This window comes from Betta splendens, chromosome 16, assembly GCF_900634795.4.
Source record: "Betta splendens chromosome 16, fBetSpl5.4, whole genome shotgun sequence".
Lineage (NCBI taxonomy): Eukaryota > Metazoa > Chordata > Actinopteri > Anabantiformes > Osphronemidae > Betta > Betta splendens.
In genome coordinates this window covers 19,060,227-19,130,454 of record NC_040896.2, presented here as the reverse complement: position 1 = coordinate 19,130,454, position 70,228 = coordinate 19,060,227, and the positions used below count along the sequence as shown (strand labels likewise).

The following is a 70,228-nucleotide window of genomic DNA, read 5'->3' as shown; positions in this document are numbered from 1 at the left end:
GTTATGTTCAATTGGACATCGTTGCAAGAAGAGAGTCAAAGAATGGACGGAGAGTGGTAAACAGCTCCTGGATCAGTCGATTTTTATTTTCAGCAATCGCGCAAAACAAGCTGTTTAACTGAGCAGATGCACCACAGGTCCCGAGAATGAGCGTCCGTTTGGGGGCCGACAACACAACGCAGGCAGTCAGCTAGCTGTTCCCAGATCAGTTCCTACTGTACAGCTCATCCAGGTGCTTGAAGACATGTGAGGGACTGTTTACGCTGCAAATGCTGGAGCGATGATTCGCACAAAAGCTCATCATTTTGGGTTCATTAGTTGCTGGTGACAATAAGTCACATTCACACTTCAATCTTCTTGTTCTGGTTCAGGACCCAAACACTCGGAACCTTTCACGCGTAGGGAAAGACTGGAAAAACTGGTGCTTATTTTATTAATTTAGCAATTCTGCACTGGTGTGCTTATTGTTATCACTGGGGTTAAAGATAAAAATAGCAGCTGGAGATAAAACAGTGAGTTGCTTCTATCTTTTGATACCATCACACGCATCAAGGTGAGCAGTCAAGGTGGCCATAGCTACGCCTTTTCAAAATAATGTGTAGGGAAATAACGTGGCCCTGACGTTCACATGGATGCAACATCTGCTCAAACAGTAGATTCAAGGTCACACAACATAAACTAAACACTATTAACGTCCACAGAATCATTTGTATTCATTTGTTTTTATTATTACAATTACAATTATTTTAAAGCAATTATAATTATACCAGCTGGTTATTTCATTTGATGGACTGACGTGTTCATTCTAACCGTTGGCCAGATGTAGATGTATGTGAGGAGCGGGATCCAAGGTGCTGTGAAGAATCAAAGGAACTCCAGAGCTGTGGACTCTTCACACTACGAGGCGCCACAGCCGTGAGTCTTCTCATTTTTCCTCCCCACCTCAGACACAGAGCTAAGTCTTGCTGCATACTGGGAACCTGGAGTGTTTTCCAGCTCTGTTCTCATTGGTCCAACAATCTGCGTTTGTGTGCACGTATGGGGACCATGCTGATGATAATGCTAATTATCTGGCCATCTATAATAAGGTGTGCGCGTGTAATAATATACTATATGTGCAGGACGTGAATAAATAACTGCTCTGAGGATTTATGTGATCTTAAGCAGTTGTGAAGCAGTGGCGATAAAATAAACTACAGGCCTCGGACTTCGGTGAATGTCATATAAAATCTGATACACTGTTTAACGGCTTCTCGAGACCTGAGTTCTTTCGGACAAAGGGCGCAATAAAAACTCCAGAACCTACCGTGAGCTTCGTCTCGGAGACGACGAGGCGCTGCTAGAGAAAAACAGATCAGAATCTTACACAGATGCCGGAAAGCCGAGGGAACGAGCTCCTGCTCGCGCAGAACGGCCGATTTTCCCAGTTACACAGTCGATGTTTAGTGTGTGAATCTGCTGATCTGCATCACTGACAGACGCAGAGGTGTAGCAACAGCAGCGTATGAGTTGCGTTATGCTTGTGATTATAATAAAGAACCTTCGTAAATGAGCTCACGTGTATTTTAAGCATGGCCAGACTATTTGGGCACCGGGATCAGACGTTTCTACACGCTGTGTCGATCAGAGCGATGGAAGGCAGGACAGCTTTACTTGTGCAAACCTGACATCTACTGGGCAGCTGCAGTACACATGCATTAACAGCCTGCAGCCCACAAGAATATTCCCCATGAACTGTACAGTCGAGGCAGCAAACACATGCAGTGGCCAGAACTGATAGTTTACGCTGGAAACCCGGTAAAATACATTGACCAGTGTCGGTCTGTATGAATTCATGCAGACCTCAAAATCAATATAAAATCAATTTCCTTCCCATTTCAGATTTGATTTTGCTGCATGGTCACAGCTGTCAGCCTGTAAACATCTTCCTTGCTCGCTGCAGCCCTTGAGAGGCCTCTGCTAAGTTATTCATAAAGCCCCATTACTCCTTATGCATTTTTAATTGCTCAGACATAGCCTTTATGTCATGATATGGAGGCTTGCGATGAATATTTATTATCCATTTATTAATGGCCTGCACAGACAGTTAATGATAAAGGTGATAATACAGAAGATTCCACCACAAATTGATGCATTGAATTCACCACAATATAAAACGGGAGCTTCATCTTTGAGCTTTTCGCACTTTGACCTTCGTCTAAGAAATCAAAGGTGAGTTATTGTTTGAAAGGCTGCGGAGCTGTGAGCGTGTCCACGTGCTCTAAACGACTCCGCATAAGGTCCCGCTCCATTTGTCTCTGGACGGTTGCTGAGTAGAATATCATTGATTTCTTTTTTTCCCCCAGTGAACATATGTCCTTACCTTGAATGTCAGAGATGTTCATCACCCTTTTCTCCAATATTTGCTCACCATGGCGCCGTCCCATCACTCACACAGACTTCCTGTGTGTGTGAAAATGCACCTTCAGCAGCTCGGGGACAGCTCCAGAGACTGTAAGAAAAAGGGGGAAAGGGATGCGAGGGGCGAGATAAGAAGAGTCGGGGGAGTGTCGTGCGTTTGCAAAAGTTCAAGCGGCGCCGGCCTGATGGACTCGTTCTCCTCCAACCCCGCTCTCCATTGCCAGGCACGACTCAGACACAGACACACAGCTTCAGTGGGAGCAGGAGCTCACCCCTCCGCTGCCTGCTAGCGTTTCTTTAATCACATATACGGCTGTAATACCTGACTGGACACGTGATACGACGGTGAGACTGGACACGGGTGGAAATGTCCAGTAACACACTCACTCACACACGTTGACTTCCAAAAACGAAAAAATGGAAAAAGGCGCCTCTGTGAAATATTTAGTGGATGTTTAGTTTCAAGGAGTAATTTTTCTTAAAGGTGCATCAGCACAGTATGACTGATATGACCTCTCCTTAATTGAAGGAAGGTATTGATATCATACGCCTTCATTTCATGGAAACCATTTTTTTTTTTTTTTTTTTTTTTTGTTCTGTCCAGCAGTTAAGCAAGCAGCATATATTACGCTGAATGCCATATTGTGATGGACAGCTTTGCTTTAACAAGAAGAGTATATATAGAATATATATACTCTTCCTGATTTATGGTTTATTTAATGGTTTATTTAGCTAATCCAAAATGTGTGTGATGTTGCTGTGTTGGTGGACAGGTTAGGTTTCTGCTTTAGGGTGTGTATGCGGGAGGGTGGGGGGGGAGGGGGGGTAAGGGGTGCAACCAGCTGCTGAAACCAAGCAAATCTGTTAAGTAAACAATCGGAGCAAAAAAAAAAAAAAATAAAATAAATAAAATAAATAAGAAGCATGGATGTACCTTAGGCTAACACATTCATAACTAAACAATTTTTGTGCTGTGGTTTACCTTGGAGATTAATACTAATACCAATAATAGTGCTAAGGTATGTGCACATACTAATACAAACGAATACATACAATATACATACATATGTGCATTATTATACATATCCCATACTACTTAATAAAAGTCATGACATACAACACCACAAATTCCATATTCACACATTATTCATGTTGGTAGTGATAAGTATCAATAATACTTACAGTTGGATTTGGAAAGTGTCCCACTACAAGGTTAGTAAGGCTGTAGCTTAACATTATTCACCCAAAGGGTGAGGCAGACGTTGGTGCATGAACAATGCCACTTGTGGAAGCCAGGGTGATGTGAGGGGCTCCGCCACTACGCCCATCCAGCAAGCAGAGGAAGGAATCCTAGCAGCCAGGGAGCACACACACCTTCAGTTCCAGGAGGGCAGGTGTTGCGACCCAAGCCGCCCACACAGAGCCCCCCAGGCAGAGCTGCAGCAGCCACAGAGACAGCACCCGAGGCCAGAGTGGGCCACCGGGGGTCAACGCTGTCCGCCCCATGAGAACCAGGGGCAAACACTCCCCCCGGCGGGAGGGTCGGCCTGAAAGAGTAGAGCCCGAGGACCCACGGTCCGTAGGGAGCCCGCCAGAAGATGCCCCCGCGCCCAGAGTGGGGCCCGCCCCCCAGTCCACCACCCCCACACGGGCGGAGCGGGGCCTACCCCATCGGCCCGACCTCATCCCCTGGCGCTACAGCGGCCTGCAGCACAAGGCCAGCAATTGGTGGGGTCAGCAGAAAAGAGACCACCCAGGCAGACGATCATCGTACCCCGGGCGAAAAACCGGACCCCCCACACTTCAACCGCACCACACGCATACCAACTCACACAAACACAGATGCATACACCCACCCACATGTGCAACACACATCATCACATCAACACACACACACACCATAGACTCTCTCATAACAAACTAGTCAATCATACGTGAACCAATGCACTCTCAGATACATTCTCCCACCCACACCATTCGCTTGATCACATTCGTGGGGAGGGTAGGTCTCCGGCCTGCCGTCCATGTGGCCCCAGGCAGGGACCGCAGCTCCTCCCGAGCCCCGACCAACCCCCCCAACCCGGAGGGGGCAGAGGGCAGCAGAAAAAGGCACCCCAGAACCCTGCAACCCAGCTTGGACGTGAGTGTGTGGAACTAAAGTGCACTGAAGGTGGGTGACACCTCCAGGAGCACAACCGCTGGCTGACGGTGTGTCCCCCGGACAGTGCCCCCCCGCGCCCTAAATGTCTTTTTGCAGTTAAAACTGGGTGGTGATCTCTCCATCAGGGCCAGTGGCCGAGGCCACAACTGGCCTCAGCCCCAGGCCCCAGTGAAAGAGCCCACCCCCGGCCCTAAATGTATGTGTATGTAGCTAAGTATGAGGAACTTTGGGAGATACCCAATTCTCCGGGGGGTCCAGCAGACAAAGCCATCAATGGGAAGTCTACTGGCCCCCCCGGAAGGAGCCCCCAGATTCCTGGACAAGTGTGTATGACTAATGCAATTAAAACTGCAGAGCATCCCACTTGGAAGGGACGGAACCACTTCCCAGTAGCCCTGGTCCCTCCATCAGCAGGACGCCCCTTGCAGACCTAAGTGGATGAATGCGGAGAAATGTAGTTGGGAAGCAGAGCTCCAGGGTCCGCAGAGCCAGGTTCCCGACTGGCTCTGCTACCTATCCCACCACCCCCCACAACCCCCAGCCACGAAGGGACAGCCGAGACCCAGGGACCGCAGTACTACTGCCCAGGCGCCACACGCAGCACAGCCAGAGCCATCCTCACCCTTCTTTCACACTTACCCATTCTCTCGCTCAAGTATGCCCATGCTCGCCCCGTGTAGTGTGACACTCAAACCCACACATATACTCTGCGGTTGTGCATTGAGGGCCAGCTTCCGCCCAGGGCCCAATGAAGGTTCTAGCCTGAGTAGTCCGCCAACCCCCCCTGCAACAGGCCCGAGCAGTTACCAGAGGGCGTCGGACCGCTAGGGCAGGCAGCGCCCCACCCGAGCAATGGAAACCATTTTTGACTGAGCGTTGGCGATTGAATGTCTAGATGGATGTCCTCTATTCTACAAGACACCTGTCTCTTATCTCCCTCTTATCTGTGAGGATCGAAGCATGCAGACTCTTGAATTACCTATCCATACAATGTCATCTGTTTGTCCCCCAAGTTGGTGTAACCCGACCTTGAAATCAGAGCCACCTAAAATGAATAAATGAAACCCTAATCAAAAATGCTACTCTCCTTTGGACGGGTGTCAAAGAGGAAGGATGATCCGTCCTGATTTGATTTTGTTTCCAAACCACATGATGCATTCGGACAATTAAAATTTCAGCAAGTCATTCGCTGATAGCCCTGTGAGTGAGTGCTGCTGGGCCGGGTCTTGGTGTTGGATTTCTTGCGGTTCTGCCGACACTCGGAGGGCAGGTTATTTATTTTGGCCCGCTGCCATGTCTGAGAAAACCATGTTTCTCTGAGTGTGTGTCTGGAGTCACACAGCAAGGTCAAAAGTGTTCACAGAGCAGAACCTATTTGAATGTGTTTGTCCTCTACTATACTAAAATGTCAGAATTACGCAAAAAACCAGACGAACCCCCTTTTGTGGGAATGTCTTAGTGGGAATGGAAACTTCCACAAAGACAACAAAAATAACAACTAGTCGGTGAGTGCACGGTAAAAATCACAGACCTCCCACAGAGGAAGGAGGTTAAAGACATGCAGTGGAAACGAGGGGGAGGTGCTCCAGCAGTGTGAGGCAGAGGAGCTGAGGAACGGCCCCAGACCCGGCTCTGCACTGGAAGGTGAGAGCTGAAGACTGCTCAGTGTTAACACGGATGGAGACACCTCACTGCTGAGTTCACTGCTACGCATAGCATCAATGCTACCTCATTAGCACAGTGCAGAGTAAACCTGGTTTCAGTGCAACCACGGTTATGTTTAGTGATGTAATGCATCACGTCATTCAACATTGTGTTTGTTTGCTGTGGGTTTAAACCGGATTAGAGCTCTTACCCGTTTGAAGGTAAGGCCCAGCTAAACAAAGGCAGATTGTGTTGACTTGTGTGTCCGTAGAGGCATATCCTCACAGAGCCTTGCGTGCGGCCACTTGTGGAGCGTTCGGCAGCCAGCGTGCCGTGACTCGGCGGTGATAAAAGAAAATGAAAGGCGACGTGATTAAGATGAAGCCATCACGTGTAAGCTGCACTGCAGGGACTCCTGATAGGGGACACGGCGGCGATTGGGCAGTGGACGAGCAGATATCGCAGTGCAGCAGCCCGTGACCCCCGCTTTAGCTGCAGGCCTGGCTCCACGACCTGAGTGACAGCGGTGATGATGTCATCGAAACGGGCCCCGGCGTGATGTGCGTCGCTTTAGCGAGCAGCCGAGCGTAGCAGCCGCACTACGGGCACTGTGTAATTCCCAGCAATGCGGAGGAAGGACGCGTCCCAGAAAGACAGAAAGCGCATGAATTGGCCGTAAATAATGAAACACAAATGTCTCTCTCTACCTTCTGGCTCCCTTCGCATCACTACTTTTTGTTTTTCCTATTTCACTCCATTGGGTTTTTTTTTTGTCCCTCATTGAATTTCAATCTTGGCGAAACAAACACCACTCTTCAAAACCAAGTCAACAGGAAATAACTAAGCGAGCGCTTCTAGAGGATTAAAAGCACCCTGGAAACTTTCTTCGTAGCTTTTGCACTTTCTGTCTAATTGTCTGAATAGGAGGTGTTTTTTTTTTTTTTTTGAGGCTTTGTGGACGTATTTCTCCTCTATGTCTTATTCCCCCCACTGTGTGTTGTTTGCTAAAGCTTAATTGTACAGTTCATCAAACGCTTGACTCATTAACTGGAGAAAAGTTGGCAGATTGAAAGGTTTGTGATTATTCACTAGGAAACAAAACAACATAGGACAAACCATAAGAGCTGAAATTATACACATTAATAAATTAATTAATACGAAAAAATATTTAAAACCTTAATCTATAATTAATCCACAGACAATATAAATCAGAATTTATATTGTCTGTGGTTTTAAGGTGTTGAGACATTAACTGTTTTTTTTTTTTAAATTACAATGCTGCCATCAAGTGGGAAGATCTAAACATTACAACCACCAATTTATTGGTGGTTGTAATGTTTTATTTATTTACAGGCAGATGATTTTGATGTACTTGTTGTATCTTGGATGTTTAGATGAATATGAATGTGAATATTTCCATTTGTCAGCTTGTTTGTTCAGAGGTTAATAATTAAACAGTCGACCAGCAACCTACTCTGAGTGTTCATAACAATAAATGCAATTTATTAGGGTTCAGCAAAATGATTTAATGGTTTTCTGATGATATAGAAAAGTTAAGGACTTCTAATTGCAAATTTTGGGGCATTAAACTCACAGATGCGCCACTCCGTCCTCTCCCTCCACCAAACCTCAATTCCATCACACCACATTTCCAGCTTTCTATTTCTTTCTTCCTTCTCAGGGCCAAGACTTTTTTGAAATGGAAACTTAAAAGTGTTGCCCCAGCCTTTCAACCAAACTGCTGTGTTTTATCATTCCTCTCACATCTCACAGAAAAAGGAGTTCAACCTGCAGAGGTCACCAAAACACTGTGTATGAAGCCACTAGAACATCATCGCTTCGGTTCCCACAGTATTCAGATCCCTCTGAATAGTCACTCACTAAAAGGACAAGAAGCAAACGTGAATTACGGGATTTAATGATTCACAATAAACAGATTTGATCTCAGATAAAAAAGGACAGAAGCTGTTTTAGGACCCGTCTCCACCGTGTCCATTAAGTCTATTTTGCGTCCAACTAAGCGTGACAAACAGAAGCTGCTGCTTTTATCATCAGAGTGACACACAAATGGACGGCAAACAGACAAAAAGACTCTCAACCCTATTAGAACTAATGTGACTCTGAACCAGATGTTAATCAGGCGAAGGTGCTCCGTCTCCATGACAACGAGCATCTAACTGACAGAGGACGGCAGTTCAATTATGACTGGCCTAATTCTGCTTAATAGTTTTAATGGAGCCGAACTGTGTGGGAGGACGACACATGGACACAGTGTCACAGAGGCTGTGTTGCGTTAAAGGTGCATTCAAGCGTTACTGGTAGATCACGTTGCCTCAACTCACAATTATTCCTCTAGAGTTTGATTTCTTTTTATGTAACAGGTCCAGGTCGGTGTCCACTGGGGGCGCTGTTGAGCCGGCGACCACTTTCAAAACAAATTACAAGTCCAAACACAAACACACACACACACACACACACACACATTGTACAAGGAGGAAGAAGTACATACTTCTAATTTGCACCTGAAAAGACAAAGAAGACAAAGACCTATTGATGTTCACCAACAGTCTTAGAAAACTGAATCAGCATTGCAAATGAGAAAAATATGGACCGTGTGCTGCTCTGAGGGTTCGGCTAAATGCTCTTCAGGGGGGTTCTTACTGTTTCTGTGACCTTCTCCACGGTTTGTTATTCTCAGCAGGTGCTGTCAGCGCGGAATCTTAAGGAAACCTAAGCAAGGTCAGATTTTCCTGCATTTTCTGTCTCACGTCACTAATCAAATCTCAACTACGCCTCGGAGGGCTTAAAGCATCACATTACTGGAACTGCCTCCAAAAGTCAGGACGTGAAGACGACGTTGAGCTGACGCGCTGGTGCATGCTGATTAGCCCGCGGTGCCGCCTATGGAGGTGCTGTACAGTATATAGAGTCCCTGACTCAAGTCACAAATGCAGCTGGGAGAGGGTGAAGCATGGACACACACATGACAGAACTCTGCTGTGAATCTCTTCAGTCCCAGATAATGCTGTCACCCAAAGGCAGGGTGACTCAGACCTCCACAAGTCAACAGGCCGAGCAACAAATCAGTGACTCAGTGATTTTAAATGGTGTCCTCGCAGGGAAGACATACAGTACTGAACGCCACCCTGAGGCCTGAAGAGCTGTGAGCAAATTGGATTTGGAGCGCCCGTAGAATCAGTGGCTTGCCGGACTCACAATCCCTCAGTAATTAGCTGAGATTCAGGTTTGATTCAACGCGGATCCCCGTCGTACGTCTCGGACAGACGCCGCAGCCTGTGACTCAGCCTTGGTCTAAACGCTCCTCTAATGAGCTGCTGATTGCAGCGTCACGTTCGGCGGCGATGTGCTGATAGGTGACAGAAAATAATTACCTCCGACGCCGTGGCTCCGCGGTGCATCGGCCGCATTCGTCTTGTCAGCCGTACTGAAACTGCCTGTACCGAGTCCCAGTCCACAGCCCATTCATTACCGTGTGCTCCTCAACAAGCTTTTTATGTTGGAGGACTTCCTCTTCGTTTGCATCACCTGTAAACTCAGAGGACGACTGGGTGAGGAAATCCCAGGAGATCAGCAGCATGTTTTTATTATAATACTTAGTTTTAGTATTAGTAGTTATAATATTCATATTCTTGTTACAAGTTGACTTTTAAAGTAATTTAAAATAATATCACTTGTCATGTTAGTTGGTGTTAGCTGGTGCAACAATTCCCTTCAGTGACTTTTAATAAATGTTAGGCAGAATAGTATATTGTGCATATTTCCATATATAATGTCATACTGTGAACACACACTGTCACTCTGACAACCTTGTGCAGCTCTGCAAATATTGTGGGAGCTTTAGCTTTTTACCTGCTGTCTTGTGGAACTCAGGTGCAGCATAACAATGACTAATCTGCTCTACAAGCCAAAATAGGATCACACACACACGCACGCACAAACACACACACACACACACACTTGTAATTAATTAATAGAGACAAATTTGTGCTTCACCAAACATTCAGCTTGGATCAGCACAGATGTTGTAATTACCTCTGTCTAGTTTAATGCCAGTTTAAGTGACGAGCAACGCTTCCTGTCTCAAGCTCCCATCGGCCTGAGCAATTCTGTGGCGAACAGCAGAACATCTGGAATCACCGCTAGACCTAAAAAAAACACATTTGGAATTCCATCAAGAAGCTGTCAGACGCCACGCGGCCGAAGAGGAGAGCCGGGTCAGAGGAGAGGTTACGTCCTCGACAGCACGCTGCCTGGAGGTTCACAGAATGAAATGTCACAGGAAACGGGTCGCAACATTACATTGCATACTGCAGCAACATGACACTTAAAATAACAACTAAATAACTAACATTAACTACAGATTTTTAATCATATAATACAACAGTGAATGCATTCAAGTCCATGTGAAGCATCTTGTGTATTTGTGTAAGGACTTAAAATTGATGAAGCATCTCTGCCTCTAAACTTATTGATTCTTTGACCTGTTTTTGTGCTTCACTTAACATTGTAATGATAATATGGCATTTTGTTGTTGCCAGTGTTGCCCTGCACTTTGTATAATTTCATAATGCTTCGCTTTAACTGATTTATAGGAAGATTAAAGAAAGTGTGCACTAGTTCTTCCTCTCATGCATCATATTCTCTTGGCAGAAGTGACCTGCAGAGGTTCCATCATTGTTTTAATCTTTTTAACTACTGTCCTGTTCATAATTACATGGAAAGCATTCACTTCGGCAGCATTTTCCTTCCATTTAAAGCGAAGTCTCCTGTTTCCGGTCCTAAAGTATTTCCAATTATAAAGTGTTGAGGTGGTGTAAATCTGTAGGCTATCACTTGAATAGGGAAAGCAGGAGGGAGGCTCAACACGTTTCCTCCACAAGTCCGTTTTGTGACATTTTTGAACTGGAGGTCTATGTCTGCAGGAAATGAACTGTGGACTTCCATGTCCTGAAACCTATTGGCATTTCCAAATTGCTGTGAAAATCACAGGCAATACACACCACATGTACAGTGAGTTCCTCTTTTTTTGGAAAGCTTTTCCAACTTCGCAAAAAGTTTGTGATCGTGGTTAATGTTACTGCTGATCAGTGTCTAAATCATAGTTCTAAGTACCATTTTGCCTGAAAACACACAGACGAGGCATTCAGGTCCCTGTATGGGGAAACATACTGCAAAGAAGAAGCTTCATTTAGGTGAGAACAGTGATACGATAACGTATATTTTATTGACATTTATAGTCATTAAAGAAGCAACAATATCTATATATGTCCAGAGAGCCTGAATGAGAGGTTTCAGTTAATGAGTTTTATGATTGAATTTTATGAGCTATTTAATTTCTGGGCCACTTTTTGCTGTGTTTTTAGTGATGCATCACAGCCTCTTCCTGCTTTTCTCCTAGTTTTTACACTGAAAAGTCACTTCGCAGCGTAAAGTCTAGGATTCACAAAGTGTGATTGTTTGTTTTGTTTTTCCAAAGAATGCTCCACTAAATATTAACATACAGATGAATCATCTGTACTTGGGTCGACCACTGTCTTGCATCGTGCACATGAGATTGGCCTGATTACACTCACCCACAGATGAATGACCTGTCGGCTGACACGCGGATGATTTGCGATGTTTTGCGTCCAGCGTGTGTGTTGTTTTTTGCAGTTTGTTATATGACGAGGTCACCAGTGCATCCGATATCCAACAGCTGCTCCCTGCGGTGTGGAGAATTACTTTCACAAGGGTTCTAAAAAATGATTATGTGGTAAGTGATATAATTTATTAGGCTCTAGACTGGCTGCTTAAAGATTTATGTATAAGGTTTAATTAAAATAGATTATATGTCCTCACACAGGGACCAACTCTGCTATGGTTGTTGTGATAGTCTCTCTTCTTTGGTAAACAAAACATCATGTTTTATTTTTATCTCCTCTAAATAATAAAATCAAAAGCGAATAACATATTGAACGTCACACCGACCATGCGACTCTTTATGCAGTATTAACTGCACTATTGAACTTAATCTATTTCCTTCCCTGTAATCACAGAGATGAAGGACGCTTGGGAACAAATGAACTGGAAGCACAGTGTGGTCACGTCCCACAGTGCAACACATGGTGCAAACCGTCAAATGACAAATGACCGGAGCCCTTGCATAGAAAACAAGGAGCGCACTCACAGACAGACACGATGATGCGCCCATAGAAAACCATATGCTTGGAACCAAAAGGAACCTCGCCAGTTACAAAGGTAAGAATTAGGACTCAGAAGCAGTTTTCATTGATCTGCCAGGTTCTGCCCCAGGGTTGTTTATAATCTCTCCACCAGCAGCACCTTCAGGTCCACTCAATAGGTCTCACAGGCTCTGCCAGCAAATTACACAGGGGCTGCCTCAGGGGGGGACACGCTGCAGATGTTGAGTGTGGAGCAGGTAAGAGGAAGAATCTCAACCTAATACAGCTGTCATCATAAGATGAGGATCGAAGATAACAAACGTGTAAGAGCTATTGCTCATCTACACACTAATTACTACCTGTGAAAATACATCATGTGGGTAACAGCTGCTGAATGAACACAGACATTTGGTGTTTGCAGATTTGGTTGCAGATTTTGTTTTTAATTTCAAAAAACATTGCAAGTGTCTCCTGCTCTTTTGCTGTGTTGGTCATTTCCGCTGGCATGGAAACCTCAAACCTGACGCTGTCTCCTGTGCACAGGCTGTTGCACTGGTGCACCCTGTCAGAAGCCACTTTGAGTAACATCTAAATGTCAGCCCACCTGAAGTTTCTCTAATGACATTTAAGGGCCTCTGAGAGCAGGACAAAAGGCACTTTGGTGAAGCATGGTGGTGGTCATAGCGATAGAGGCTGGCCCCAAAATCCAAGCTTTTAGATTCCATTACAGGATGCAGTTAAATTCTGCTTAATTATAGCATATTGTGGCAGCTCTTGATGTAGTTGTTGTTAGCAGTGTTAGCAGGCATGATTTATCATTCATGTCATAATTTGACCATGAGTTATTATGTAAAGTTATTAGAGAGTACTGTAGACATAGAGTTAGTCAGTTAGAGACAAAGATAGAGTTATTAATCCATTTTTCAGGTACAGTACGTCATTTCCAGTATGACATCAAGCCACACTGGTTTTAGTGGTTCTACTACTGTAACTGTCTCCTGGTTTCCTAACTGTTCAGTGGGGCTGTAGCGGGTTTGATCCTCTATTTGATACTTCTGTGACCTTGAAATGAGAAGTCAAGTGTCAGTCACACTGTAGGAATGAGAAGTGTGTTATGTGAGTGATAGAAGGCAATAAGGGTCTAAATGTGGCAAACTGAGAATACTATCTCTGCTCAGACAGATGAAGCGACTACACTACTGCAGTAACCGTGGTACTGATCTCAGAGCTGGTACATCTACTGTACCACTACCTCTAATATGCTTCTGTGTTTGTTTTACTGAAACAAAGACTTAATTGTCTGGCTTAATTTTTAGCTTTGGCTTGATCAAGGCTACCATTCAACATCAGCACTTGACTGTGACCATGTAAGAGGGGTAAACTGAATGGAGAATGAATTATAAATTGTATTATTTATTTTAATAATACAAGCTGAAATGTTATGGACTACATGTATCTGCAACGGCGTCAGCAAAGGAAGCAAATACATTACTAGACCACGAGGAGGCAGTAATGCTGGTTACTGACGCAAACCTACAGGATCTGTTAGCAAAATTCAACGTCATACAGATATACAGATTGTATATTGTCCGTTTAAAAAAATAACGTTAATTTCAAATTTAACGGATTGTTAAATTCTGCCCTTTACTATACTACTATATTATCACTTTAACTAGTGATAATAGTTAGCTGGATTACGGAGTTATTGTGTGTACCTTTCAACTTCTACACGCTGGACTCCGTGTGGTCACGTGACAAATCCATTGGCCAATCACGTAGGTCAGACGAGGTGACGAAGGAAATTCAAACTTGGCAGGGACGTTTGCATGTAGACACTTTTATATCTGCTGGTTCCATCCTTAGCCAATTATTTATTTGGCCATGATTACAGATGTGTGAATTTATTATCAGGATGGAAGGTAAAGTCATCGGTCCGGGTCCGTACAGGGCGACGAAGCTGGTGAGTCTCTGGGCTCTGGCAAACTGTTTATTAAACTTAAACTTTATCGTCCGTGCTGAGCAAAGACCTTTAATATCTAAACACAGTAATGTGGACGAAAACGTATTTCTGGAGTGATGTGTAGTGTAATTCGCGCTGTAAGTTTATTTAGTGTGATTAGTTTATTGTACAGGATCTTTAAAAATCTTTTCAAAAGATGGTCCTTGCGGTGTAGCTGCACTAGATGTTTGCTAGCCCTTTAGCGGTTGCTAATAAAAAAACAGCAATAACGCTTAGCTAACGTTATCCGATACAAAGTTACTGCATGACATATAAAAGCTCCTCTTTCATTTTCATGTGACAACCAATAGGTCATAACACGCTGTTGTGACCCATAGTCAGAGACCCAGAGCTGGAGGTGGCTGCTAAGTAAAATGGACAAAGTCTGCTTCATTCTCAAGAGCTTCTTTCTAAATGTTATTAAACCACCTGACGTCACATCAACAGTGGAAGTCTGTAATTGACCATCCGTTTTATCTGCACTAACAATAATACCATTAAGAGAGTTTCCATCATTTGTATCCACTTTCCACAGATCACACAAATACGAAATATGGAACCGATCTGTTATTCATATCTTCAGTGATATAAAAATAGTAATAGATGTTGGTAAGGTATCAAATGCAAAGCCATTACAAAACCCCTCTTCAGACAGAGTTCTATGTGCTGCCCAGTAAAACCTAGAAAAACACATTGTTCTACCACACACCCAAGACCATTTCTGTCCTGTGTCCCAAAAACACCCCTGGGTTGTAATGACCTTGTTAAGTGTAATTCTGTCTCTTGCTTACTCTCTCTGCTTTTACCTACTTTGTTCATTTTTCTCTTATCCATCTGGAACTTTGTGAGATTTCATAATCCATAACCTCTGGACCGTCCAAAACACTCTCAGGAGATAATGCTCCTTTTGTTGTTATACCTGCCTACTTTTGTACAACTACAGGATAATAGAGTAAATAGAAGGGTTGTTTCTATGTGTGCTGTGCGTAATGGTTTTTGTCTTGCATGTGAATACAGAATGAGTTTGGTGCCTATTCTGATCCATACATATATGGATCAGAATAGGCATCAACTGAATGTGGTGTGATATTAATGACTGTTAGAGACACCTTGGCCCCTCTAGGGTGTATTAATGTACAGTATGTGTTCCAGTGGGCTGTAGGTGATTGCTTGCGTCACATGTTGTGTGATGCATTCAGTGATGTTGTATGCGGTGACTGCATACAATGCTCCAACCTGTCACACTAATAGATTGAGTGAGTGAAGGGCTTGATCACAGCAGACTTTTAAACATGCCCTTAAATGTCTCCTTGTTACGCAGTGGAATGAAACCATCAAGCTCTTCCGTGGAGGCATGCCGCTGAGACGTCACTGGGCGCACTTCCGCTATTTTGATTACAGTTTCACAGGCTCTGAGGCTGTGGATTACCTGCATGAAATGCTGAGGTGCAACTACAACTTTGGGCCTGAGGTCACGCGCTACCAGACTCTGCAGCTGCTCAGGAAGTTTCTCAAGGCCCATGTCATTGAAGACATCAAAGGACGCCACGGCACGGAGGACTTTGAAGATAACAGTCACCTGTACAGGTACATTAAGGGCATAAGGTACTGAGGCTTTATCGCCTTGTCCCAATTAGCTGAGCCCAGTGTTATTGTTTGTGCTTACAGATTCCCCACACGGTCTCCCTTGAAGTCGTTTCCAACAAGACCTCTGTTGAGAGACAGCAGTGACCTGCCGAGACTCATCCGCTGGGACGACTATGAAGAGTTACCTCAGCAGGAAAACTCTGCACCCACGAAGCCTGCTATCCTGGTGAGAAAGAGACAAACATGTTTCAGTCTGTTCTGCCTTGCATTTTCCTCACAACATGGAAGAAAAAGACAAAATGGATTAATTTCATGTTTATCCATGAAGTGAGCTGTTATTTACAGAATTCTGCCTAAAAGCTTCTACTACAGTAATTTGTTGAATTCAGTTTTGGATTTCTTGCTCTGTTTTGTTTATTGAGGAGGCTTTGGAAGCTTACTTCTGTGAACTTGGGCTAGCCAAGTATCCCACAATGCATTGCATGTCATGTAGTAGCCATGGAGGATTTTTCATGTGTGCAGTAGATTTAAGACATGTATAAACTTTACAAAATGAAGACAGTTCTGCTGGACGTTTCTGTCATGTCTATTCCTGATCAGACTTCAGATCTGTGGAATAAAAGGCACAGTGTGGCTATCGGAGATGTGCATGAATGCAAGCTCATTCGCAGAAAGGAGATTACGCCAAAACAAGTGGAACACATCTGGAAATCGATGACAGTAGCACAGTATGTAAACCTTTACATTACTTATTAAGGATATCATCTTTATATTACTTGTAATTTTTCTCCAACTGTCTTTGCTGGTTCTTTGCTTCAGCGTACAACGAGTTCTGGGCCTGAAGTCACTGGATGGAGTTTTAAATCCAACACATGTGAGCGGGAGGCACATTGTTCACAATGTGTTCAGTGTTAATAAGACAGGCATCGTCATATTGGAGAACAAAGCTGGTATGTGGGATTAATTCAGAACAAGACAAACAATTGATTTGCTGTTAATTAGGAACATTAGGACTTAATGTGTTTTCTTTGCATCTTCAGAGGACATGCCCTACTGGGTTGTATCAGCAATGAAATGCCTTGCCAATTGTGAGTATGCATCTCTTTACTTTAAAGTGTGTGTGTGAATAATTACTAATGCATATGGTAATCTAAATATTAAATTACCATATGCATTAGTAATTGTTCAACATCTGCTTTGGGGACATGGATTGCAACAAATACAGAAAGAAAATCTATATATTTTTCTAATTAAGCATGAGAGCTGGAAAGCAGAAACGTAGCTGATTTGCAGATGGCTGATAGCTCACTCTGGAGTGTTTACCATCAGTGGTTAATATTCATACTTTGTCATCTTTGAGGAATTGTTACTTTCCCAGTCTGATGTCTTTGAGGACCACCAAACAACCAATGTTTCTTCTTTCTCAGGGCCTAATGGCAATGACACCAAGCAGCCAGTGTACCCGGGCTTCGAAAGGGATGTTCTAAGAACCGTAGCAGATTATTTCCAGAGATTAAAAGAGCCCCTGCTGACGTTCCATCTCTATGAGGTTTTTGTCAACATTCTCAGTGAGTGCCCGACAATGGGGATCTGCTGTGGCTGTACACAGCTGCACAAAGGCATTTGGCTGCGTTTGTCTGTTGTGTATTACTGTTATGAGCAGCCCTCTCCCCGGTTCTGTCTCTGCAGGTTTGCTGCAGGAGCAGGAGGTAGCAGCCGAGGCTCTTCAAGCCAGCTGTCTCTTACTGCCGCCGCCCAACAGAAGACGACTGCAGCTTCTGCTGCGTCTAATGGCCAGATCCAGCCAGAATCCCCACCTGCCTCCCCTCAATGATGCTATAAATACTCGTACCCTGGTACAAATCCTCTTCTGTTATTTATTACACGTGTGCGCTGTTTATTTACTCAAGGTTTTTTACTATTAATCTGAGTCATTTCGTGCTGTGCTTTCCAAACTATGTATTTTAGCAATACATATTAGTCAGTAAACCGAGCTGTATTAGCTGCACCATGGTTGATACTATATAATACCCAGAAAGAATGAATAAAGTAAATATTATTTATCGTCAGCTCCATCATCTCTGAAGTAATAAGGTAGTTCAGTAATGACCCTGATTCGGTGAAAGATAGATTTGGTTTTCTTGCTTTGCGTGTGCAACACATTAGAATAGATTTCATTTTATTTTTCTACAGATGATTATTTTGTCTTCAGTTATTTTTTATTTGTTTTCCGTCCTTCTCATCACATTCACAAACACCCAGTAAATTATAATTCAGGTATTTGGAAGGTGAATTTCACCTTTGAATTGGAGCTTACAGCCCTAATACTTTACCTGACTTGTAATGAAAGTTTTCTTTCAGATTCTCCAATAGATTAGTATGTTTGATATGTTTGACACACACCCTGGGAGCGTGTGTTTAATCCTGTGATCTGTCCAGATGGTACAGATGTTCTCCCACTGCGTTCTGGGCTCAGTAGATGAGATGGACCTGGATGAGCTGCTGGCCACCAAACTGGTGACCTTTATGATGGAGCGCCACAACACCATCTTCCAAGTGCCGTCCAAACTGCGAACCCAGGTTGAGGAGCACCTGTCGCACCTCAAACGAGTTCAGGTCACCACACTTTTAATACTCTTAACCACTTAAATAATCTCATGTGGCTCTTTCCCACAGCTCACAATCTGTGCTAGATTGGTTCAGTGGTGCAGCAGGTGCTGGCAATGATGAGGTTTCACTGGTATATTGGTATATGAAAATGCCATCCCATATTCATTTCTATGTAAATGACTTGTTGCAGTCGGCCAACAGAAATAATGTCCTGTCAGTGTTTAGCTGTGGGATCTTTGTCCTATATGGCAAAAATTTCTTTTGGCATATTCTTCAATTTACTGAGACAAAGACAGACAACTTCAACAAGTTTATAGAAACATTTCTATTTGCCTTTTTCTCATTTCTTTTGAATTGTAGCCTTATGCTCATCTTAACAGTGTTTTAGCGAGCAAACAGTAAAAATCCCCATCTCTTTCCCTTCAGTTGCTCATATCATATAAATCTTTCAGACATCTTTTGAAATTGCTGTCACTGAGATGTCTGGCAGTCTTAAAATCTATAATTCACATGTAAATGAATTTCGCTTGTCTTTCTTCAGATCAAATATGCCGGTTCAGACACTGACTTCAGTGCATCCCCGGCGTTCTGTAAACAGATCAGCAGGGTGGTGTCTGAAGAGCAGCAGGTGATAGGTACCCAGACTCCCCTGCAGGAACTACTGGAGGGCTTGATTGCAGACAAAGAGCTGCCTGCCAAGGACAAAAGAAAACGACTTAAGCAGGTATGACAGCACGATGTGGAGTGGATGTATGATCTCTGGAGCTGATAGGCTTTAAATCTGCATCCACCTTAGAATGAAAAACATTTCATAGTAAATGTACTTTTACAGTACAAGTGAAACCAAAATGCATAGACAGGAACATTGCCACTTTCTACAGCAGTAGAGGTTTAAATTGATTCAAAATCATCAAATTATTATGCAGTTAATTTTTTATTGTCTTCTTTTTCAGTTCCAAAAGTTGTACCCAGACGTCTACCGCAGTCGATTTCCCACTGAGGAAAGTAAATCCGCCGTCTTACCTGACAAACCCCCTCGAATCAAACCTCATTTCATGTTTAGCTTCAAGAAACCCTTTCAGCCCTTTCAGAGGAGCTGGAGCTTTAGGGCATGATGTGCCTCCACTGCACTTGGCTACATATCTCAACCTCGGTGTCATGGGACACAGAGTGACGTGCACTTGCTGCTGGGATGAATCACTACAATAACGGTTCAAGAAAAATGAAATTGGACTCAATTTAACATATTTTAATTTAAAAGGGTACTATACTCAAACCACACAGTCATAGGGAATTTTACTTGTTGCTAGGGGCGATGATGCTTTAGTTTTAGGGCTGCAACTACATTTAGTGTTAGAAATACATTTCTACATATTCCACATTGGAAAAATTTATTCACTAACAATAAGAACCACTGACTCTGGTAGTTCTGAAATTATCTATTGCTACATTTTTCCTTTTAAATACTTTATGATAATAATTGGAATTTTCCGACAAATGAATTAAATGCATTTCAAATCTATTAATGTCATTAGATGTTGGCATAGATTTTAAAAAACAAACGTATGCACCAGTTTGCTACACGCTCTTAAAACCTATTGGTTAAGTTTTATACTGAGACACTGAAAAGTGATGTGTGATTGATTTGTGTGATCACGTTTACATGTGGAATTGTCATTAGTGTCTCTTAGCTGCTTAAAGTCAGTAAACATATCAGAGTTTACCTCAAGTTAGTGTACGTGACTCGTTACATGACTGGTACTTTTGACTACAAACAAATCAGGACAAATGAGGGAACAGCTGGAAATGGCTGCATTCACTGTGGACATTTGTTTGATTGGATTCATAGAAACTGTTGCACCTCTGATTTGATGTTTTGTCTTGTTGTAGTGTGTATTGTCTCATCTGGTACTTATTTTAACGTGCTACCTGCTGTTCTGTCCTGTCATTCAGGTTGTTTTTCACGTAATTTCAGATTTAAAATTATTTTTCTACTGATCAATTTTGATGCGTCTGTGTGAAAATCTGTCATTGTCTTAAAAGAATGTCCCAATGCTGGAATAACTGTTACACTTGAATTGCTGCTCTATGCTGGATAAAACATAAAAAAGCATAAAAGTGAATTCATTTGGTGCTGTTCTTATTTTCTTATTAAATTAGTAATTAGCAATTAGACTGTCCCATTATGGTGAAATGATTTTTTTCTGACAAGTACAAAGTGAAACAGCTCAACTTCCTGCTTCTTCTTTCTGTACACACACAAGCTTTAACCTTGACACTCATTCTTCTTCAAACGGAATATGTGGACACGTGTTCATGTGATACAGCAACAGAGACGATAGTTGGCATTACATGCTGTGGCTCTTTCATGGGGGTGAATAGAGACGTCCTGTTTTATTATGAACTCAAGTCCTTAGTCATTAGTTTTGTGAAAAATAATTATAATAATTTATTTTCAGTTCTTCTTGTGGCACTGGTTCAAGTTTAAAGTGCCACTGACTTCATTCTACATTCACTGTATTCACCTTAATGGGTTCAGTGACATCTTCTATGCCACAGTGTCTTTTATAACACTTTTATTAAACATATTACCATTTAGATTATTTCAGGTAGATGAATAAAAAAATAAACCAGTGCATTAACAACATTTTTGCTTTATACATAAAGGTTAAACTAGTTTAATGTACTGAATGACAGTGTGTCAAAGGCATATTGGAGGCTTTTATTCTTTATTCCATTAGGGGCGTTCATCAGTTTGATGATGTCTCTGTGCATGTTCATCAGAAACAAGAAATCAACTCTGTTTGCATTACCAGAGTAGGTGAAGGTGCAGTGACAGTAGCTCAATGTTCCATCTAACTCTCTCTGAATAGTTTGCCTGCTCCTCCTTGTGTGCACGTTCCACTGTAAATTTTAGTTTCTGATCGAACCGATGAGAGATCCCTCACTTTGACACAGAGCCTTTCACACACGGTGCAGCAGAGTTAGAACCAGCAGCTGGTTCTGCTGCATACACGTTCAGTACCTTTCCTTTCAGACGCACAAAGAATGTGTTAGAAGGTATAAAAAGCATATTCATTTTTTTTTTTTGGTCCTGCTACCTACTGTATAACAGGAACCAGGGTTTGGACCACAGGTGCATTATTGTAAGGGAGCCACAAACAGGTGCAGTTTCTGCAGAAGGTCACAGACAGAACAACCTTCAAATGCAGTTTTATGAATCTGTCTTTGATCTAAACTTTGTTGTTCATGCTCTTATCTGATCTGAAGTCTCTTGATTTATTTTTGTGATTCATTACAACATATTTATGGTTGTTAGGGTGTGCAAACACTTCTCTCGCCCACCTGATTGCAGATCCCAGTTAAAGTGTCAGTGAGCAGCAGTCTAATAACCCTCTGCAATTCATCATCTGTTATTGATGATATGGGAATAAGAAAGACCAGTAAAATTATCAGGAAACTCAAATGAATGTCGGCGCGCAGAGGTCTGCGGTCATTATGCATCAGGTGCTATCCAGCCTGTGCGCTCGCAGATAGTACAGTAATCATTCCTTTCAGGGTAATTAGGAGGAGCTGACGTCTCAGCAGTGGAGTGATGGATGGGGAATTAACTCCTGCTCAGCTTTTGTAGCCAAGGGAGCAAAGCTTGACCTGAATATAAAACAGCCAATTTGCTATCGTATATCAGAGCCCGCCTCGAATTGTCTTCTCGGCCACTCGACACAATGGGTCGCTAAGCGTCGCTGAAGGGGCCTGTTTTGCAGAGTGAGTCCACGTAAAGGCTGTGGTTTCTAGGCGCTGGTCCAGGTTTCGAAGCCTAGCGGCAACTTCTCGCACGACGCTTCGTGGCATCGCGGGTCGAGGAGCCGGGTCGAGGCCCACGCTGCGGCGCTAATGTGTTCTCTGGGGACAGACACGCAGCTGTGTGCAACTGCTGGTTCCCACCGCACCGTCCCAGCGACCTCGAGGCAGCGCAACCCCCCCCCCCCGAGCGACTTTCCTGTTGTCGTGACAGAGCCCCTCAGATATTGATTGCCGGCTTCACTTTCTCTCCCGGCGCTAATTCGCTGCATCATCTTGACGCCTGTCTCCAGATTGCAGCTTGTTTTCTGCCCGGCGGCAAACATGACTTTTAAATGGTTGGAAATTGTTTTTTTTGTGTGTGTGTGTGTTTTGTGTTTCCTCTAAATTAAAGGCAGCCTCTCCATCTGATTGTGCCATTCTGCACGATGTGCACTTACCACGTCTCCATTAATCACGCATCACTCACAATTACCGGAGTGCAAACATCCACAGCATGACCTTAATCTGCCCTGCGGAGAGGGAGCAAAATTTGATTTCTGGGGCAACAAAATGTGCCAAATTGTTTGTGAGGCGCGGAGAATTAAACAAAAATACACCAACCAGAGCCTCCGATTCTAAACGTGGAAAATCAAAAACGAAAAATCAAAAATGAACGTGTGACAGAATTAAAGGTTAAATGTAGCAGTTCACACACTCCGTGACCTTTTCAGTGCCGCTCGCTAATTTGATACTGTGACTCCGCTCCACCGCTGCGCGGCGACGCCGGGCCTGAGCCCGTCCTCCATCGGTCGCCGTCAATTAGACGACGAGGGAACTAATGAGGCAGCGCGCCTGTGACGGGGGAGGGCGCGCGCTTGTTTAGGAGCGAGCGGGGACGAGTGTTTTTCTGCCGGCCCGAGTGCTTTCTCTCTCTGATCCTCTTGTTTTTTAACAAAAAAATCACAGCGCGAGCGCCGCTGAGCCTTTGTGCCGAACCCCGAGGCCTGATTTCAGATCAGGACTAAAATATCAGCTCCTCGTTATGAAAGAAATAAGAGGGTTTTGTGCAATAGGTGGTTGCAGAAGCATCAAGAGTGGATGTGTCGCTCCCTCTGAGTTTGTCCTGATTGTCTTTCTTTAATGGACGGCAGATGCAGAGAAAATCACTGGTACCGAGGCATCAATCACTGCAGATGCATTTGTAGTGAGGTCACTTCGGCGACAACTCAACGGCTCTGTTGCTGAATGTGGCACTGATGTTCTGCTCAGTAGGGGTTGTTAATGAACTGCCATGGAACAACTGATGACTGTCAGAGGGAGAGCATCTGTGGGAGAAATCCACTGTGACTCAGGTCAGTGGAGGTGAACTAGAATAAATTGGTCTAAGTAACGATTTCTCCTCACTTCTCCTCTCCTTATTTCCAACATCCATATAGTTTAAAAAACGGTTGTAAAGAATAAGTATCACAGAGAGCTTGGGGAAAGAGTGTTTCATTCATTGTTTACTGCTGGTATCACAGTGTTCACAGTGGATTTTCCTGCTGTGTGTTTGAGATGATTGAGCCACGATGATCAGAGCTGAGCTCCACATAATGGGATCTGCATTTATTATTTTTCCAACTGCCCCTGAAAACCAACGAATGAAAGAATGAAATCCCTCTGCCCGTGTGCGCGAATGTAACTTCAAATACATTCGACTGCAACCAGTGAAATTGTGTTTTCTTCGCAGCACAGCAATCAAAACACGCGAACCCGCTCCGGATATTTGTCCTCCTTGATCCGTAGCGCGCGGGCGCGCGCGCGCGGCTTCGGGTCACTTAGGAGTCACTGCTGAGAAGCGGAACGCGCGGCCCCGCGAGGCCCTTGCTGCCCATTGTGCGCGTGGGGATCAGAGCAGCACTGATTGGCTATTACAGCCACAGGTGCTCCGCTCTGCCCGCGCGCGCTGATTGAAGCCATGAATACGGCGTTAGCGTATCCACAGTCATACGCTGTGAGGATCATTACAGAGGAAGTAGATGCGCGGCTATTTCCCCAGCAACAGCTAGTTACAGCGCGAGTCCGCTGCATAGCAAACGCCGCGTTGTCACGCAGGGCAGCACTTCGTCTGCGGGTTCAGACGGAGTGGGGAATGAAATTGCGAAGGAACGTGAAACTCTTAACCTCCTGTGTGAAATCATTGGCTTTGGAGCCGCTTTTTGCGTTCAGGCGCCGCTTTCGACAGAGAAGCTCAACTCACGACGCTCGTGACTCTCGCGACGCATCCTTTGCAAAAGATTTTCACTCCTCGGGGCGTTTACATCTAGTCTTCTGTGCAAAATAACCCTATGGCGCGAAAGTGGCGATTGGGAAAACACCGACTGATCCTCATTACACGAGTAAACGCCGGCGCTGACGTGACCAGACGCCAGACCCGGCGAACAAACAGATGGCGGCCGCTGGCGCCAAAGCGCCGGTTCGCGACAGAAGGTTCATTTCCGCCATAGCTGTTGGAGAAGGTGCTTGACGAGCTTCCGCAGCCTGAACGGTAACGACGCAGTAATGTGCTGTACTGCATGTATTCATCTGTGTTCTGGCTGTCAGAGAAACTGTCTGTGTTTAATGATGCGGAAGATGCTGGCGTCTTTTATGCTCTATATACATACATATATTAGACACAACATTATACACAAGGACAAGAGTAATTATCCCTAAACTTGATTCAGTGTATGGGTTTATGAAGGTGACTGGCACTAAATGGGTGTGAGCGGAGCTTACTTAGATGGACAGACCCTATTAAAAATACTGCATTTACTGCCTTTATACATTGACGGCCTCTCTATAATTCAGACCTGAATTACCTCAGGCCAAGTCTTGCCCTCCATAACAGATGATAAGGAAATACTACTGATGCTACTGTGTAAGTGGAAGGTTTTCCTTCATTAAAATGCTAATTCAGGTGATGCACAGCAGCAGCAGATCCGCGCCGCACCATAAGAGCTGTCCTTGGCTGGAGGAGTAAGTTTGTGTTTTTGTATTCTTCTTGTATCCTAGACTTGACAACGGCGCGTTGACAAAGAGTAACACACGTCCTGCATGTCACGTAACATGGTGACAGAAAAGACAAAAGTGTGTATTATTTAAGAACGGCTTCTTCCTGCGAAAGAAACAACCAAAAAGGAAGCAACTACTGGTATTAAACCCAAAGTGTTGGCCAGCGGTGGTTCTGACTAGTACTAGTTCCCGTGGAACATTGGGTTGACTTGATGCCGGGAAATATACTCCACTCCGGTGTGTAATCACCAAAAGGCAAACTGTGAGGCGAAACCATCTGCCGGGAACTCACACAGCCCATTTTCTTGTCTTCCAGCAGCAACCCTTTGTAACAGTGAAGGAGTCCAGGGTCATCGCTTTGTCGCGCCCAAGAAAAAAGCATGACACCCTTCGTGTGACATGAGACAACCTTTTATTCTTTTATGTCTGAAAAGATTATTGTACTGACTGAAAAGGAAACAAAAAAATGCCACAGAGCTTCATCATACAGTGTAATTAGAGCTGCATAAAGACGCATTCAAAAGCGGGGACCTATTTACTTTATAATACTGGATCGTTCAAAAATGAACTATTACTACTACTACTACTACTACTACTGCAGTACAACGAGCCAGAATTGCTCCTCAAACGATGCAACAGAATAAAAATGATTTCTTTTATCAGTTACTTGAATCCACTGCTGAAGTAATACAGAACGTCAAACCAGGACGACCTCAGTGAACGTATGAACCACTGGAACCTGTACAAATGTGGATCCTTTGTAAATAATATACCAAAGGTCCTGTACTGTACCGCCTATGGCACTTTGTAATCCATTCTGGGCTACAGAGGTTCTGGAGCCATTCGCTACACCCTGGATGGGTCACCAGTCCATCACAGACATTTCCCATTAAACAGTGATGGGTTGCTATGGGTGACGACTGGGGAAAAGTTCTCCCATGTGCCCATGAGCTTTTTGTATCGGTGTTCCGACGTTAACAATGGAGCCGTGATGGTCCGCCGGTGCCACTCTGTCAGTCATTGTTCCACCATAACCTCACTGTGTCCTTTCCACTCCCCTGATTAGCGTTTTCTCAGGCCATTGCCACAGTGAGGCGCCTCCGTTGCATTCTGGGAACGATTCCTGACTCTTCACGGCGAGGCTGAGAGTCAGGTAATTGCAGCCATTAGATCCTCCTGTGGATGAAGTTGCTTCTAATCAGTCCGTAGTCTCCTTCACCGTCCCTGCCTCTGTAAGATTCACCTACACCGAGGAGAAAGCGTTGTGTGGAAACTTGGCAAGAGGCAAACAACAACCACGTTTATTTTATCTCATGTTGAAGCCCAGGTATAAATAACGTCCAACGTCCACATTATTTACAACCAAATTAGAATGAATGCCTCCGAGCGCGACGGCTGTACAGCAGCAGCTAATCACAGCTATTCAGACGTTGGGCAGTTCTAAAAAAAAAGGTAGTGATTTATTCAAACGGCCACTTTATCCTAAAAGGAAACACAGTCAAAGACAAGAAGAGTGAAATCACAGCCCCATTGGTTTTGAGCCTAGTTAAAATGTGGAACAAAACACTTTAAGCGAGCGCGATAATAGCTTGTGGAAAACAGATGGACGGCAGGCGACAGCGCAGCGCTCCAGCGGCGCGTCAGCTGTTAGATGGGATGTGTGTGTTTTGTCTGGATTCCTTCATTCCGCTGCCGAAGTCTGCGATTTTAAAGTGTCCCCGAACTTTTTGAAGGTGGAATCAGTCTTCTACTCGCCGTAGTTCCGCCCCATCATCACACGTTGGTGCAGTTCGTGGACGGCGGCGTGTCCACCTTGCTGCGGATCTCCTTGATGTCGTTGAGCGGGGAGTCGCTGGCGCCGATCTGGCACTTGAACACCTGCTTGTAGGCCTTCCTGAAGTTCTCGGACAGGAAGGCGTAGATGACCGGGTTGACGGAGGAGTTGCTGTAGGCCAGGCAGTGGGCGGCCACGCGCAGCACGAAGGAGGCCTGGTTCAGCGGGAAGGTCCCGAACTCCACCCAGAGGTGGACCACGTGGTGAGGGAGCCAGGAGAGGCAGAACACCACCACCACCACCAGAACCGTCTGGGCCGTCTGCGAGAGAGAGAGAGAGAGAGAGACGTTTAGAGCGAGGCTTCACATGCTGAGTTCAAGTCACGGTTTAGTCAGGAACAAAGAGACAAGTTTTTCACAGGGTAATGACTTGGAAAACCTTTGTTCCCGCCGCTATTCTGCTGTTGTTCTTTCATCCTTTGTGCTACGAATCACCAAACCCTTGTTCGCTGCTCTCCTTTTGTGTGCGCAGGCGATCGAGCAGTTATGTATAAAACTCAACGGCGACCTCGCGCAGAGATCTTTGTTGTGTTCGGCTGAACCGCCGCATCACAAACGAACCTGAGGTGATGACGGAGGGCGGGGGGAGAGGAGGAAATGAGCCGTGGATCCAGAACTTAGAAGACGCCAAGTCTCATTCGAGCTTCATTCGTTCATGGAAAACCAGCTGATCACCGTCCCAGGTTGCTCTAATATTCATAAAGTAATGTGGGAGATGGTTTAGACTTTCTGTTCTAACACTGGGACCTGATTACTTTTACTGTAAGCCTCATACGTCTCTGTTCACTTCGTGACTTAATGAGGAGCTACTGTATTAGCACAGAGTACAGTATGTGTTCATGTCCTCAGTTTGCTGATTTACACCCGCCAGTGCTGCGACAAAACCTCAGGCAAACTTTCTTTGTATGAAACTCTAAAACAAACTATAATGTGAAAGCCACGAGTCTGGGATTCATGAATTGTTTAAAGAGAAGTTGGTCGATGTTATTACCTGATGCCAGATTAGCCAAAGGCTGCAGCCGAGGAGTGTCGTCATAAAAAGGTAATTACACACTCTCTGATCAGCTCAACTCCTCCGCTGCGTTTCTGAATTGGATTTACACCAGAACTATTTCAAGGCCGTCGCTGAAAGTACAAGTCAATCTGTGTGGTGAGGAAACGCAGCATTTTGCTTGACGAAAATAAAACTTTTTTATAATAGTTTCAGATTCATTGTGTGTAATGTAAAGTACTTGGACCTTTCAAATTCAGAGCATGAACGTGGCTCTACTGAGATTTAACAGAATTCACATGGAACAGTCAAAAGCACTAATAACCAAAAAAGGGTAAACATGCAGCAGAGAAAAGGCTCGACCTTTGTCTGCACAGAGAAAAATAACGTGGCCAACGACGTGGTTCCGTGGATGAATGGAAAAACAGGACCATTGTGTCCACAAAGCTGGAGGACACCCTGACCTTCACTTTACAGAATTCACCATCATGTCCAGATTATTAGAGAAACAGAGAGGCCACACTGCACTCGGGCTTCTTTTATAAGGGTAGTTCTGGGGCCTGATGTAATGAAATGCAACATCCATCTAAATCATGGAGCGATGGGAAAAAAGCAACAGGTGAAGACGTGAAGCAATGCAGCTGATTTGACGACATGAAACAGGTTCATATTGTGTAAAATGCCACCAAATCAGTGTGTGTGTGTGTGTGTGTGTGCGTGCGTGTGTAAATACATGCTGAAAAGCTCATTATCTCCCACACACTCCCACAGCCTTTTCACTGAAACCCTTCTGTGCTTTTGAGCTTTCTCCTTTGACACAACGTTCTGTTTATGATGTATATCATCTGACCCAAAAGCAGCACTTAGCTCCAGTAGCTGGGCTGATGATTGCTGTGGAACCGGCCTTAACATACTCAACACCAGTCAAGTGGTTACTGTACCTTAACTGGGTTAATGCTGACTAACTGCCCTTCTGTTCATCTTCAGTATTTCAGCATTATCAGAGATAAAAGGCGCTGACTTGGCAAATGTAATTTGAAACAAAAACACGCGATTTACAGATGAGGAGGGTCTGAATGGTCTTCACACACGCTCACATCGTGACCTCAGCCCACCTGAGGCTCATCTGATAGGTTCACTCCACCAACGGCGTTGGCACAGGATAAACTGGGAAGTACTTTCCAGCCACATTATCTCCACTCATAACAGCTGTTTAGCAGCTCTATGCGCCCTAAAATGCCTGGATAATTAAAAGCTGTCGAGATTCATTTTGATGCAGAGACGCAGATGTTAAGCGTTTTACAGTACGAGAATGGGGTGTGAATTGATACTGTAGAAGTAACGGGGGGAATGAAAGCAGGAGGTGGATGTGAGGTCAGCCTGCTAATTGGCCGTAACGAAAGGCTGCAGTGTGTGGTGGAAACAGACAGAAAGACAAACAGACACACACACACAGACAGACACACACACACAGACACACACACAGACAGACACACACACACACACACACACACAGACAGACAGACAGACACACACACACACACACACACACACACACACACACACACACACACACACACACACACACACACAGACTCAGCTGCAAACTGGTCCAATTACATTTGGTGGAGCATCCTGCTCCTGATGCCCTGGGGTCTCAGAGTGTCACGTCTGTAGCTGCTTCAGCTCGCTGCTTTTCATCCATTCGGTTTTGTCCATTTAGGACAGAAAGGCTCAGCTCGCGGAGACGAGCCCTCTCCAGGCACTGGCCGTCCCGCGTCTCCACCTTTTTAAGACGACTTCATTTTCAAAACGCTCAGAACCATCTGCGCGCCATCTGGGTCAGCGTCAGACCGACAAACCGGGACCTGCTGAGCAGAACCCACACGTTGGGCCCACAGCGAGTCTGAACCCAACAAGCTCCATCGCATCAGCAGCACACGCGCAGGGACTCAGTGCCTTTTCACCGGCCGCCCTGCTGTGGGTGCGTCTGCGTCTCCCTGCTTGTTCTCTCAGCATCCTCCTCGCGGGCCTGGTGCTGAGCTGCACCAACGCGACGCTGCTGCACGACTCTGCAGCGTCTGCCTCATCGCTGTAGCTCCTCCACTGCTACGGATGCAGGTGCTGGATTGACTTATCATTTCTGTTAAATCCACCACCAGCTCCGACAGCTACCGCTTTTACCCACTTAGTGAGAGCAGCTGCCGACGTGTCAATCAAACCTGGGGCTCCACATCTGCACAGGCTCCACGTCGACATTTGATTCTCCGCTTGCTGCGACGCTGTCAAACACTTGGTTTTATGTCGCAGGCTTCAAAACTCAACTTCCCACTGAGAGGAAGTGAAAAAAAATCCCTTTTGCTGACTTTTCACACTGTGACTTTCGTTTTTAACAGCCCTCTGACCTTCTTGCTCGCCAATGAACACACATTTACTTAAGTGCAGAAGTTGCTTTACTGGGTGCAGTCCATTTATCTTCATATCAGTAAACGCCAGCAGCTTATTTATGGCGGAGCCAGTAGCTGAGAAGCCTTCATGTTTACGATGGGCCAGTTTGTCATTGTTGAATAACAGTTGTAACATAAGGTTAAACAGTAGTTGCTCAAGTGAAACTCCAGCTTCAACGGTTCAACCGTTCATCACTAAGCTGTCACTCTAATATTTCCTCTGCGCATGCTCCATCTCTGCCCCTGGACTGCGCTGGGCCACTAAATCATCGGAGATTCCGCCGAGCCTCACATTCACCGCCAACCGTTCCCGGTGTCACACAGCCATCGGTGGCTGCCGGTAACCTGGATAACGGCGGGGGCTGGAGCGCCTCCACCGAGCGCTAGACCGCACGCTGCTCGTGGGCTACGTCACCTTCAGCGTGACAATTAGCGGTAGCGTAAAGGAAAGTCATGGGAATTAATTTTTTATGGGAACGAGTGATCGATGGTCACGTGATGCTGAGACGTTAGACCCCGGTGTGGAGGAGTGCGGCTCTGCAGCTGCGCATCATTAGCGAAGGCCAGGACGCTGACCTCCGCTTTGACTGGAACCATATGAGAAAAGAAGCGCTGCAGCTGAATGGGCCATTAAATCCAACTCCTGCATGCATTATATATAAATCATGGCACCATCATATACATATATTAAAGCTCATTTAACGGTTTAATACATACCTTTTTCTTTGATGCCTCTGACTTTTTGGACATGTTTCTTAGCTTTTTGTGCAAGTGATTTAAAACCTGCAGACAAAATAAGTGGGATTTCTTTTAATATTGCGCATTGATATGTGCGACATTAATAAATGACCTCGTGCGTAGCGCCTCTCACCTTTGCGTAACAGAAGGAAATCAGCAGCAGAGGCAAGACGTAACCGAACACAAACGTGCACACGACGTAGACTTTCTTCTGGTTCTGATCCGGCCACACTTCCCAGCAGAAGGTGTGATTCTCCCCCCTGTGAAAGATGTTCTGGTAGTACATGATGGGCGCAGCCATGGCCAGGGAGAGCATCCAAATCACCAGCACCCCGATCACCGCGTGCCTCGCCACCCGGATGGACGAGGACTTTCTGGAGTGCACGATGGCGATGTAGCGATCCACGGACATGGCGGACAGGGTGAAGATGCTCACCAGCATGGACACCGTGAAGAAGTAATGGATGAATTTGCAAATGAATGCGCCCAGGACCCAGGTCGGCATCATGTAGATGGTGGACTGGAAGGGGATGCAGAAGAGCAGGTAGGAGAGGTCCGCGATGCTCAGGTTGAGGATGAAGATGTTGGTGGTGCTCCGCGGCTTCCCCGGCTTGCTCCGGGCCAACACGGTGATCACCATGGAGTTGCCCAGAACCCCGAGCGTGAAGATGAGCCCGAAAACCAGCAGCGTGATGAAATTATCCGTGCCGATCCCGAACAAAAGTTTCTGGTCGTCCTCCTCCGCCGCGCTGATGTTCCACGGCTCTTCCGAGAGCCACGCGGACTCCGACAAGTTCATGATTCCCGTTGGTCCTCTTCGACTGGACTTGATCCGCGGATGGACTGACCAGTGCGGCGTCCGCGTGCCACCGCCGCTCCGCGACGCGGAGTTTCAGAGCGACCGGTTCGTGCGCCGACGCGTCTCCATCATCCGCGCTCAGAGGCTGCCGTTGCCTTCACGTGTCTCCACGTGAGCATTTAGCCAGGTCCTCCGCTTTATTCGCGCACCAGACTACAGTAATGCGAATAAACGATCGTCAGTCGCTGCCCAGTTGCGTGTACAGCAGGCGCAGCTGTGCGTCTTGGAGCCGCCTAGACGCGTGTGCGCACCGACCGCGCAGACCCGCTCTGCGGTCCGTTGGATCGCGTCTGGACTGTTTCTCTCACATTATATCGGGGGCTGGGCTCTTCCGTTCACGTCAGACCCCAACGTGCCACCTCCTACAAATCGTTGACAAGAAATATTCATCTGGATACGTTTTGTTCTGTCTCGAACCATCTCTGCACAATGCTGTTTTCTCCCTCAAACTCACATCTCGGCTTGAGTCCAAATGTTGTTGAGCTGATCCACCTGACTGCCAGAGCTGCTACAAATCCTGTCTAATGCCACCGTCTGGGGTCCCTGTCCTAAACACAGTCTGCCCATTTCATCATAATGGGAAAACATTGCTACTATTTCAGGGATTATAACAGCCAAAAAAAAAACAGTTGACACAGGTTAAATGTTCGTCTCCAATAACACAAAATGTCAAATGTGACTGCTCTTAATTCAGACCGTGGAGTAATGGAGAAAACCAGTTAAGACACGAATATAATTCTACAGCATGACCCTTAGCCCTAAGGCAATGAAGCTGACCACTGCATCAGAAGTCAACCAGAGACTCCACTGTGTCAATGAGAAGGTTCCCAGAAAGACTGACAGTGGAACTGAAGAATTAATCATGAATATTTCACACAGGAAATGGCTTATTGTTCAGTGTTTGAGGATATGTGAAAACCTGATATTATTCTGGCTAAAAGGCAAAGCAGGAAACTGTGAAAATAACAGTTAATAAATGCCAGTGACTACAATCCCAGTTGTTCCGGTTTTGTACTTAATCTAAAGGGTTCTTGCACAATTTGTCTTCAAAATGATTTAATCACTTATCAATTAACAAAAAGCACTTCCTGAGTTGTTTTCAATTAATGAATCATTGAAGCAATTGCTATGAGAATCATTCATTCTCGTCAAACTGTATCGCAGCAGTGGAATAAAGTGATGAGCGGCACATTGGAAACCTTCCGTCCGCTGTGGAAGTGGGCGGTTGGACACATGGAGGTGCATGGAGAGCACCAGCAGCTGCTCTTCCTGTTTCCTGGTGATACATCACAGCGCTGCCTCTGCTCCTGCTCCCCTCCTCCGGCCGCGGGGAGCAGAAAGGTTAGACAGGGGCAGCGGGCACAGACGTCTGCCGCCTTCATCCATTCAGCCGGACTTGATCGCATGTAATTGGTAAATGGTAAATACAATTGTGGTCTAAAGGTCAGAAACACGACGACCACCTGTTTAGAACAAATGAATGGCAGGCTCTGCTGTAATAAAACACTGATGCTCAGTTATTATCTTTATCATTACTGTGATATTTATCATTGTTGCATTGTTACGTCAATTATAGAATGTTTTACAATTTAAACAACCTCTGTAATTTTTTTATTTTATGCAAATTAGATTTTTTCTGTAAAGTTTTCACTAGATGGGGCTGTTTATACTGTAATTAGCCAAATTATTTATATGATGTAAATAGCTTAAGGTGTATTTGATGTTGACGCCTTATTAAATAGTTTTGCTGCTGTGACAGGCATTAATCCCTGCTCTGTTTGTTTGGCAGATAGTCATTAGTACAAATAATGAGAACGTTGTATCAACCAGTTTGGTTTAGTAACACATCACCGAGGTTAATTTCACACAGCACTTACACACAATGCCAACAAATTGTCTTGGAAATGACATGCGTTGGTGTAAACTCTGTTTCCTGTTTCGTTGCCCTATGACAAAGGATGAAAATAACTAATTTAAGCAATGTTACAGTGCTATTAAAATGGTGTTTATGAAGACAGAAACTCATTTTTTACTTATTCCCTCGATATAAAGAATCAATTCAGAGACAACTAAATCATTTAATTTAGTTTTTTATTAAAAAATAAAAGTCTGTATTTATCAACCCCATCGCTCAGTCTCTGTCTGCCTGATTGGTATTTATTGCTGGCTTTGCTTCCGGTATTAGGTGCTGTTGACTGAGACTTTTGCCCTGTTTCTACCAGATTAAACCTAAACAGGTGAAACAGGGCGGTGACTAATATCCATCTGATTTTTCAGGGCTCATTAATCAAATGTGCAGATAAGATCCAACTTGTGCATAAACCTCCCAGGAAGACCTTTGGGTGGAAATAGCTGCTTTCTTCTCACTCAGAACGGGTTCCTATCAGCACTGAGCAAAGGGAGCCATCTGATTTGATGATTAATTTGCCACATTTATGCTTCTTGTAACTGCTTTATGCTTGGCCAGTGTTACTTACTTACTGCTTCCCACGGGCAACTTATTGAATCTGATTTGGACAATAATGTAGTCGGTGAAACATGACTTGAAGGCGTTGATTTACATTCATTTGTATTAATTCACTTACACATGTGCAATCTTTCCAAACATGTACCGGCGCATCAGTAAGTAGATGTGACATGACACCAAATGACCTCTGGTAATAATTCCAGCACTACTGACACCAAAAATAAGAAAAGGAATTATGATGAAAACCAAATGGCTGGTGCAGATGTTCAACATTTATTTCTGCTTCAAATTAAATCATTTTTTCTTGTATAAAAGTCTTTATGTGATTTGTTGCTCTTTATCAAAAGCCATATAAAATCTGAATTAAGGCTAAGGATGAATGAAAACCGCTGTGTGCCTATAGGAACCATTAAACCCAGAGGAGAGTCGGACACCTGGATTTACTTACAGCCTGCTATCGATAAAAGCATCCGGTCATACATAAAAACATGAAATCACAGTGATGTTTCCGCTTAATTCAACGCGTGCCCTTGAGTGCAACTGCTGGAAGTGAACAACACAGATACAGACGATAAACAACTCTGTTCCCCTAAGTTACAGTAATGGATAATCCAAGCTGTTTTCAGCCCATTACCTCGACGAGGCCTGGATTTCCATGACAACAAGTTACTGTATCTCTGTCAAAATCAGTTCAGGGTCTGAGGTAATGGGGTAATGTTATATGACAGACAAGGCTGAGTCATTTTTTCTGCCCGGGGCTGATATCGCAGGTGAGCAATCACAATATTGATTCTGCCCACAGCCTCTGTGACCCCCCACATTTCCCCTCTCCGAACCCTCAGAGCGACAAAGTGCAGATGAACTGGTATATTTCTGGGTCTGACTGGCCCAGGATGCATGGTACTGGCTATGGGGAGTGTTTACGTTGGTCAGTTGCTTTGTCTATAGTCTATTGATTTCCTGGTCGCTAAATTGAAAAATCGTCCCTCTAATGAACAATAAGAAATGAAGGACTGCGTTTAACAGCTCTGGTGCTGGTGAATGGCTGTTTCTGCCGGCAGCGGGTCCGTCTCAGGGGTTTTGGTTTCTTCAAAACAACAACAACAAACCTACGAACCTAAACAAACCTCAAGAGAGCGAACCACGGATCAGACACAGCATCTCACAGCTAATGTTGTGCGTTGCAGATCTGGGTTCAGCGTCGGCCGCGTCAAAAACCATTTTATTTTGTGGTGAGGTTGAGGTCACCCAGATTCTGCTCCCTCACTTTTCTCTCCTCACGCTCCACTTTCAAAGTTCTCATTGCACTTGTGCTCTGAGGGGAAACACTGTTCTTCCATTAGTAAACAGCGCCGGCAGATCTGATTTCATAGTCCACAGAAACTCTGCTTCAATTTGGGATTCATAAGAGGATGAAGGAGTGGAAATAATCCATGGTAATAGCAGTGGGACACAGTGGATAAAACCAGAAATGAACAAATAATCAGACAGATCAAGGCAGATTTTGTGAAGTATACACTTCAGCAGCAACAATTTGGTCTTCATTCAGTGTTGTTGATACCTCTGCACAACTGCATTACTACAGAGATCAAGTACTAGCAACTCAATGTAAATGCCACCTAAAAATTTGGGATGTTTATCAAAACCAAAACAAACAACACTTTAATGTGAGTTTCCCAGTCACATAAAAGCCAGCACTCCTTGTTTACACTATATGTACTTATAAAATACAAAGTCCATCTTCTGTGACTGCAGCTCTCTCTGGCCTCTTGGTCTCAGGGACAGTTTCCGTTTTTGTGCTCAGTGATTTGCTCCTGTGTTTGAAACTAGACTGTGGCCCTGCAGAATAGCGCCACCTGCTGGACGGGGGAGACGTGGCTGATTTACAGGAAGTAAACCACAACATACTGTAACAACAACAAAGGGCCTGAACTGTCGCAATGCACGGAAATCAAAACGTCAAGACATGAAATGTACTGTCACAATGATTACTTAATGTTTTGGAAATGTGAAAGATATTAGTCATTGCAACTTTAAAGGTGTGGACAATAGCATTCGGAAGCATTAGACAACTATTATCACAATATAAATTCTGACTGATTTCACTCACAGCTGTATTTTTTAATGTACAAAAATACAAAAAAAAACAAAAAGAGGTTTGATGGTGACGCATACCTCAGCAAAGGCATCCCATTCTTGTCCACACCATCTGGTTCCCAGAGTGTTTATGGTCATTAATGCATAGATCACCTATAGAAGAATGAAGCTAAGTCATCTATCAATTAATAAATAATTACTTCAGTGAAGTTAATACCAAAGCGTCGAATTAGATCACATTTTAATTCAATCTGTTCAAATATGCTTGTAGAATAATTATGACTAGAGGTTAGAGAAACGTTGATGTGCAAACTTTACAACTGATAAAAATAAAATAAAATAAATCCTTTTTTTAAAAACTGTTTTTATTTTTTTATTCTACTTTTGAATGTACTTGTGAGAGTGGTGGATAAAACCCTTTCACTGGCTTAACAATGAAGCACCTTGCTGTCGCTCTTAAGCAAGGCACTGGCACTCGACTACCTGCTGGACGGCCCCCGTTGTGCAACCGTAAGGTGCTTGTGTCCCACTGACTCAACACAACGCGCTGCTGCGCGCTCGTCGACTCGCTTCCTGTTCCTATTTCACAATCCTGGCCACAACACGTTATCCCGCGTTAAACCGAGCGCTCCGCCGCGGCTCCGCAGCTCGCGAGCGGACGTGAACTAACGTGTCGTTTCGCTCCGCGGCTTCTTGGCGGAGCGGCGCTGCATTCCGCCCCACCCCTTACAAACATCATCACCGCCGCTGTACCTAAATCAGGAAGCACGGAGGCACGTTTCTCCCCTTTTCCTTTTTTAAACGGACGCACTTTGGCGATTGCGGCGGCGGACAACCATAAAGGGGAGAAGGCGTCATCGCTGCCGTCGTCGGCGACCACCGCGGACCGCTGCTGTTGGAGACTGACAGCTGGTTTCGTCCAGTACGACGCTCAGCTTTGGATGCATTTGGCACAGACTGAGCGGAGACGGGTACGTGCACGGTTCTGCCTGGTAGCAATACGCACACACGCCGGGCGAGTGATCTGGTGTAAAATAAAAACCAAAAAAAAAAGAAAAAACACTTCCACGCACACGGTGGTGTGCGCGTTTCGGACGGTAAACATGTTGCGTGCGTGTCGGCGGCTCGTTTGCGGCGCGCGCGAGCCCCCTTTTCAGAAAAAAAAAAAAGCTGCGGGCCCAGAAATATGCGGGGAATGTGATTTGTCGTGCTCGTCGAAGTCGACACAACTTCGTGCACGCGTACGCCGCGTAATGGAGAGCTGTTGAGCGAGCGGAGCTGTCACCAGACGGTGACTCCGCTTTGTCGTATGCTGTGACGCCCCCCCCCCCCCCTTCCTCCCCCTCCGCCAGCGCTGCAACCTCTGCGCAGCCTGTTGGCTTCCTCCTTCGCTCAACCAAACCCCCGTTAACGCGTCCAGCGCTTCACTGCGTCCACGCTCGGCGGCGGAACAACGCGCAGCACTGAGACGGTGCCGACGTCAAAGTCGATCCTTGGACCGGGCCACGTTTCGGGCCGACGTGCTTTAACGCCAGGCTTGACGTTAACCGAGTAGAGGGCGTAGTTTTGTGATGGTTTCAGGCTTTTTTTAGTTGGACGTAGGTGTGTTCATTGCCTTGTTTATGCTCGGTACGGCCACCGGTGACCCACAGCCTATGTTGGCTTTATCAGCTGGGCTCAGATTATTACCTCATAATATTCATCAACATCCACGATATGCTGTCAACTTTGTATTGTAGATATTTTCTTGGTTAGTTTTGTGCCTGTTTTGTTGTTGTGCCACTCACTCATCACTCTTATCTGTGACTTCTGACCTCATTATTCATGGTTTTATTAGGGGTGTGGTTAAAGTTTGCGTCTTTTTTTTCGGTAGAGACGTTTCTCATGGTTTCACCGCGCCTCCGGTCAGCCGGTCGACCACTAAGTGAACCTCTGGCTCATATTACACTTATGATCAAGCCTCAGTTGTATCAGACGCTCACATCTGATACAACTGAGGAGACGTCTCCTTCCGACTCATCGCATCAGCCGCGCGGCCCAACTTCGACGTCACATCATCGGATCACGCGGCTGCAGCGAGGCTGCGATCCGCTTCGCTGCGCTGAGTCCGTGCGCTGGGATCTAAGGGATCACTGGCCTGTATTAACATGCCAGCAGCCGTGGCCCGGGACCTCCCGCATTCCTTCGCAGCCCAGCGAGCGGAACCTTCCCCACGCGCCGCCTCCGTGTTTTGCAGGTGATGCTCCGCGGTTAGAGCGGCTTCCGTCCTCGAGCTCGCGCGCTTCCTCCTCCTCCTCCTCCCGCTTCCCCTCCTGCCGCCCGCCCGCTCGCTGTTGGCAGACAGGTTGAGTCACGTCACCTGCTGCTCGCAGCGGCGTACGCCGTCGACCTCGGGGCAGATGGTGTTTTGAGTCGAGAGGGCGGAGCTGGGATTAGAGCCAACCCCAGGTGGCTGCAGCCGCGCGTCCCCGGTGGTGAGCATTAAAGCTCGAGGCTGTTTCACGTGCCCGTGCATAACAAGGCAAAGCAAATACCTGCTGCACGCGGCACTGGTCCCCGGGGATCACTGCTTCTTTTAAAAAGAGAAATGCCACGAAAACCCACCCGCGACAACAGGCGATTCGCTCGACCCGTGAATCCACAGCAGGGCGCGGTGGCGAGAGAGGGCGACGTGACTAATCCTCCGTCAGGAAAGAGCCGAGGGTTCAGGCGCCGTGGGCCGCGTGAGGTGAGCCAGGAGCTAAAGAGATGTTTGACACCAGCACAGCTGGAGGCGGCTTCTCTCTGTCACAGCCGACTGGTCACCGGGATGAAACCTACTCAGTGACAGAACAGTGAATGTAAATGATGGGCTCCATGTAGTGAGTGACAGGGTCAAAAACTGCCAAAAACACTATAGATTCTTGGCCACAGATATGAATAGAGATTTTTCATTGGGGCATGGAAATACATTATTATAATTTATTATTAGAAAGAAGGTCAAACTAGAGCTTGGTGTTTTACTTACTTACTTATACTTTTTGTTTGTTTAGTGTTTAACCGAGCTCAGAACTAACAATAGCACAGTAGATGTTACCTTGACAAAGCGATCACATGCCCAGCGCAGTGTGAGAGGTTTCCCAGCCCAGGGTGACATCGTCGAAGGTCTTGTTTGTTCAATTATCAGCCTGACACCCAGCCCTTTTCCAAACACGACGCACACTTGTTCTAGGAGCTTTGGAGGAAAAACGAATCAAGCCCGAAACACTGAAACAGAAGAGTGAATTGAACTGAAGTGAAGGAAGCAGAGTTTGGATGCTGGACGTCACTAGTAAACGCCTCCCTCCAGAGCAGATGCTGCCCTTTGACCCCAGCTTTCTAGGAAGCGTAGAACGAGAGATGGATGGACTCAGGGCTGTTTCTTACCCCCCCCCCAAACACACACACACACACACACACACACACACGCTTCATATTCATTACATAACCCAGTCTCACAGCAGGGCAGCTGGAAAAGAACTGGTGCCTCACATGCAACAGGCAGACACACACACACACACACACACACACACACACACACACACACACACACACACACACACACACACACACACACACACACACACACACACACACGCGTGTTCCAGACACTCTCCTCACAGGCTTCGTCACCGTTGCCTCATGCGTCGTCAGGTCAAACACACACAGTGTGTCTATGATTGTGTGTCAGAGAAGCGCATATGAGCGGTCCAGCGTCTGCAGCTGCAGGACATAAAGAAGGGAATTCATGGAACCGGGTTAATGAATGTCACGGAGCGGCGATAAAGCAGGTGAAAGCCTCACGCTCTGAGCCTCCAACACAGACGTCCTTGGCGTGAGCTTGACTAGTAATGACGCAGCAAATCACACGTTTAACATTTGGCCCTCAAACAGCAAAAGCCACAAATAACTGAATACATTCCCTGTCTTTGATGGAGTGATGTGGTAGATTTGATGACATCATAATTAGTGCATCTGCTATGAATAGTGAGGCATGAAACCACGCTATGAATGCGTCAGGCTGTTCAAAGCTCCTGGCTTGTCCTAACAAAGAGCTCTGCATAAACGTTGTGTCTTTATTCCCTGTGAGCAGACGTTTAGGCGGAGATCGACGTCGGCCCGTCCCTGAAACAACATTCTTGTCATGTAGTCCGTTCTTCCACGCATATTCAGTTACGTGCTTATTATTTCTGCTCTCGTCGGGCTCCGTTTGTCTGGGCTTTGCTCCCCGCGTTCAGCATCACGGTGGCTTTGGTTTGAAAGCCGTGACGCGTCGCTCTGAATATTCTTTGTGAAACGTTTAATGCGCATTTCGATGTAGTCGCATTTTCACCGAGCATAAACACACAGCACTCCTCTCTTATGTGCGTGATCGATCTATAGAAGTCGGTTTGGTGCCGGCTGACCTTGTGTTTGGGGAAGTTTGTCAGACGGAGCGAGCGTTGTGGTACAGTAACAGTTGCTGTGTTATTTTCCATTTGTTTCTCTAAAGTAAAACCACAGACGTACAGTACAGTAGTTATTGCATGTTGATCAGGCGGAGCCAGAAAGTTGCTCGTGATATTGCTCCATATCTTATTGTAGTTGGGTTTATTGCTTTCTGTTGCTGTTGGAGAGTGAGCATTATAAAAAAGCTGACTTGACTGGCAGATTTATGTTGCAGCCATTGTGTGTGTCTATATATATATATATATATATATATATATATATATATATATATATACCACCTCTATTGTTATTGCAAAAAAAGGGGAAATTGTCTCTTCGATCGGTCGATAAAATGTAATCTGGCTCAAATTTGCATCAGAGTGGATGGAAAAGATCCTCATTAGTCGTGCTTCATTCTTCTCTGATGTCTTTTGCGTGGCACCAAAGGTAAAAGCACTTTACACCTGCCTCTGTGACGAGAGAGCTTTAAATGCAGTCTCTGTTCCATTGTTCGGGCCTGAAAACCTGATATCTGGAAAAGTGAAAGATGTTGTAAGTACAGCTGTAGATATCTGTATGCTGTAGTATATGTATATAAGAGCCATTTCCCGTCCCCACTGAAGCCCTGGAGGAACATTAATGGCTTATGAGGGCGTGGCCTTGCAGTAATGGACGACGCAGACGGATGTAATCGCTCCCATGCATTGCAGACTCTGACTCCGTTTGGAGCGGACTCTTCGAGGCTTTGCCGGTTCCACTGCATCCAGAGCTTTTCTCATCTTAATGATTTATTCAAAAGGCAAAGAGCTTCCTCAGGAGTCACCTGGCAATTAGGTTCATTTTCCCCCTGTCCAGCTGCAAAGCAGCGGTGGAACGTGACATTTCGCGTCGCCGCCTGATGTCCGACGCCGTCCTGCAGGATCTTTTTCTAATTACAGGTCGGCTGCGTGTGTGAGAGGACGGAGGCCTGTTCCAAACGCTTGTGTTTTAGTCGTAATTGCAGCCTTGTATTGCACACGCACTCCTCCCCCCTCCCCCCCCCCCTCCTCCCAACATCTCCCTTTCTCACACTCTATTACGCAACAGGTTTTTTTTTGCCCTTGCAAGTCCTTGCAGGATCTGGGTTTTGGTTGTGTAACATTCCTGAGTGAAACTGGCTGCGAGGCCTCCTGTTCAGACGCCCGCGTCCCCCGGCCACGTTATCAGCTGTCTAAATGCAAAGCTGATCACCCGCCGGCGCCGGAACGTCCGCTGTGCGCCGTTTTCCCAGGCGCCGTGAGAGCGGCGTCGCTGTTGCCAAGATGTGCAATGGAATTCATTACATTCGGGGAAAGCGATGTCAAACGAGGAGCGAGGCGATCTTTTATATCCACATAATTCTGCGAGGATCAGATGGGTTTTATCCGCCGTGCTCCAGCCTCTTGTTCGTTAGCAAAGGCGTCGTTGACAGGTTCATCCTTTAATCCACTTAAAGGCTGACTTTGGTATCAACATCAGGCTAAGCTCAAACATGCAAAAGTACAACATTATTTAAAGCAGCTCTAATCAGTGTCACGTGTGGCTCCAATGACAACACAAGTGGTTCTAGTTACAATCAATATGTCATAGAATTACAAAAACATCATCAAATGAGTTTATTTCTGGGGAGGCTCAGCCACACGGCTCTCGTGGGTCCTATGCCCTCAGTCTTGTCTTCAGTGGGTGATAAGAGCTTCCTTTGGTTTCATAACACGATATGTTCTGTTTCATGTTTTGTACCATCAGGCTGAGCATACAGAGAATCTCACCCTTTTTATTTATAAGTAAACACCATTGATGCACTTCCCTGTACCTGACATATCTCAGCCTCCACCATGTTCCATGTTAATGTTTTCTCTTCCTGTCATTTGGCTGAAATCGTGTCGCTTTCATCAGTCTGTTTAAACCCACAGAGGAATCTCTTGGTTTTAGATTTTGACAAAGACTTTTTTTGAGTATCTGAGTCATATTGATGTAGTAAAGGGCTTTGTCTCCTCTCCGGACTTTATATTGTCCAGTCAAACAACTGCGAAATGCCAGCTCAATACCTGCTATCAGCTCCAGACAGTGATGCATGCTGCATTATTAGAAGTAATATAATCACAGGGCTGTTTTTTTTTTTCATTGGAAGCTGTTCCGTCTGTTTAACAGCGTCCCCATCTGCTCCCTGGTCAGAGGACAGCCGGGGTGATGAGAGATCTGAGAGCTTAATCCAGGTATACAGGGCAGCCTCAGTGGTGTGAATTAGCAGGACTTGACATTTACATAAAGCAAGTAAGGTGTTTGAATGCAGCTTTGTTGTCTTTCACGCACTCTGAACGGAGCTTGTTCAAAGAAGGAACCTGCTGTGTTTCCTTTAGACGTATTGAGGGTGTATGTGCGTGTGCGTGTGTCCGCTTGTACATTCAGAACGCACCAACGCTGACACATTTCCAAATTAGTCAAGCTCCTTCCTCGGCATCATTTGCTGTTGTGCGGTGTGTTGTGCAATGACGTTTGACGCTAGTGCCAACAACAACAACAGCCCGCGATGAGGCAGACTGTCGATAAATCTCATTACCACACGGTTCGGCAGAAGCAGATTTGACAGGGGACGCTGCAACATAGAGTCCGTTTCATAACATACAGTAGATGGAGGAGGAATCGAGAAAAGGAAGAAAGGAGCGTAGATGAAAGGCTTTTTAAAGGCTCCACACATCTCCTGGAAGCCAAACATGTCCTGGATGCTTTGATTATATGAACACGAGAGTGGCTTTTCAGCAGAAGCCAGAGTTTATTCCTTCCTGGAGCCGCTCGGTCTATATAATGGAGCGAGAGCTAAGAGAGCCCTTCCTTGCCTTATGTCTGACTGCTTGAAGTTTTAACAATATACCATGTGACCTTTTGATTTCTTCTTCTTGTCTCAGTCGACCAATCAGAAGGGGTGTGGGTCCAGGGAGAGGGGTCAGAGGTCACGGAGACCCACTGACCCGCTCCTACGTTCACCCTCACACGCTGCATTAAAACATTTGGTCTCGTGATGGATGCTGATTTCAGACGCTTAAAAGCAGCGTTTTGTCCAATGCAGAAAGGCGAATATTGGAAAGCGCATGGAATAATAGGCTGGCATTAACACGGGCGCATCGTTGTGATCTGTGGAGTGCGTCCCTTTCACAGATGACACTAACGTAGTCTGAACCGACGTCCAAGCACAAAATGAAGCGTTCACTTGCTAATATTGCCATTTTCTGTCACAGTTTGATTGTCATGTGACATAGGCATGTACTGTAGGAGCATGGTAGTGGTTCTTTATTATAAAAGATCACAGATCTTGTTTTGGACAGTGAAGCCTCACTTTACACTATAGCACAGCATTCGTGACAGCAGACATAGGATAATTGTTCTCCTGGCGTAACCATGGTGACACCCATGTATGTACATGAGCATTGGAGCTGGATTCGGGTATCGCGTCAGAAAACGGTAAGAAGGTCAGCGTTTCCAGCCAGATACACAATAACCAGGAAATGCCGGTTTCTTGCAGTGTTGACTTTTCACATTCACATCATTTTCTCGTGCGTCTCCAGGCGTAAACCCGCTTTCTGTTTTTCCCACAGTCTCTGTCAGGATGGGCCAACATCTAGGAAAGAAGAAGTCGCCCGCAGGCAGCAGGGTAAGACCTTTATTATTGATGCCTTGTGTGTGTGTGTGTGTAGCGTTGGAGCTTGGCCTCTATCAGCAGGACTTTGGACCCCCCCCCCCCCCCCCCCCCCCCCCTTCAGCTGCTTCACTGCCTTAGACCCTTAAGCAGGTTTGAGTGCGTTCAGAAGGTCTTATACTCTCTTAAACTCATTTGGTTTCTCTTAAGCCGCCCGTGCGTTGCACCTGTTCGCCCTCTCACCGCGGCGGCTCGGGTCGCAAATCGCAGGCTTTGTAGTGAACATTGCCACGGGTGTCGTTGTGTATTCGAGTGTATTAAGGGGGAGCGGCGTAAGCGTGACGCGGGCCTTTGTTTTGGAGCGTGTAACAGGAAATAGCAGAGGGTGAGTACACGAGGGCAAGGCTTTGAGATTTGCATTGCGCCATGTTACTGGTGCAAGGCGCCAGTGGAAAAACACGCTTTCTGAATCCCGTCTGAGTCCGTTTGAAGCACTTCTCCGCAGCCGTTCCCACTTTTAATTAAGCCCCGCTGTCATGGCAACGTGACAAGTCTGCGTGGCTCTTGGAGCGCGGTGATAAGCCCTCCAAGCCGCCGCCATACACACCAAATCTCCCTTCAGCTCCACAGAGTCGGGTCCAAACTGGAGCATCAGTGGGTTTGTGTCGAGTGACGCCTGTTCAAAATGCAACAGATCAACTGGGCTCAACGGACCAGGGCCCAAACACACACACATGGGTGCAACCACTGGAAAAAGAACCCAGTGCCCCTGAAAGAGTCCGTTTGGGTCCGTAATTTGGAAAGATAAACCCCCAACGAGGCCGTAGTTTAAGATATGATCACTTAAGAAATAGGTTCCAGCGTCTAGTGGGAAATGAAGTGCTCCAAAAAAGCACTTTAATTAAAAAGAGCCACTATGTCAGAGTGAGTTATGGCTGAAGTTTCTCCTCAGTCAGACGCTGCTCCTGCGTGAAGGAGGACCAGGCTGGAACGAGGACAGTAATAATGACATTGTGTAATTAGCCACAGCCTTTCTTTAAGTCGCTTTTGTCCCGACCTTTCGAAATTACAGCAGATATAATGACTTGGGGCCATTACGCCCGAGCCCGCAATTAGACTTCGACGAGGGTTTCAAGGTCGGTGCGAGCAGCGTGACCCCGCAGCGCGCGACGAAGTGCAGACAGGTGTAAAAAAAAAAAGCGGGAAAATGAGAAGAGTCGCTCAGAAAGATGTCCCTGCGTGAAGCAGCGATTTTTCCCCGTGTGTAATGAGCTGAATGACGGCGAGGAGAAGAGCCCGAGTCAGCGGGGGGCGGGAGGCTGATTCGCCTCCGCGGCTCGCGGAGCACACGCCGGAGAGAGAGCAGCGGCAGCGGGGAGGAGTGGATTCATTTGGCGCGCGCCGCGCCGTCCGCGAGGCGCGTCGGGGCGGCGCCGCGTGTTCACCCTCGCCGCCGTGTCGCGCGCCGCCGCGCGTTCAATCGTTCGCTCTTCCGCCTCGTGTTTGCCTCGATCACCGGGACCCTCGGAGTCAATGCGAAGGTCTGGCTGAGCGGCCGGTTGTCATGGCGACGGCCAAGCGGGAACAGAGCGTGCGGGAGGAAGGCCGGCTGCGTTTAGAGGCGGCTGCTCCTCCCTCTCGTCCCTCGGCAGCGCGGGGAGAGCGAGGCGCGCCTAAACTTTGTGTGACGTCACGGGGAAAGGCAATATTATTCTGTCAGAGCATGTAAATCCTGTAAAGCAGCCAGACACACGGCTACTGACAGAGCAGAACTCTCCCTGACCTGTTACTTGAACAGATGCAGTATGTGACACTTCCTCCTCCTGCAGGGAAAGCAATTGATTTCTCAGCTACCTCAATATCTGGATGCCGTTTTTTAGGCTTTTTTATTGATTTAGACTCATTTTGAAATCCACCACACCCAGCTACGATTGTGTGTGTGTGTGTGTGTGTGTGTGTGTGTGTGTGTGTGTGTGTGTGTGTGTGTGTGTGTGTGTGTGTGTGTGTGTGTGTGTGTGTGTGTGTGTGTGTGTGTGTGTGTGTGTGTGTGTATACACATGCTCAGTCATTGTGGACATACAGGAATCTTATCTATTCATTCAATTAGATTTAAATAGAGGACATGACTCACTGAGAGGAGTGTTTCTAATGCTACTAACAGTTGTGTTGAACTCCATGAGATGGTGCGGAGGGTTTGAGGTTAATGCTGCTGCCAGAGAAGCCACAGTTTCCTTTTGGATGTGGACTTAACATTTTCCTCGGCCCCTCTGGCTTCCTCCCGCACCGCCTAGCGTTCAGTTTCCTTCATAAGCGTCTGGGCCTGGTATTTGTTGCCTCTGCTCGTCTCTCTGTGTCGGTTGATGAGCACAAAGCAGCTCACATTCGTCACCCATAAAACCGATGAGGGTGACCTGCAGTACCGGATGTCCCGCGCCTCCAGCCGATGCTCAGCCCAGTTACAAGCCGCACTCTCCAGACGAGGGAGCCTGAGGATCGGCCACTGGAGCGCCCGCCAACAATCACGGCTACTGTTATAGCCGCCTCCAGCGTCCATTCATACGCCGGCCAGCTGCTGACTCATCACCACACTGGTCCCAATCAGGACTTTCTCCAGTCTAAGCAAGAGTTCCTGCTTCCTGTCTTCTTGTACAGAACCTCTATATAGTGACTTGTTGTTGGTTTGATAAAACGACTTCCTTATGTTAGATGCAACTCTTGACATTCGCCACTATAACAACGTTATTCTGGCCTTTTTGGAGCTGGAGCTACAGGCTCGCTGGTATTTAGTGCCTCTTTAAAATGTGAGCCAAAGGCTGAGATGAAAGGTGCAATCTCCACCTGTCATCCAAGTGTTGACACGATGAACCACTGCGATCACTGAACCACAGATGAGAGGAGGAAGTCAGGTGCCTTTGCCTTTAAAAGCGCCACATCAGCCGGCTCCCGAAAGGTGCTGAAATGACCCTCTCGCTACTTGACTATAAGGAGTCGTTAATGGGCTCACTGAAACCCATCCAGGACCTGGAGGAGTAGCTGCTATGGGCTCAGTGTAGAAGACCCCCATCGAAAAGCATGGATGTGCTTTAATGTCATTCGGAGCAATGACATTAATCACACACACACACACACACACACACACACACACACACACACACACACACACACACACACACACACACACACAGGCAGGGCTTCACCATCTCTGCCATGATCCAGTACAGTAGCATTGAACAGCATTGGACGATATGAAGCCACATTAACAGCTGTTCTGTTCGTGATACGTGGCCACATATTCCCTCCTATCATTCCATGTGCTAATAACGCAGTCCCCGCAGCTCCACAGCCAGAGAGGGAAATGATGTTTCTTCATTTCTGGATAATGGGACACGTGACACAACAGAAAAGACTTCATCATGGGCCTCATTGTGAGGAGAATGAGAACGCGGCAGAATCAGATGCTGAGCCAAAGGGGGCAGAGCGAAACCCCGGGCACGACACGCGCGGATGCGGCGGCGCTGATGTCTACAGACGAGAACGCATCTGCGGATGCTGAGATGTCCCTCTGTGAGCCGCAGGGAAAACATCACCAGGAAGAGAGATCAGCCAAACCCAGTTGATGGATCACTGAAAATCCTTCCTCACAGCAGAGTCGCATCAGCGCAGCAAAGAAAAAAAAATCCTCTCTCTGTTTATATAGAAAGTCATTTCTATATTGATGTGTTTTATTATTAAAGGCTGAAGTCACTAAAGTCAGTAATTCTTTGAGGACCGCTGTGTATTATGTGTGTGTTTCTGCAGGGATCACACAATGGCTGAATGTTGACTGCTTTATTGGTGGAAGACAATATTGTATCCTAGGCTGTAGGAATTACGTGATAATGTCAGTTTATGAGAATAAACTGTTAATATGAGCGTTAGCCGTGCACCAAAATCCATATGCAATTTGGCTTGTTCGTCCTCCTCCGCCGCGGCGTTGATGAAGAGCTTTCATCTTCGCTGCCGGTAGTAAGACTTTAGGCTCATTACCCGTCCCTGCTCCTTCAATGGTGAACAGTTTGCCTGCAGCCCGTCAATGCCCGTGTTGATTTGCTCCATGCCGGCAAACCCACTGGGAAGTGGAGGCTGAGGGGTGTCAATTGTGAAATGCCCACAAAGGGAAGTGGGAGATAATCGGTGAGAGGATTTATGAAACGGCGTAATTAGAAAAGGCGGACGCTTCGTGTTCCTGGAAGGAGCAAATAGAAACAGCTACCTCCACTTCTGAGGTGAAGCTGCCCAGCGATGGATGCATGGTGTCAGCTGGAGCTGGAACAGTGGTAATTCGATGTTTTCCACCCTTTGCGAGCGCCGACAGAAGCCTTTTAGTCTTGAGCCACATGAAACAAGTCAGACAAATACTGCATCAAGAGGAGACGCTCGTTCGCTGCATCTGGTTCTTTGTGAGTGTTGAAGCAATGGACCCGGTGCGGTTCTGCTGTAATTATAAAGCCCAAAAGGCCAAACAGCTCCTTCCCCTCTTTTGTCTGCCTGTGTTTTTCTCTGTGCTCTGTTGCCATGGCACCTTGGCTCATCTCACCCCTTAAATCTGTTTTTGTGTTTGTCTGTTAAAGGCGTCGTCACCTGAACCCAAAGCCGCACAGACGACCGCGCTAGCGGAACCCGAATCACAAGACGAAGTCTTTGGTAAGATGTCAAAGCAGATTTTTTACTTTGTACTTTAGACATTATCCAAGTCCTCTGTTGTGGCTGCTTCATTAAATAGTGAGCAGACTCCAACATCTGACTGGCAGCTGAAGGTCATATGAACCCTTTACCTCAACTATACTGACTCAGAGCGGCCCAGTTACGTGTTGTTGTTGTGAAAGGTGTCCGCATTCATACAAGTTTTCCACCAGTCACATAAGAAACCGGTGACGGTCGAGCGTCTTTGTAATACTGCAGCGCAGCAGACGAGGGCAGAGTTCGATGCACAACGCAGAGGGCATCTGTAGGCCGACACCCAATGGCTTTTAATGCTAGACGCTTCTGCAAATTGCAGGGGAGGGGATTATCCCTCAGACGGGGGAAAATAAACTGTTCGCTGATGCAAATTTTCTAAAATGGTAAAAGGTAGCAACAAGATTGAATTCTAGTCAAAGACAAATCTAATTGGTTTTGTAGCTGGATCGGCTCCATCAGCCTCTGACCTATAGGAGAGGAAGCAGTTATTAAAATTGGATGGGTCAATGTGTACAGTGCAAATGCTAAATCATAACAGATTGGTAACTCAAATCAACTTCGTAGGACTTTTTTAATAAGCATCCAGTTTTTCCCCACTGTGAGTAAAACCATTTTTGTATCTGAGGCCTCCTGCTGGTTTTTACCAGCTCTGATCATAGATAGCGAGTGAAGATTCAACCTCGGGGGCTCCCGGGGGAACGGAAATGACTTCTTCCTGTCATACAATGTGTCGTGGCCAAAGACAAAGAGTGCGTACACCACCACCACGGCGAGTTTGAAGTGAAGCACTCGTGTGGAGCACGCAGAACTAACGATATGACACAAAGCCCACACCTCAACAATCACAGTGTTCTGGTTTCCAGCCGTCGCCTGCTGAGGCGTTGTTCCTGAAACTGGAAGCTCTGACTCACAGTTTCAATGAGTGTGTGGTCCGCAAAGGGCAAAGGCCAAAAAAACAGTCAGGGACTGGAGCCTGGTCGGATTAAATCAAGCTTTAATTAAACTAGACTTAGGATAGTGTATGAAACGTGAAGCCGGGCGAGTACCGATCGGGTTCAGAGTAAGAGACACAGAGAAAACAGACTGAGAGACGGGATCAGGCCGAGGCCACGGCACCAGGTGATGAAGACAGCAGGACGCTGGGAAAGGAGAAAGTTTCATGATCGTTCTCCGAGGAGAAAAAAAACCCCACAGGATGTTGACCAAGCGACCCTGGTCTCAGGAGAACAAGCACAGCCTGTGATTGTTTGCAGGCTGAGCTGAGGTAAAACCTGGAAGGAGAGCGAGTCGACTGTGTGGAACTATGGAAACGCAGCCTCCCTGCTTGATAACACGGCTCTTACACCGACCCAGGAATGAATTCATTGCGCCGCCTGTCACTTATATAACAATTCAATTTACTTCTCACCCTTTTTGCCGCTGCTATCACCTCCACCACTACACAAACAATTACCTCCACGATTGCTGCCGCTACAGTAACAAATCCTCTCGCGCTAAGCAGCTTGGGAGCTGAACGGCTCACACGTGGCACGAAACGGCTTTAGCAATGGCAAGAATAATCAAAGTGACCTGTTACTGGGCCTTTGGGGGTGAAAGGACCTGCTGGAGGGAACGGTCGGGTCATAAATCTTGAGCCTCAGAGAGAAGATAAAAGTTCTGGAGTCCACGCTTGGAGTAGCTACAGAGTTTAGGGGGTGATAACAGCACAATTACTAGATGAGCAACAGGGCAACGCGCTATCGGCCGATTACACAACAAACGCGTCATGGTTTGCATCGAGCAGTTGTCAGAGAAAGGTCAATATTGAACCAGAAAGCGAAGCATCCAGCTTCAGCGTGCCGTGCATGGGTGTGATAGTACTGAGGCTGAGTTTTCCGCAGAGAAATGTACAGAACCGGGGGAGTTTTACTCGCTACGTCTTCATTATCGGCGACAGAATTCCTACTCTGAGGGTTGAGGGTTTGTCAGATTGATCGTCGCAGCCCAGTGGTGTCCTGTGGGTTAAACGCGCCCACGGCGTGTCACTGAGCGGTTCAGCTGAGTAGTAGAGGTGAACTTTTAATCAGCTAGTTCACTTTGTTTAGCCGTAACTCCTTACTTTTCTTCCCAGAACTGCAAACGCAGGGCTAATCTCTTTATTTTGTTTTTTAAATGCCAGGTCAGCAGCTGCCTACGACGTCATTTGCATAGATTGCAGTACCAGCCTGAAAATGAGTGTGACTGAGCCGTACCTGGGCCATTAAGGAGAAATAATGAGCTTGGTATTTGTATTGATTAAACTGATAAACACCGGGGTGACTGAGAGCTCTGAGGCGCAGCTGAAGGAGCAGTTTGTCTTAATTAAGAAATGCTACAGATGTTATGGCTCCGTCACGGCGTCGTCTGCTTGGATAAAAAGCTGCTTCTCAAACTCCCGTGTTCTTATCAGTGGCTCCTTCCTGGTATCTGTGCTTAAACACTCCTGTTCATTTAAACCCCGTCCACCATGGCGGAACTAATGTGGCACCATTAGGTCGATTCAGGCTTTGAGCCAGAAGCTGGGGAACGAGACGGGCTCGGGCTAAGTGGAGGCAGAGAGTGGTTTCTGATGGGCAGGTTAGCGCTGCCTTATTGGAGCCTGTTCTTGGTGCAGCTGTCATGAGTCACCGCGGCCCGACCGGCGTCTGGAGACGTCTCCCCTTCCTGTTTAGGCTGAAGGACAAACACCACCGACGGCCGCGCGGCGGTTAAAAGCCCGTTATGCTCCGTAACCTGCAGCAGGGCCCGGCTCGGCTGAACAGAACTCAGATCCTAGTCTGGTAGCTCAGCTTCAGATCCTGAGTTAATAGAACACATAACCTTCAATTACAGTAGATATTAAGTTGTTGAGAGAAAAAGTTCAGAAAAACGCCTTTCAACAGTTGTGGCCTTAGATTCAGAAATAAAATGCAGAACTTCCACGTGCACCAGCTCGTTCTTCTATTTCAATTTAAATCTGTAAATTGAGTATTTGAAACAGAGAAAGGAGCAGCAGAAATGATCCACTGTCTTTAAAAGTCACATAAATGCCACGTTCTTGCTGATTAGTACAGTTAATTTGCATTTTGTTTCCCCTCTTTCATTCCTCCATCAACAACAAAAGCATCCCATACTGCGATACACTGGTCTTGCGTGCAGCATTGTGGGACATCTGATGCACCTAGTATCTGTTCCCTGTGACCTTGCCAGAGCTGGAACAATGCTCCAAAAGACAGCGCAGCCATCTCAACGCTCATCCAGCTCCAGACCCGACATGAAAAGAGCCCGTCCTCTGGAGATCGCTTTCATTTCGGACTCATCATTTCACTCGAGCTTCAGTAAAAGACACTGAGCAATATTGATGTGAGCCTGCCGTCACCCGGTTCCTGCACCGTGTGTCTAATTGTATTAGGGAGCTACTGGCTGCTCTTACATCTGACGGCGGATCAGGCTTCCTCATGTTGCGCTGATTTGCTCTGAGCCTCCTACTCGCTTCCGCTTTGCTCTCCCAAGCGAGGACCGGGGAGGATTCGCATGTGAGACGGTTGGAGGATTAATGGGGAGGAGAAAGTTTTACATGTTCACCCTGTAGTTTCTGTAAGTTACGGCCTCAGCACTGGAAACCAGGCGCGTGTCCTGCTGTGAGACCCCTATCGTCTCACTGAGGCTGCGCGTGCACACAGAACAGTCTTGATGTGTGCGAGTCGGTTCCTAAAGAAGCTGAAGTGCAGTGGCTCGGTCCCTGAGCGGAGGCTGACCCGGGCTGGTACGGGCCCTGGCACTGCCAACGCTAGGCACCTCCCCTGCTTTGGCCTCAAAAGCTGTGATTGTTGAATGGCAGCGTCCATCACTGGACCAGTGTTCTGTGGTTTGACACCATTGTTCAGATTCTCCCTTTCTGGCCCCGCTGACCTTACTTTCTCCTCTCGGATGTCTTCCCCCTGTCTTGGGGATGAGTTCATCTCAGAATCACTCTGCACCATCTACTGAGCTCTGGTGCTTTCTCCTGATGCTTTCCCATTCACAGAGGTGCTTTTCTTGTTCCTTTCCTGGCGTTTGCATCTTCCCCTGTTGAATTGGAGTCCAGCAGGAGAGAACGGGTGTGTTCAAAAGTACCGTCCCAGCTTTTGCTTCCCGTATGTCAGACATGATGAACGGGGATCCTGGGATGTGCTTGAATCCCAAGCTCATATCAGCTCTGCGTGTCAGTCGATTTTTAAAATTAAAAACCCTCTACCCCCTGAAGTCACCCTTAATAATAAACAGCCACAATCTTTTGAGGCTAGAAATTGTGGTTCACGCCTTCACCAATCTCCCAATAACATGTCAATAAGGTGGACGGGTTCAAAGTTCCCCCTGAACACAGTGCAGGTCTAATCTTTAGCTACTTGGAGCTCTTATTTCAAGTTATTGCTGCCAGAGGTGGTTTCAGCAAGGTAATAAAAAAGCTCCAGCACCACTGGAGTGTCCAGTGGGCTCGTTGAACAAACACACGAGGGACAGCGACGGTCTGAAACATCGTGTCTTGTTGATAGGTGCGAAGATCAGATCGCGTTTCACCACCGCATTATGCAGAAGCACAGGAAATTACAAATGTTCTTTCTTGTCCTGTGCAGCTGGAGGCTGGTGGCCCCCGGTCTCCTCCTCGAGGCCTCTGTCAGCATATGCTACAGAATGTCTGTGATTGTATAAAAGCGTTATGGATCAAGTAAGGCCTGCACTGGTCAGGCAGCAGGATTCAAAGCGTAACGTCTGGGCTGATGTGTGTGACCGCCAGGCATTAGTCACGTCCACTGCCCCTGCTGCAGCCTGTGCTCAGCCCATGTCCCTGTCCCACCGTCCTCGCAGCGGCTGCCAGGGAAAACCTCATCCTCCACAAACACGTCTGTCACCGCAGAGATTCATGAGTAAGGTTGAAGAAAAGCACAATTAGGCTCAAACGGGTCGACTCGTAGATCACTGCATATGGTTCTTGAAGCTGCCGTTTAATAAACAACTGCTGAAAAGGTTATAGTCAATAATTGATTGGTGAAAAAGAGCACATTAACAAACACTGGCTCACAATTTGCTCAATATTTACAACCAGCCCGTCTGCAATTAGTCATTTCTCATAACGCACAGAACTGCTTCTAGACAGGTCGTCAATTATGTTAGTTTGAGCCCAGTCGATAAAATAACATGACAGAGTGAAAATAAAGAGGAAATAGCTTCTGTTGGAAACACACAGCCACAGGTGGCACTGACACTGCTGTGTGTTCAGAACGGAGGTTGGTTAATGCCTCGTTTCCTACATTTGAACATTTCATCTTAGAGCTTTTAAGAAACACCGGTCAGGAGGAAGTTCAAAGGTCACCACCGCGGCCTGGGGTATTTCAGAGGAGTGGTTGAGTCCTTATCTCCTCCAGAGAATCTCTGCAGTTCTAACATTCTCAACGCCAGCTGGGCTCTCGGACACAGAGGCCTTCTTCTTTCTCCGGGCCTGTGGGTGCTTGATCCGCACCGTGAATGCACCAGCGGAGGGATTCTTCTCTCCGGGGTGGGCGGTCTGGTTCGGGGCCACATAGCGATGCTTCCCATGCCACAGTCCCACCACAGTCCTTGTTGTTGTCCCAGATGCTGGGCCGCACATCCTCTTCATGCCGAGGAGGAAAAATGAGCAGATTGAAACCCACTCCCTGCATTCCGGCTCCCAATCCAGATGCTGAGCCCTCCACTGGGCTGGGCGGTGCCGACGGGTCGGTTTTAGCGTGTTCCTCTGGACATTTGACCTGCATCATCTGGGACACAGAGGTGGCGATGCTAATTGTTTCTGGGCACAGTGATGGGACGCTGTAAAAGCACTGGATCACGTCAAAAACCTTAGAATTTCAGCAGAATTATGATTATGAACCCATCATTGTTGTCATGGTGATGTCTTAGAGTTGTCATAATGAATTATTCAAGACATCCAAGAGTGTTGTATTTCTGATGACAGGAGACTTGATGAGATGCAAAACAAACATAAATTGCCTGTGGGCATTTAATTGATATGTTAATGATCAACATATTAACGTGTTGTCATTACATAGTTGTGACTTGTGTGCAGCTTAGTTGCATAGTAAGTGGCTCGATAAAGAGGATTGCTGGATAATTGGCCCTCAGTGATGCGTAAGCATCACTCTCACAGGGGAGAACATGCAGCCGGAGGAGGACGAGCTGCTGTGATGAAGGACCACACATGGGGGAGAGAAACCTGCTGCATCGCATGTCGCGGTTCCTCCTGTGTGACAAGTGCGATGAATGAAAAAAAGGATAGGTGTCATTAGGAGCCAGCTGCTGACTGGCTGCTTGACTCATTGCAGTTGTTATAAGAATAAACAGGAAAGTGACTCATGCAGGCAATAGTTCAGGGTGTGATTGACTATTTAGACGCTGTGATTAAAAGGTCGGCACATTGAGGAGCACAGGCTGACACCGAGCTGAGAATAAAATATATTCAGTCGATATGTCATCAAAATGCAGATATCTAGAATTCATACACATCCTAGAAAGGTGAGCCTCACTCGAGCTCTGATGAGTCTGCGTTTAGATGTTTCAGAGCAAACAGACAAAACATATTACAAATAAAACGAGTTCTGTGTCACTGTAATAAACTGTTTGCTTTGCAGACAGCATCCATTAGTGAGGATAGTCAGTTTAAAGTAGCAATTAATGAATCATTACCTTGTGGATTCATATTTATTAGACGTGCGTTGATACCCAGAGAACATAAACAGGCAGCTTGTCATCTGGTGCAAAGTCTAGTCTTATCTTCTCTGCACAGACAACTGAGTCCATCTTATCTTAGTAAAGTCATTTGATCATCTGCTGTCCTTCATCACCCCGCCGATAAAAAAGGTTCTCCGGTTCTCCAGGTTTGTTTGGAGAGTGGGTTCTGCCCATCCACCCCCCCACCCCCGTTCCCCCGTTCCCCTGTTGAACCAGTTGTGTTCTACTGAAGAGTTTTGAAGGGACATTTACACTTAATTACACATCTATACCTGCATAATTAAGACCTGCCTGTGGATTGTAAATAAAGGTCCACTTGCATATCAATGAGCAGTGAATGCTTGGAACGTATTTGTGTCATTAATTATGGACTAAAGCGTGTTGGCTTGCCATCTGTCTGCTGCTCCCATGGTTCTGTTCAGTGATGACTCAAACTCATGGTCGCGAGCCATTTTGGTACTTTTTATTCATTCATGGCAACAATGGGACTGAATGACTGCTGAGAGCAACCCAAGTGGTTGGGTGACCTACAATAGGAGACCTACAAGAATATAATATATCCAATGAAACATCCAAACACAATCAGAAAACTGGGAGCTGTCGCGTGTCCTCCTCTTGACTCTTTAGTCCACTTGCAAAAAACCGGCTTGACCTACTTGACTTGAGAGGGCAGTGATGAACGTAACGTGTTTTATGGACGTATGCAGCCAACGTGCTGATCTTCTACTGTCAGCGACGTCTATGCACTGATCTAGAGACAGCGATCAGAAGATGGAGTCAGTCCACAGGGTGTGATAGAAAGTCAGAAGTGGACTTTCCACAAGACTGGAACAGAAACCAGAAATAAAGCAATGAATAACCTGCTTCATGCAGCAGCAACTGTTAACGCTCAAGTGTTTGTTTATGATTATTTTAGACGGAGAGCTTTTACCGGTTGAAGCCTTTTTTATCTTGACACTTGAGATAATGGTGGAATGAGATGCAGTGAGCCAAAAGCATTCCTGACATACTTGAATGTGCCCGAAGAAATGACCTCGGTCCCAGGAGAATGGAATTATTCCATTATTTACATAATACATTTACATTTTTTTACATTTATGTCTTATCACTCAAGAAGCTGAGAAATTATTCAAATACTTTTTGTGAAAAAAACGAATAAAGAAGGACCTGGTGAACCCTGGAAATACAGTAAAGTTACTGAGAGCAGTTCAAACCCGGAGCAGTTCACTTCTATGGTGACGGAACGTGATGCAGACGGGCGGTATCGTGGGCGAAAAGCTTTTATCACCTCCGTGCAGGCTCTCGTCTGAATGAACGCGCAAACCTTAAACATCGGCTTTTAAAACAAACTCCTACTTTTGCACCAGAGACGTGCATCTGGCAAAAACAGCGGCTCTCCCCCCTCGAAGGACGGAAACGCAGCCAACTCCTCTTTATTTACATTTTCGACACGATTTGCAAAACTTCCAGAAGCGGAATGAGCTCCTTGGGGCCAAGTAATGAGAGATAATTATAACGATGCTGCTGCCGGAGAGGCGCAGCCGTGTCCTCGCACCTCCGAGGCCCCGGATCAGATACGTTTCACCTCGAACGGGGGGAAAATTCATACTTATAGGAGTTATTTTAGTGACACTGGGCCTTTTGTCTCCCTGTAATAACTATGCAGCCCTGACAATGAGCCGCTGTTGGGCCCATGCTAGCATGAAGATTCTCTGGTGTAGCGCTACACCATTTCTGACGGCACAGGGCCTCCATTGTTTTGCCGGCAGGAATGCGCTGGGTGCGATCCGCTCCGCCGTGGGAGTGGGTCAGTGATGGATCGCTGTCAGAGTGGACGCTACAGGAGCAGCTGTAGCTCCGTCGCACGGGAAATAACATGCTAGGCCGTGCGTCGGCGCAGGGGGGTCTCACTCGCAGGCACTCCGTCGGCACCACCAGCCGCCGGTGTCTCTGTGTCTGCTTCAGGAGTGAACTCTAATAAATGATGCTGTCAGTGGAATCCACACCTGCTGCGAGGCCTTTTGGGCTCACGCAGGACGCTAATAGAGTTAGCTGGCGTTGAAGCGTGGCATGTTGCCGGGTCAAAGGAGCCTTTGTGCCGCCGGGGCCGGTTGTTGCCCCGCGCCCATAGATGACCCTTGTTGTTTCTGCGCAGGTCTGGGCGAGGCCGACGCCAACCAGAACAATGGCTGTGTCACCAAGAAGACGGTGGTGACTGACTCCACGGGCGCTGAGGGCCCCCACCGCCCCTGGCCCGCCGCCAGCACAGCTGACCCCGACGCCGCCACGCCACGCCCCCACCTCGTCCGCCTCTTCTCCCGAGATGCCCCGGGCCGCGAGGACAACACCTTCAAAGACCGACCCTCCGAATCGGACGAGCTGCAGACCATCCAGGAGCACAGCGGAGCGGCTTCAGAGTGCGGGTCGGAGAGCCCCGAACAGGACCTAGACTAGGCTAGCTTTTTTTTTTAAGTTGTCCCTCCCTCTCCTTTCTTCTCTCCTTTTTTTTTGGCCGCCGCCACTCAGTCTCTCGCCCCAGAGAGAACGAGAGCCCCGCATTTGACAAGAACAGGCATACCACCAAAGCACCGCTACCACCACCGCCATGGCATCCGCAAGCAGCTCCGCACAGGCCGCGTTCGGGCTGGGCCGCAGGAAGAAGAGCCCCGGCCTCCTGGATCAGATTGGGAAGTTCTTTGGAGGAGACAAGAAGAGGAAGAGCAAGGTGAGGAAGCAGGTGGAGAACTCCCTGACATTTGTCACGTATGTCAGTTTATCCTGCTGATTCACTCCCCAAACCACTTTTTATGTCTGGTCCCTTCTAACATTTTATTCCTGAAAGAATTTGTTCTAAAGAATTCAGTTTTGCTGTTGTTTTTATGGTGAACCGGAGTCTCGGCACTGTCTGGTAATACGTTATGAATCAATGCTGGAGAAAGACTTTGGGTGGGGTTTGTCTCATGTCTATTTTTTATCAAGCAGAGGCTGTGATTCTCAATCATTTAATGATAATTGCTGTTTCTCCTTTGAATGGTACTGACATTCGTAGCGTTTATGTCCTCGTGTAATATATTGGTTGTAGATGTGAAATGGTAGCGCTAATCGCTTGATTGCTTTAGTTTGCTTATTATGACAGTGTAATCAAGAACAGCTGCGTTTCAGTTCAGGTACTTTCCCTGGATGATGATGATGATGATGATGATGATGATGATGATGATGATGATGATAATGAGGAGGATTCCTGCTTCATTAGGACCCTTGTTCTGCTACCTTTGAATGTGTACAGGCTGTTTGTCTGTACAGAGCTCACTCTGCTTCTTGGACGATGATGTGATCTGTACACGTCTGCGATGCGTCTCCCGCCGGGAGACACCTCACCATTGTTTCACTGCGCAGCAAAGCAGTCTACTTTTATACTTAATAGCACCGTGATGCTAGAAATGATCAAAGAGAGAGATTTGGATTAATAAAGAGTAGGATCACGTTATCCGGGGCGCTCCGGAATCTACAACCCCGTGAATCACTTGCAGACGAGTGATTATGAAGCATTGGAGCCTGCGGCGCTTTAATTAGTTAATTTACTTAAGTGTTGTCAGTGAAGCCACATTCCAACTGTCAGCAGACATTAAATATTGATTCTCGGGTTGGCGTTGTGTTGAAGCCCGCGTTGTCTTCGTACCTTCACGTCCGTCCCTGCTGGAGCGGGAACGCGTCCATTTGCGTTCCTGGCACTGGTTTCCACCACCGTGGCCAGACTGGGATCCACAGCCCAGGCATGATGGACCGGTTGGCACTGTCGCCGCTGCTATTAGGAACCAGATTGCCGCGTTGTGTTCACAGGTCTTTTTTTTTTTTTACTCCGTGCAGCTGACGGCTGAGGGGCCGACGGCAGAGACACCAGCTGCTGCAGACGTCTTGCCTTTTTTTGGCTCTTGTCTTAAACCATTAACGATGCCGCGACGCTTTTAAAACGTTCAGGTTCATCACACAGCTGAACCCGGTGGACAACCCTCTGTAAAGTCTTTAATCCGAGTGCTTTCACACAGCTAATGACAAATCGATCACTGAGCATGTGAGTACCCCCCCCCCCCCCCCCCCCCCATGCCTCATGTGAGATAATGCCATGATTCTTTGTGATATGATAATAATATATGATTTTATGCATCGCGTTGCTTTGACCTGTCGTTAGGTATTCTGTTTTTCTATCATGTTACTCTTGAAGTGTTCAGGGAAAAAAACACAACAGAACACAGTGTTGGTCCGGTTTTCTCCTCCTGTCCTGCACACGTGCGTTTCACCCTCCACCACCGACAACCAGTCTACTAGGAACAAAGATGTACAAATGCTGTATATAAGTGTATGTATTCACCGAGGGATTGCCTTCAGGGTCAACGTCAGACAGGTCCCCCTCCACCTCTGTTGCCTCTTCCAACGAGAGCCAAACTAAAGTCGAGCTGCGCTGACTCGACTCTGCTGCAGACGCTCGTTTTGGCGTGTTTTTGATCGGCCTGCTCAGACTTTGAGATCTTAATTTCAGTTAATACAGTAGTTTTGGTGTTTGGCAGGTGCAGAGCCACATACCTGCCGATTCCTTGCTTTTTCAACCTCTAATTTATTTGCACGGCGTTCATTCAAAGTCTAGTCCTGGCTCTGATATTTCCATACTTCACCAGATGATGCCATCATTATCATTTCAACTCACAGGGCTAATGGCCGTCACAGCCGACCCATGAACTACAGAGATTCAAGCTCTGAATTGCGTATTCACCATCGGTCGCATGCTGCAGTCCAGGGCGGCTTGACGCGCTCTATGTAAAACGGGCATTAGCAGAGCAGCTCGCGGTGAAAACCAAATGTGGTGTGATGCTGTATTCTTACCCCAGTGTCTTGGAGGGGGAGGGCGGTGACAGCGGTCCCCCCCTCTCTCTCCCATCCGTTCGCTCACCTCAGGTCGGAGAGTTTAAACCAGCAGCGGGTCGCGTGGCCCGTGTTGTAACGCCTTCAGCTCTGCAGTGAATACTTGTGTGTGTATCTGTTGTGAACTGCTGTGACCTTTGACCTGTTCCTAACCTGATCCTGTTTTCTGATCCTGAAGCTTTTTTTTTTTATTTTTGCTTGATTAAAACTCTTTAACAACACCCTCAGAACACTCTGTTGTTTTGTTTTCATTGATGTTTTCAGTGTCTTACGTTGCTTGTGCTGTAACACTTCAGCTGCTCTGTTAACACTTGGGACGTACCAGCTACTAGTAAAGTCTAAACTTGAATGAATGGAAATTCATTCCAATGTATATTTACACTGCACCACTATGAAAAGCAAGTTGATGAGGTTTTCAGTAACTTGGCTAATACAGACTACAATGAAATGCCTCTTCTAATGTAACAGCAAGTGTTCTCCTCCAGGTTAAATTAACCATGAGACATTACTTTAATTATTGTATTCGTTAGGTCGACACAATTAAAGAGTTGTACAGTACACGGAGCCGTGCATCTTCCTCCAGCACCGTGCTCCATCAGCCACTAGGCGGCGCACTGTCTAAGTATGAACTGCAATTTCCTCCCGTTTAGCCCTGATTCATGGAAAATGAGCTGCACATATTTTAAATTGAACAAAGTGAAATTAGATTAGACTTTCATGAAGTTCCTCCATGAATGGTATTCACTTATGATAATAAGTAGATAAAAGATCTTCAACCTCAGTCCTCGGAGTCTTCTCAGCTGGGGATTAAATATTAAGAGTCGTGCATAATGAAGCTGATACACGGACCAGCTGTGACCTCTGACCCCAGTGGAGGCACCTCGGTTTATTAGCCTGAGACTCTGCGATAAGCTGCTGGGAGGAATATTGGACTGTAGCTCAGTCTGTGTGCGGAATGCTGATCCCCCTTCCTGCTGATTCCCCTTTCCTCAGTTTCCCCCATCAGGGTCAAACTGGCTGAACGATCGCAGCAGGCACACTGGAGGGAACTTCCTGTCCTGTAGATCATTTGCTTATTCAAACTGCATTTATTAATTAGATTTATTAGCTTGTGTATTGGTCCTGAAACTAAATGTGTTTAACATGAAAACTGTAAAGGGGAAATATTTTGTTTAACTAACTAATTAACACTTTCTCCAATGTACAGAAAAAAGTAATTCAACATGGATCCATTGGTCGGTTAATGGTTTGCACTGAATCTCCTGGTCCCCAGAGGATGCACACTAATGCCTCACATGTTCAGAGTTTCTACAGCTAAAATTACTCTTAATTATTTAATTACAATTGGTACCTAACATTTTGCCTTTGCTGTTTTGCCTTCATGACCTCTCTCTCTCTCTTTCTGCACCTCCTTTATCTCTACCTTCCTGGCAGCATTTCCGACGTCAGACACAGATCGATGATCGCGACTGAGCCCGAAAGGAGAAGTTCGGGAGAAAGTTCTTAAGTCAAGTCGTAGCTGCGGTGAAAATATGAAATGAATAACAATGACAAATGCTAAATGGCCCAAGCCCTCAGCGAGACAGTTCAAGGTTAAAGTCATGGAGTAACGGAGCTAATGGAATCATCAGTTACATCAGTGTTTGAATGTGGACGCATCCGCTTTAGCAGAGACAGAGACAGAAGCAAATAACGGGAGCAGCATCAAAGGGCCGCTTTCATTCGGTCGCTCCTCTCCCATCGCTTCCGTTCATTTCTGTCTCCGTATCCCGTTATTTACATCCCGACGACAACACAAGCAGAGGACGGGGAAGAGACACACTCCAGCGGGAGGACATCATCGAGGGGTCACGGAGCTGCAGCGCTGACGTCAGAGCGTGGATTTACACCCAGTTCACATTCCCCACCGTGCGTTCACGGCCGCTGGCACAAACGGTCCTCTCGGCCGTGACGCGGCGCTGATATCTATTTAGATTTCCTCCTCTTCGCTGATGAAGATGCTCATTGGTCCTCATCCACGTGCCGCATTGTGATTTGTACAGTAAATGGAGGTGGCTCACACATGTGAAGCCTTTCAGTGTCCTTCTCCTGCCGAGAGGTTTTATTGATGTGGAATAATGGATGTGAATCATCAGCAGGATGACCCCCCCCCCCCTTTCTACCTGCTAGCACGCACATACGTTATGCGGTTATTAATGGGGTCAGGGAAGGGGACGGATGAGCTAACATTTACCAAAAACAGGAGCGAGTGGGTGGAAGCGAGCTTCTTCTGAGTTCCACCTCTCACCGGTTTCGAGTTTGTGGCGCGCGCGTTCGTTAATCACCTTTTCCGTCACATCTAAATGCCACAGAGAGTCCGCCTCGTGAAGCACCCGTCTCCACGGAGCCTCCGTAAAGTCCGACTTTGAAGCGCCGCCGCGTATTGATTTGTTCCTGGGATGATACTTAGTCTTTTCACCTGCGCCTCGGTTCCACCCGAGCTCGCGCCCTCCAGTGACGTGGACGCGGGGGGCGCGTGAGCTCCGGGTGGAGCCGGTTGTCAGTTACACCTTTAGGACCACGTGAAGCCGTGAAGGCGGCGCGTGTCGTAACCCACAGCCCCACATTAACACCTGTGCCTGCTCTCCCCTGTCCCCCCCCCCCCCCCCCCCCCCCCCCTCAGGGCTCTTTCCGAGGCGCTCTCTCCCCCGCCCCTCAGAAAGCCTCTGCCGCCTCCCCGCGTAAGCGCGGCGCGGAGAACGCCGTGGTCCATTTCTTCCGCACGATCGTGAGTAGCGCTCTAGAATGAGCCCGCGCGCGCGCGGCGGACGTTTGGGAGGTGCTCCTGCCGTGTTCTTACTCTGTGTTGTCCTCTGTGTCCAACCTCTCCTGTCGACCCCCCCCCTCCTCAGGTGTCCCCCGCTCCTCCTAAGTCCAGGGTGAGTCCGCTTCCACTTCCCACTTCCATGACTCTGTTCTGCCTCTGACAGTTTCTGCTGAATGTCTCTGTTCAACGTGAGCGTCTGCTTTGCCTTCTCTCCAACCCTAACCCTACCCCCCCCCCCCCCCCCCCCCCCCCCCCCCCCACTCCCCCCGTGACCCCCGGACCGGACTCTCTCACCCGCCTCTCCTTCCCGTCCCGCCTTTACGCTGAGTAAGACACACGTTTCTATTTGTCCCCTCGTGCCTTTTACCCCTGTCCTTGTCTCTTGTTTGGCTTCACGTCCAGTGGAGAGGACTAGCAGCCAAGATGGGCCTGGTAGGTGGTTGAACGAGGCACCGCGACTAATTAAACCTTCAGCCGGGTCCAGTAATGGACTCAAGCCACCTTTGAGCCTCATCAGTCATGTGTTTGGAAAGCTAATCCTCCCATCCGGCGCGCGTGTCCACATATTAACCATAACAGTCATAATTCCTCTCTTCATCAAGCCTGTTACGACAGAAAGGTTCCTCCACGACTGAAGCGAGGCTGAATTTCACTTAATCTGTGGCCCCCGCGTGTGTGTGTGTGTGTGTGTGTGTGTGTGTGAAGACATTCTCGATCTTGAAGCGTAGCTTGAGGTGAAAGGAAAAGAATGGGTCCATTGAAACCTCTTCTTCGGCCGACGGCAGAAGACGGATCCAGTTCGAAATGATTTTTCTTTAAAACGATGGATTTTCTTTGCTGCTTATTTTCTCAGGCTGAGGTACAGAAGTATGATTCGCACCCCCTCCCCTTTTCACACATTCTTTTGCTTGTCCGTGCTTGAGGATGCTGCGCTCTTCCATAAGCAGATAAAAAATAACGGGACTGACGCGGCACATTTATCACCAGTCGCGTAAATGCGTTGCGCGCGTCCTTCTAACCAAGCGTCAGTACAGACACGACGTTTCATTCATCTCAAAGGATTATAAGGGTTCTGCTGCAGTGGCGTCTGTTTATGCATCCTTCCCGTGACACACACTCCTGTTCTCTCCTCACCAGGGGTCCCAGAAGTCACACTCCGCCAAAGCCAAGAAGGCCGGTGCAGGGGAGGGCACCCTGACTAGGATCTTCAAAATGGTAAACGCAGGAAAAGCCGCTCCCCGCGTCCTTTAATCCGGAAGCAGCTCCCCCGCTAACCGCCCCGCCCCCTGTCTTTTTCTGCCTCAGTGATGATATCGGCGGCAGAGTGAGTAGCCGAGACGCTCGATCTTAACTCAACCCGTTTGTTTAGGAGACGCCCTAATCCCGTCATCTGCGCTGCGGCGTGATTTATTGTTTACGGCTGCGTGATTAACAGTCACGGTGAAGGCGGCCTCCATCATTATCATTTACTACGCGTAAAAGCAGCTCTCTGACATTAATATTTAAACTAGTTTTATTTTTCGCTATATCTTTTTTTTAACGCAAATCAAATAAAAACATTTAACAAGGCGCAGCTAAAGAAAATAACCTCACGACGTTTGAGGGCATGTGATCTGAAGGGGAACTTCTCAGCTCGAGCTCATGTCAATACTCGGCTTTGCGGGCGCCTTATGAGTTGATTTGCTCCCACACGCCGCATCATAAGAGGGAGTGTCAGCTTTCACGCTCCGTTACTTTTCACCCCGTCAGCTTTTAATTAAGCACCCGCTCCGACTGTAACCGGAGAGGAGTCGCTGCAGCAATTACCGAAGGTGCGGAGAAATCCAAATTTCCCCAGAGCCGCGTCCTCGTCTGCGGCGGCTGCGCTGTCACGGACGCTGCCGGAGAGTACGCAGCTCCGTGGGGGAGAAACGCCTGGGACGCTGGTTCCAAAGGCTTCTCCCACGGATAATTAGCCCCGACTCGCCGCCGTCACACCCTCACTTCTGTTTCCCCCGCACAAATGCCAATGAGCACAAATGAGCCCGGGTTCCCGGTGACGTCATCTCGTTGCGATGAAGAACCTTGTGGTGAAGAGGAGGAAACAGCTCCTCTCCTTTATTTCATCGTTCAGACCTTCACCGAGATGAGTAATTTGGGGGCATAACGAACAAACAGTAATTTTGAGTTTTGCACACTTTGTAGTAAACGCACCATAAAAGCTGACCGCACCCGTGCTATAAACATGTTGCAGTGTGTCCTACTCATGGCGCCTCTCGTGTGTCACGCAGGGAAGCAGGAGCGCTTCTCCGGCCAAACGCTGAGCTCCCTCCCTCCAGGCCTCTCCAACAGCAACGGAGGCAGACGTCCACCAACGCGGCACCAAAGCGGGGAAGCGGAGGAGACCTTGTCACCCCTGGAAAACTCACCCCCCCCCCCCCCCCCCCCCCCCCCCCCCTCACCCACCACCCTAACACGCTAATGCCCTCTAAACACCCTCACCCTTCCCCTCCCCCTCCTGCCCCTTTGGCTGGTTGACAGCTACACAATCTGTTGCCCCCCCCCCTTTTTCTGCTTTAGTCTTTGCAGTCATCACCATGAGTGTGAACGGTTTGCTGAAGTTCATCCTGAAGCCGCTCCCGACTGACCCCCCCCCCCCCCCCCCCCCCCTGCTCTCTCTGTGTACGGCTTTACGTTCCCGTGGGCGTCCCTGCTGGTTTCTCTAACCAACGCTGGCTGAGCTGGAGCGAACCCGGGGCGGATGAAGGATGAGGCCGAGGAGCTGCAACGACCGGGTTGCTTCCGACTTAGCAATGAGAGGTTTTCTGTCTCGTCACGCGTCCTTGTCGCCCCCTCAGACCTCTTCCGTGCACCCGAGCCTAAACCCTAAACACGCCTTGACATCATTCAGAGCCTTCGAGGTCACAGTGCGCTTCATTCAACCCTTGTGTCTCAGCTTTAGTTATGTCCAGTCGTGAGTGTGACGTTGCTCTGTGTTTGTCTTTAAAGCCGCTTGTGGGGTTTGTGGTTCAATTTCTAAACATTCTAAACACACCTGAAATATTAATTTGGCCTTTTTCTAGTGTATCATTCTTCCTGTCCACGAGATGATAGCACGCACTACTTTTCCTCTTGTAAAGCTTTCAGACTCAGCTTTCATCTCTGCATGGCTCACGTTCTGTGCATGAGCGTAAAAAAGCGTCCTTGCTCCTCGCTACCAAACACAAACACTCTGCTGTGTTTCATTCTTGCGGATGATTCGAAACACACACGAACACAGTTTCACAATGGTGCTCCAGAACTAACTCTGTAGTGTCGTATTGCAAAGTTGTAACCTGAGATTGTGCGAGTTGAAAGTTTTCTGACATGAACAAAAGTAAAAAGCTTTTCCACACCTTCACTCAGCCTAAAGCAGAGGTTTATGATATTTAGCATCCATCTCTCTCACTGTCTGCGTGCATAGTGTACGTCTCTGAATGGACCCTGTGAATGAATGTAAAGACCCCCCCCCCATCATTGTATGTGTAATAAAACTTGACCAGCCATTTAACTGAGAATAAAAAATAAAAAAGGTTTAAAGCACCTCTAATCACTGCCTCGGGTGTCGTGTGCTTTGTCTGGCGTGGCGTGACCCACATCCTGGTGAAGCTGAGGTGATGTTACTGGGTCAGGTCGCAAACAAAAACATAAAAACGCTGTATTTTGTGGAGTCGCTGGCTAATCATTATTCATGACAATCTTTGTGGGAGGCTCGTGATTGCAGGAGATGAAGCGCCATTATGGCTCAGGTGTAATTTCACGATGCATGTTTAAATGAAGCAGGAACAAAGGTTAGACTGTGCACGGAATCTGCTGCTGATTGCCAAATCATTTCTTCAAAGTCATACTGTGACTTCAAAAGGACAAAATCATTAATAGTCATTACCTTCAAATGACCTGTTATGTGTGACCCGCAATATGAACTAGATTTACTAATGACAGACATCATAGATTATACAGTCACATATGTTTAGAGGAGTTTGAGTATGAAGTCAGATCAAGGATTTCTACAACTGGACATTTAACTCTTTCACATGGTTACACATTCTCTCTGCTCTTTACAATAAACCAGCTGACATGTAGTGATCTTCTACATACTGTACAGGTGAGGTTCTGTACCTTCACACCAATGTGATTTCATCAATTTCAATTTACCCACAATGCTTTGCGAATTCCAGTAGTGACCTGCAGAAATATTTACAATATACCACTGGTTATCAAATATTGATGGCTAGCAATGTGTATTAGTACCATATTATTAAGTACTAGTGTTTAGTGCACACATATAGAATTGACACGAGTTCTGTTTAGGGGGAGTGGGTCAATCAGAAGTTGGTTTCCTCCAAAAAAAAACAAAGTCTAAATGCCAAATTAAGGAATAAGTGAACATTTATTAACACAAATAAAATAACAAGATCAATTAAATTACATATACAAAATTTAAAGATGATGGTCCTGTTGCTTTTATTGTCTTTTCTGCTCAACCGGCCATGTGCATAGGAGGACTCTCCCAGCCCCACCAGTCCAGAAGAAGAACGTGACTACAACTTGCTCTGTGCAGGTGGAGATGGGGGCGTCCTCTTCTTCACCAGTGGCTGCAAAGAGTGGTGCCAAAGGTTGGAATGGCGTTTGGAGCAACAGAAACACAATGATCATCAATGATGGTAACAGACACAATGATTACATATAGTACTGCTGGTAGTAGAGTAGTCCTAGTGATGGATTACTTACTAGCTGAGAAAAGCAGCCCCCTCTGCCTTTGGTGTGGTGTTTTTCATTCTTTTTCTGTCATCATGGAAACCTTGGATGATGACACTCAGCTTTGATGCTGAAATTGAGTTGTCACAGTGGACACTGTAAAGTACTCAAAGTAAAATAATAGTCAGTAAACTCAATCTTGCTTAATGAGTTAATAAGAGTTTGAAATGATCTTTTTCCGGCGCTGTCGTCTAGAGCCCACATGCACAGTCTGGCCTGCTGGTGAGGAACTCATACATCCAACAGCACAGAGCAGTTATCATTAGTTGGATGGTTACTCATGGCAGAGCTTTAGTTAATAACATCGGCATGTGTATCATCAACGCTGCATCACTGGTTTGGAAACCAGTGATGCAGCGTTCCTCATGATGTTCTTCGGTCTGGGCCTGACCGGAACGCTGCATCACAGGCCATTCACTGCAGGACGCTGCCTCAGGCTTTGACAGGCCTCCTAATCGGAGTCACTGTCGTTAGAGCCCACAACGGGTAAAGAGGACCCGGGCGGCTGGTGCTGCCAGTGAAGGACATGGTGCCAGATGTTGATGGGGCTGAGTCGTCACACCTCTGCCTCTTAGCGGCCCCCTGTTCGCTATGGTCATCCTCCCAGCTCCTCTTAGTGGGGGAACTCGGGATGAGGCCCAGGACGGAGGGAACACTGCCAAGAGGATGGGCAGCAGGAGCACCAGACGGGGGAGGAGGACTACCTTGTTGCCAACCGCCAAGGTCTAAAGACATCAGGGATGTCTTCTACCTCAAACTTTTCATCCTCCTCAACCTCAGACATGGTGTCGTACCCAGAGTCATCGCTGGTGGACTCGACATCTGAATCCCACCAGCTGAATGACTCATCAGAGACGTCCTGGTCCTCATCACCCCCTTCCTGAGAAGAGTTCTCGATCGAGAGGTCGAGGTCATCGCCCTCCTTGATCCCGTAAACTGGCTTCAGAGGAAGAATGATGATGACGAAGTTCAGCCCAGCTGAGGAAAATAAAATAGTTGTATCACATATTCATGACAAAAATAAGCAACACGTTAGAAACATAGAATCTAAGACAAGCATTGTGAGTACGTTATTTGACCATAACGTCGTTTACTGTGTGTGTGTGTGTGTGTGTGTGTGTGTGTGTGTGTGTGTGTGTGTGTGTATATATATATATATATATATATGGGTCACTATGGCAACCTGTTAGCAACCTGTAGCAAATCACGTGGCATGGAGTCATCATAACGCAATTTATGATTTATTATGAGTAACAGATAAGTTAACTAATTTCTAAATGTGTTTTTATTTAGTATAGTAAAACCTACTTTTTAATTATTCGATTTGTTTTATTATA

The 70,228-nt window shown here is 46.7% G+C and overlaps 4 protein-coding genes and 1 long non-coding RNA gene across 8 annotated transcripts; 3 read left to right on the top strand and 2 right to left on the bottom strand.

Moving 5' to 3' along the window:
* Positions 1 to 14,164: 14,164 nt before the first annotated feature.
* On the top strand, positions 14,165 to 20,706 carry LOC114843696 (DEP domain-containing protein 1B-like). Its single transcript, XM_029130507.3, has 11 exons — positions 14,165 to 14,347; positions 15,708 to 15,973; positions 16,055 to 16,199; positions 16,574 to 16,701; positions 16,793 to 16,923; positions 17,014 to 17,061; positions 17,401 to 17,541; positions 17,663 to 17,829; positions 18,413 to 18,589; positions 19,125 to 19,307; positions 19,537 to 20,706. Exons 1-11 carry the CDS (start codon positions 14,279 to 14,281, stop codon positions 19,696 to 19,698), a joined length of 1,617 nt encoding a protein of 538 aa, XP_028986340.1. The 5' UTR covers positions 14,165 to 14,278; the 3' UTR covers positions 19,699 to 20,706.
* A 5,088-nt stretch (positions 20,707 to 25,794) lies between these two features.
* Positions 25,795 to 33,148, bottom strand: galr1a (galanin receptor 1a). The gene is made up of 3 exons (XM_029128100.3): positions 31,542 to 33,148; positions 31,388 to 31,453; positions 25,795 to 27,493 (listed from the first exon to the last, which is right to left on the bottom strand). Exons 1-3 carry the CDS (start codon positions 32,205 to 32,207, stop codon positions 27,173 to 27,175), a joined length of 1,053 nt encoding a protein of 350 aa, XP_028983933.1. The 5' UTR covers positions 32,208 to 33,148; the 3' UTR covers positions 25,795 to 27,172.
* Positions 33,149 to 34,988: 1,840 nt separating this feature from the next.
* LOC121201689 (uncharacterized) lies at positions 34,989 to 37,447 on the bottom strand. The gene is made up of 3 exons (XR_005896739.2): positions 37,315 to 37,447; positions 36,910 to 36,984; positions 34,989 to 36,641 (listed from the first exon to the last, which is right to left on the bottom strand). It is a non-coding gene; the product is annotated as an uncharacterized LOC121201689 (long non-coding RNA).
* Positions 37,448 to 37,649: 202 nt separating this feature from the next.
* Positions 37,650 to 59,003, top strand: mbpb (myelin basic protein b). The gene is made up of 4 exons (XM_029128101.3): positions 37,650 to 37,802; positions 44,889 to 44,944; positions 49,540 to 49,612; positions 58,548 to 59,003. The coding sequence occupies exons 2-4, from the start codon at positions 44,900 to 44,902 to the stop codon at positions 58,844 to 58,846; spliced, it is 417 nt and encodes a 138-aa protein (XP_028983934.1). The 5' UTR covers positions 37,650 to 37,802; positions 44,889 to 44,899; the 3' UTR covers positions 58,847 to 59,003.
* On the top strand, positions 58,842 to 67,689 carry LOC114842522 (myelin basic protein-like). 4 transcript variants are annotated; one of them, XM_029128103.3, is made up of 7 exons: positions 58,844 to 59,117; positions 63,972 to 64,076; positions 64,201 to 64,227; positions 64,518 to 64,547; positions 65,253 to 65,330; positions 65,421 to 65,439; positions 66,386 to 66,557. In XM_029128103.3, the coding sequence occupies exons 1-6, from the start codon at positions 58,998 to 59,000 to the stop codon at positions 65,421 to 65,423; spliced, it is 363 nt and encodes a 120-aa protein (XP_028983936.1). In that variant the 5' UTR covers positions 58,844 to 58,997; the 3' UTR covers positions 65,424 to 65,439; positions 66,386 to 66,557. The 4 variants fall into 4 exon arrangements, with proteins under 4 accessions (XP_028983935.1, XP_028983937.1, XP_028983936.1 ...); XM_029128102.3 differs by lacking the exon at positions 65,421 to 65,439 and having other exon boundaries at positions 58,842 to 59,117; positions 66,386 to 67,689; XM_029128106.3 differs by lacking the exon at positions 64,518 to 64,547.
* Positions 67,690 to 70,228: the final 2,539 nt, after the last annotated feature.

What these genes read in the sequence shown, in the direction of transcription:
- LOC114842522 (XM_029128102.3), top strand. Translation starts at nt 58,998, where the DNA reads ATGGCATCCGCAAGCAGCTCCGCACAGGCCGCGTTCGGGCTGGGCCGC. An exon ending in ACAAGAAGAGGAAGAGCAAG is followed by an intron (nt 59,118 to 63,971) that starts GTGAGGAAGCAG and finishes CCCCCCCCTCAG; the next exon opens with GGCTCTTTCCGAGGCGCTCT. An exon ending in TGACTAGGATCTTCAAAATG is followed by an intron (nt 65,331 to 66,385) that starts GTAAACGCAGGA and finishes TGTGTCACGCAG; the next exon opens with GGAAGCAGGAGCGCTTCTCC.
- LOC114843696 (XM_029130507.3), top strand. Translation starts at nt 14,279, where the DNA reads ATGTGTGAATTTATTATCAGGATGGAAGGTAAAGTCATCGGTCCGGGT. An exon ending in AAATCGATGACAGTAGCACA is followed by an intron (nt 16,702 to 16,792) that starts GTATGTAAACCT and finishes TCTTTGCTTCAG; the next exon opens with CGTACAACGAGTTCTGGGCC. An exon ending in AAAGAAAACGACTTAAGCAG is followed by an intron (nt 19,308 to 19,536) that starts GTATGACAGCAC and finishes CTTCTTTTTCAG; the next exon opens with TTCCAAAAGTTGTACCCAGA.
- galr1a (XM_029128100.3), bottom strand. Translation starts at nt 32,207, where the DNA reads ATGAACTTGTCGGAGTCCGCGTGGCTCTCGGAAGAGCCGTGGAACATC. An exon ending in TTTCCTTCTGTTACGCAAAG is followed by an intron (nt 31,454 to 31,541) that starts GTGAGAGGCGCT and finishes TTTTGTCTGCAG; the next exon opens with GTTTTAAATCACTTGCACAA. An exon ending in CAGAGGCATCAAAGAAAAAG is followed by an intron (nt 27,494 to 31,387) that starts GTATGTATTAAA and finishes TCTCTCTCGCAG; the next exon opens with ACGGCCCAGACGGTTCTGGT.
- mbpb (XM_029128101.3), top strand. Translation starts at nt 44,900, where the DNA reads ATGGGCCAACATCTAGGAAAGAAGAAGTCGCCCGCAGGCAGCAGG. An exon ending in AGTCGCCCGCAGGCAGCAGG is followed by an intron (nt 44,945 to 49,539) that starts GTAAGACCTTTA and finishes TGTCTGTTAAAG; the next exon opens with GCGTCGTCACCTGAACCCAA. An exon ending in ATCACAAGACGAAGTCTTTG is followed by an intron (nt 49,613 to 58,547) that starts GTAAGATGTCAA and finishes GTTTCTGCGCAG; the next exon opens with GTCTGGGCGAGGCCGACGCC.